At 40.3% G+C, this 58,194-nt stretch overlaps 1 protein-coding gene across 3 annotated transcripts; it reads right to left on the bottom strand.

Annotated features, from left to right (window-relative positions):
- Window positions 1–11,498: 11,498 nt before the first annotated feature.
- Window positions 11,499–56,372, bottom strand: LOC309585062 (chondroitin sulfate proteoglycan 4-like). 3 transcript variants are annotated; one of them, XM_082301526.1, is made up of 11 exons: window positions 56,241–56,372; window positions 43,143–43,306; window positions 38,941–42,501; window positions 37,629–38,099; window positions 36,654–36,830; window positions 30,598–30,796; window positions 26,504–26,635; window positions 22,276–22,448; window positions 17,602–17,785; window positions 15,496–17,114; window positions 11,499–15,366 (listed from the first exon to the last, which is right to left on the bottom strand). In XM_082301526.1, the coding sequence occupies exons 1-11, from the start codon at window positions 56,314–56,316 to the stop codon at window positions 15,064–15,066; spliced, it is 7,059 nt and encodes a 2,352-aa protein (XP_082157652.1). In that variant the 5' UTR covers window positions 56,317–56,372; the 3' UTR covers window positions 11,499–15,063. The 3 variants fall into 3 exon arrangements, with proteins under 3 accessions (XP_082157652.1, XP_082157651.1, XP_082157653.1); XM_082301525.1 differs by having other exon boundaries at window positions 11,499–17,114; XM_082301527.1 differs by lacking the exon at window positions 56,241–56,372 and having other exon boundaries at window positions 11,499–17,114; window positions 43,115–43,191.
- Between the last annotated feature and the right edge of the window lie 1,822 nt (window positions 56,373–58,194).

The following is a 58,194-nucleotide window of genomic DNA, read 5'->3' as shown; positions in this document are numbered from 1 at the left end:
AGACCATCTGCCTGCTGCTGCCCACTGGGGTGATTTGCATGAGAGGAAGTGAGAACACAAGTTGCAATGGCCCTACAGCTGAGCCTGTGCCCCTGTCTTGGCACCCCAGCCTGCTGCTAAGTCCCTTGCAGGGACCTTTGGTTTCAGATCACTTTCAGATCTCCCACTCCTATGTTGTCCTACTAGCAGCAGTTCACTTTCCATGCTCTCCCCTTTTTCTGAGACTGTAATATGGCTGAATGCCATTGATTCAATCAAAATAAACATCAAAAACCCTTTTAAAAACATTAATATGTAAATCTTTGTGTGAAGTCAATGAAGATGATGATTATCACTCAGAGTCAAGAAATATTTTTTGGGACAAAAAAAGATAAGGTGTAGGTGTTTATTTAGCCACTGGTTTTTGATGATCTTAATTTTTAAGCCCTGAAGATGTGTGCAAATGGTCTCCATATTAAAGAGCATCAGCTAAAGACATTGACAAAATCAGTGCGAGTTAGCATTAGAAGCCAGGATTTCTAAAATCTTGATAGGCATATTTAGCTACATCTTATTATCATCTTCATCCTGTTCAGAGCAAGTGATCACAGATAAATCACAGATCTACACATTTTGCACGATGTAAAAATTGTGAAAATAATTGAACTGAAATATGAGAAGCGTATAGACAAAATTCTAATTGCTTGTCTTAATGTTCATGCCTGCTGCTAAGTTTGAATCCTTGAATCCTCTGCTCTTCTAATCACTACAGGAATACAAAATGTGTCTTTTGTTTAAGAAGTCACTAGTATATCAACTTCAACTGAAGTAAGCAGAAATTAAACAAAAATTTATGTTTTCCCCCAAAAGCGAGTGACCAGCAGTAAATTCTGGGTAATGAAAGGGGTTTGTTTCATGACAGAGAGATCTCAGGCAGAACTAACCACAAGTATGTGTCATTCTTTATCTATTACGAAGTTGAGAGGGGAAAGCTAAGTCTGCCTTTAACATTTGAAAGCTAAAGGTCACACTCAACATATTTTCAAGTTATTAGTAAAATTAAGGTTCTTACACCTGCTATAATTCCCCAAATATATAAATACTCTGCTTTGAATAAGTACGTCAAATATATAGTTCTTGCCATCACCAGTGTAACCCAAATAACTTGGTACATTATAAAGCAACACATTAGTAGTTTTTTTCTAATTGACTGGCAAACAGGTTTCTGCTGGGATGGTATTATCATTTAATGGCTCTAAAAAGCACAAAACTACTGAATTATTTAACCTAATTTAAATTCCACGCAGAGGTAGAAAACCCACAACAAATCTGTTCTTGCTCAAAATAATTTTTTCTTGTTAATTTGTGATTTAAATGTTAAAGAATTTTCTCAAACCTGATTTTATTTATTTTGCTGACATATCATGCTTCTAAGATTCTGCATATTTTTATATTGGGAAAGGCTCATGTCATTTACTTTTTGAGCTGCAATTAATAGTATCCTTGTTATTTCCCTTATTACAATAATTTTCTTTGTTTTCACCCTGACAGTTTAACTATTATAATTCAAAATAGCAGTGTTGAAAGACAAGACAAATTAGCTATTTAAAAATAAATCATCTTGGGTTTATTAGTATTTTCCCTCATTTAATTTGACATGAACATTTATTTCCTGATTAAGAAGCTCAGGATTGGCATACACCACCCACCATGTGGGGCTCTGAGCAACGGGGTCTAGTGAAAGGTGTCCCAGCCCATAGCAGGGGCATTGGAACTAGGCAATCTTTAAGGCCCCTTCCAGCCCAAGCCATTCTATGATTAGAAATACAGCAATACCAAAAACTTGGCATCAGGCTGTTTCACAACATTTTTGTCTGAGAAAAAACAAAACCAAAAAACCACAACACCAACCAAAAACCTTACACAGTTTAACAGTCTAAAAAAGTGCATTTTGGAAAGGTAACTTACCCTGCATATCCCCAGGGATTTTGGCCTTTTTTTCAATTACTTTGGTTATTTCCACTGATATGGGTACCTGTTCTTTGGATACAACATGTTCAGAATACCATCCTTATTTCACTGAGGACACTAAAAAGCAGCTAGATGTTATATAATAAAAATGCCTTTTATGCATTTAAAAACAGAGTGAGAAACATCTTTTCTGCATTTCTCCAAGAATGTGAGCTGTATACATAGTGTGGAAATGCAGGACAAAACATGTAGAATATTTTTCTTCAGTGTTTCAGACACTTCCTTGCCTTGCTCATTGAGGTAGAGAGGTTCATTTAGGAACACATGCTGATGTCATTTCCTTTTGAAAAGGCATAGTGACTTCTTCAGTTTAAACATGGGGGAGGAGATAAATGTCTCTCTGCATTGGTCAGTAGGAGAGCTGCTGTGCTCAGGGAACACAGCACTGTGAAGACTGCCTTTGCTAGGCTTTGCACCAGCATCCAGATGCAGCCAGATGGTTATTTGACTCTTTAAAAAAAAGGATTAGTTAACAAAAGCCTAAGGAAGTACAAGGCAACCCTTCCAGCTTTGCTCTTTCCTTCCAAGCCTTTGACTTCCCTCCCAACCCAAAACTTCACTAGTCTTTGAGAAAAACATCTGCTATGATGGAGACTGAGTACACTGGGGCCAACGTTTAAATTTAAGGTGGCTTTGATTAGACTCCAAAATACTTAGAAGAATACTTAGACCATAGATTGATTCAAAAAGGTCAAGAGCATACTATGGCTCTGTTATTTTAGGAGATCCTTCAACACCAGCCTATTTGTCAGAGCAAAGTGTGAAATAGCCATGACCCGAATGATCACCCCACCACTGCAGAAGTCCATGTGTTCGGGCAGGCATTACCCACCCCAACTGGACCTAGAAACTGGAGATTGTTGGGATGGGAGAAAGTTGAGATGAAAAGATGAGAGGCCAGCAAGGGGAGAATTCATATCCTGTGCCCATGAGGATGTACTCGGGCATCAGGATAGGCCAGCCATTCATTTCCCCCTTCCTCAAAGAGCTGAGGTGAGTAGATCTCTTTCCTTGGCTGCTGGCATTCCTTCTTACTTCATTCTTTCAGCAGGGCACTTCAGCTTGACAAGACTTTACTCTGTCCTTGAGTTCATAATTTTTCAGACTTTAAGTCTTGTTAAGACTATGAATGTCTTTGGGTCTTCATATTTAAGAAAGGCTTGATCTGAAGGCCTAATTCAAAGATTTACAAATAAACAAAAGTACAATGATGTTCCCATGTCTATTTTTGCAATACTTAAGCTGTGCATCAGAAATGTTTCCTATTAACTCTGCCTTTTTTTTGTTACCTCTGTTACTTGTTAACCTCCCACAAGCCATCAACAAGACAGATCTTGGTCATTTTTTTGTAAAGAAAAACATTTGTGGCTTACTAGTCCTCTCACAAGAGGGATAAATTTGATTTCCTCAAATATCCCTCCTCACTATAACACTTCAGTTTAGGTTCCTTTCCTACTTCAACTACCTTTTCAAACATGGACATCAGCACTGAAAAATCTGTTTCATTTTGCTTCCATCAATGCTGCATGGAGATAATACTTCCTTCTTAAGCTACTAGACCCAAGGATTATCCTCTTTGAGCTAAAACACTGGGCTGCAGATCAGGTTAAACTGATCAGGTTTTCTACTGTCATCTGTATTCATGTGCAGTTTCTGTTCAGTATCACTGATTTCTAGGACAAGGAAAAACTCCATTTTGTCTTTTTTTGCCTTTTTCCTCAGATATGGTTATGTGTGAATGGAGTTGGAGGTTTTTCCAAAGTCTACTCTCCTCTTGCAACTGAAGCACAGAAAAGAAAAAATGGAGTCAGAAGGGGGGGGGGAGGTGGGAATAACAATTTTTCCCCACCCCCCCTTCTTCCTTGTGGTAACTAAGAGTACCACAGGAAGAAGGAATGGAGGGGAAACTGTAGCAGTGTGTTAATAACGTGTATCTTTGACAACGACAGAACATGTTTTAAAACAAATTCCTCATTCTTCAATTATCTACAAAAATATCACATTGCCACATTCCTTCTGTGTAGCTGTTTTATATTTCAGTTTTTCAATATAAGAAACACCATAAAACTCATTGAACTCTGAATTGTATTTCTTCCTTTCTGGCTTGTTTTTCCATAGGAACCACCCCTGTACAAACATGCCATCTGCCTGTCTACTTCCCAGCTCCAACTTTAGTGCAACATCCAACTTGAGGCAAGTTTGAGAAAGGTGCAACATTCTCAAAGATGCTAAGTTCTTACAAGTTCATTGGAAAATTAGCAGCCTAAAAGAGGAAAGAAGCCCAGTTTAGTATCTCATGGTCATTCAAAGATCCAACTCAATGTCTCTATTTGAAGAGGCAGCAGCCATCTGGCCAGTGCGTAGGCACATTTTGGCTGGTTTGTCAAGACACCCAATAACAGAATCACAAAATCACAGAATTATTAAGGCTGGTAAAAATCTCCAAGAGCACCTTTTACTGATCACACCTTGGCAACTAGATGGTGGTACTAAGTGCCATGTCCAGTCATTTATTGGACACCTCCAGGGACAGTGATTCAACCACGTTCCTGGGCAGCCCATTCCAATGCTCAACACTTTCCATGAAGAAATTTTTCCAGCTCCATTGCCCTTCTCTGGACTCCCTCCAGCACCTCAATGTCTTTCTTGCAGTGAGGGGCCCAGAACTGGACACAGCACTCGAGGTGTGGCCTCACCAGTGCCCAGTACAGGGGGACAATCCCTGCCCTGGTCCTGCTGGCCACACTATTGCTGATCCAGGCCAGGATGCCATTGGCCTTCTTGGCCACCTGGGCACACCCTGGCTCATGTTCAGCTGCTGTCACCAGCACCCCCAGGTCCTTTCCAGCCCCTCTGTCCCAGCCTGTGGCGCTGCCTGGGGTTGTTGTGACCCAAGGGCAGGGCCCAGCACTTGGCCTTGTTGAACCTCACACCACTGGCCTCAGCCCATCGATCCACCTTGTCCAGATCTGTCTGCAGAGCCTACACATGTAGCTCTGAATCAGCAACAGGAAACACTGGATGTTTTCTGTGTAAGATTAGGGGGAAAGAGCTGAACATGAACCTAAGGAAGGGCAGAACCAGGGCCTATAAAACACGCAACCACAGGAAGCTAGACTTCATTCATCTTGCAACAGCTCCATCATCCACCAATTAATTTTAAAGAAATTGCCTTGTTAATGAGAACAAGGAAAGGAGAATCACTGATAAATTTTGGGCTCAGTACCAGATCATCAGTGGCTTTATTTAGTTATTTCACTATAATAAGGAGTACCAGCACAGACAAGACACTGGGAAATTCCATGAAATCCAGAAAACTCAGTGGAGAGATGATAGCATTATACAAACAAATCTGTTATGCCAGCTATTCCCAATGCATAGTCATCACCTCATACCATCCTTACTATATGTAAAAGTTCATTGGGCACACTGAAATATTTGAGCTGATAAAATTTTCTATCAGCTTCCAATAAAAATCATTTTTATTTACACTTGATGAGGGGCCTTTTTTTGTGCCAACATTGCCCCTACTCTATTTGTAGCTTAGGCATGTGTAGCCCTTTATATCGCTTTCGGGTAAATACATAATCAGGTTTTGAAATGCACTGACCTGAGAAACCTAACAGGATGTCACAAGGGATTCTGAAGTTAAACTCCACATCCTTATGTTATTCCCACACTCTAAAATCAGCTTTTAATGAAAGTTCATTCTGCAGCAAGTTTGGGCAGTGTTCTGCGAAGGCTGTCTCCTGCATTTTTAAAAGCAAGTCAAAATAACTTCATGCAAAGTGATTCCAAAACAGCATGGGTCTATGAGTGTGATTTTGTGTTATACTCTCCTGAGAAAGAGACACACCTGCTGCCAGCTGGTTCCATTTTTGGATGTTAGCGAAAACAGTAGAAGATGGAGCAGCAATTGGAAAACAATCTGTCAAGACAAAGAAGACATAGTTGAATACAACTCATCAAAACCTGAAAAGAAAGTAAGCATTGTTGCAAAAGCAACAGCAAAATGTGTCTGTTGGGTAATTGCTGTGTGTGTGGCAGTCAAATATCAGAAAATCTGCTTTGCCTGAGGCTGCAGGAAAGTGTGATGATATGATTTCTGTGGGATTGTTTATGTGAGAACTGAAAATAACAGCAAAAAAGAAGTGGTAAAACAATAGGAGAAGAAAAACTTTGGTATTAACATCGGCAGGTGGTTGACTGGAGAAGAAAACGTATGCAATGCCTTTGTTGCAGAATACCTGAATACTTAGACAACAACATGCTGGGAGTCAGTGGCTTTATATTAAAAAAAATTACAAGTAAAGGAGCAAGGTAGCAAGACACATGGACTCAACACACACAGTTCAAAGGAGCATTAGATATATGAAAAAAAATGTCATAGTAGCTGGTAGATATGGGCCTGGGGCTGTCTGTGCCAAAAAAAAGGAACAAGGTCTGTATCATGAAAGAGAGGTTGGCTCCCTACTGTGGGCTGCAGGACAGGGCCAGTCTCCACTCACCATGGACTGTCAGCACTCCCCAGGTAACAGCTAAGCTAGCTCAGCAGTTCTGCCCAGAACGCCTTGGAGGTTCCTCCAGAGGAAAATATATTTTTCCTTGCTTTTTGCACATAGTAATGGAAAGAGGAGAACACTCACCTGGCTTACTGAAGTCTTGACCCTAATTCTCTGGACAGCACTCTACATGATGGTTTAGTATCCTCTTGCTCCTTCAGTATTTTTGCTAAGAGCCTGTACGGCTCACGGGTTTGGGGTCTCTTCTGGGAGTGGAAGGGAAGATTTTCTCAGTCAGAGGCAGAAGGTTTAAATCTGAATTTCCCCAATATTATATTAATGCCCTAATCACCACCCTTACCTAACCAAACCAAGACTTTCCCAGAGTATATGGGATTTGCAAACCTAGTGGCAAGATGTAGGCTAGAACCAGATCATGTGATACCCTGAACTGTCAGCCTGGGCACTTTACTCCATCACTCAGCAGAGTGTAAATCCAAGGCAAGCCCAAAGAAAGGCCATTCTGATTTCAGCACCTTCCAGTGAAACCAGGCACTGTCAGGGCTCCTACTGGCATGTTGAAGGTTTGGTGAATGCTGGTGTATGTCATCAACTATGCAGGTATGGTGATTACCAGTCCTTGCTGTGCTTTAACCTCAGAGCAAAAGAGCTCACTAGATATTCTTCCTTTTTATCAGTGGCAATAGCCAACCCACGAGATTTCACAGACTGAGAAACACCCTAGTGCCAACTTTGCTTTCTCCCATTACGCCTCTGTGAAAGATCACTCTGAGTCAGGTTTGAAGGAGCAAATTGACAGAGAAGAGTCACTTCCAACCAGAGAGGCTACAGATTTGTTGTGGAACTATCCACGTTTCCAGCACCCATTTTATTTTCAAAGAATGTAGGAGTTCTGTTTGCCTCTGCCCTAAAAGCAAGAGAGGTTATGCCATTTCCTGTGCCTACAGAATCTTCAAAGGCAGTTTGCAGAGACTTTGAGTCAGGCATCTCCCTCTTTCCAAATCACATGCTTGTGAGGAGGCTATTAGGCACTTGTGTCATCTATTCTAGCATGGGACAAAAAGTTGAGCTCAGTGAAATACTTTGTAAATATAAGTATCTCCTAATAGGAAAACAACAACTTCCACTCCTCTATGGAAACTATAAACAAGAGAATAAAATACCTTATTGAGATACTTGCTGGATCCACCTTTGGTATTTCTTAAGCACATGCTGTCAATATAACCAGTTGGATGATTTACCCACACAGCATCCAAAACACACTTCCAGCTACAGCTGCTCTGCACTTGCTAAAGAAAGGCACTCAGTCTCAGTGGACTCTGCACCGGCTGCACAAACAACTGGCCTCATCATTTTTGCTTTATTTTGTTTATTATATCAATAGCTAGGAGAGAGATAGGTCCATGTCTTGCATCCCAGAAGAGTGTGAAGACAAAACACATTTTGCTATTTATTTCAAGCTGTTCTACAGTTACCCATGTGCAGCAGGACTGGTGTGTTTTTTTCCAAAGCAGTGAAAGTTGGGCAAATTGCCAACAGCAGCCATGCTATTCCCTGAAATACAGTTATCAGCTCCAACAGGTCTGGAGTTACAAAGACTTTCAAACATTTCAAGTACTAGAAACTTTCTGTTTCATAATCTATGCACAGGAACATCTTCTCATTGAACTTTCCCATAAAATAAACATGTGTTGGTGACCTGTGGCCAATGACCAATTAAACCACGCAACAGTTCCTTAACAGAGACAACTGAATTCCTAGGCAGTCAGAGTTGTTAAAGAAAATGACAGCACCCACAATGGAGAATGACTTAAATGGTCACTGAGGTAACGGGCAAAACTGCATTCAGTATGTACATCCATCCTATACAGATTGTAACACTAGTGCCTAGGAGGAGATGCACTGTTTACAACTATTACAGTATCTGATAGAGGGTCTGATTTATATAATCCTCTGTGCTTATATAGTCTTCTTCTGTGTTTGTGTTTCTTTAAAAAGGTTGGAGATTTTTTAAAGGAAGTTATAACTCTGAAGCAGACTATGCACATATGGGTTTCTTAGTAAAGTACTCAGCCCTCTGCTCACAACTGCCAGCCTGAGAATTCCCCAGCAGGGTGGCAGCAGGGAATCTCTGAAACTAGATCAGGGTTCCACTGCCTGACAGCCCCTGAGAGCAACTCCTTCTGCAGCTGCACTGAAGATGCAGGAGAGGACCTCTCTCTGACAGCGGGAGAAGTGCAGAGAGGCCAGACAGTGAAGGCTCTCGTCCTCTGTCTGTGCAGCAGCCCAGTGTGACATGAAATAGGCTGCTAAATGTCCAAGGTCTGCCAAGCACAGCACAAGCTGAGCTTGGTGTCAAGGAAACAAGCTGCTGCTTCCTGAGCTGTGGAGTCACTGAGGGGCACCATGAACCCACCATTTTACAACCTTTCAGGCTTTCTGGGGAACCAGTGAAATGGAAATAGGTTTTAAGTGTCTTTAAATTGTGGGTTCAGATGTACGCCATTACAGAGATCAGTGGTGACCAACCACTACCTCCCTCCTTGCTCTTGAATTGCACACACAGAAGTACTGGTCTTCTGAAGGCAGATCCCATGCTCAGAACCAAGGAGATGTCCATCTTTGTCTGTGTAGTTTGGTCAGTGCTCAAAACCAAGGCCTCTATTTATAAATACCTTTGAGTATCTGCAGATTGCTAGATTTACCATTAATCATTAATTGCAATTACAATCAGTCAAAAACCAAAGTTCATCCTGTTCCTTTCTGCACTTTGACCAAGACACTAGGAACACTGCTACTCTATTTTTAAGGTAACATTCATGCCAACAGACTTAATATCTGAGTTCCACCCTAGGCAACTTAGCCAGTCTGGGTGGTGGTTATACAAAGAAGGATTTTAGTGATCTGATGAACTCCACAACTTAACTTCTTGAAAGAAACTTCTTAAGTCAACATTCAAAATGTTCATGCCATAGAAAATTTATTTCTAATAGAGCTCTTTCCAGCTGCAGAGGGAAACAAAAGAAAAGGCCAACTGATCTTTTAGATCTTAACAACCCTTTCTAAGCAGGACTCTCCCTTCTAGTGGGAACAAAACTCATCTTGACACTTTCCCTTCCCAAGCAATGTGGTGGATTATAGCCTGCTTGCCTAAGGCACATCAGCCCAGCACATCACCTCTGCCTTTCAAACAAACCCATGGATCTACTTCCAAACGACCCTCCCCTGTTTTTAGAAACTCCTTCTAATTCCAGAAGGCTTATCTTTGTAATCATCCTACCTCCCCCTGCCTCTCTAACCAACCCCTTCCTCAGCACTCACTGCCAGCAGAGCAGTTTTCCTGGGGGCTTTGCATGTCTCAAAACAACTTCCTACATGCCTCTCCCTTACAGATTCAACTTCATTGATATGTACTTGAATGTCTGTACTCATATGTGAAATGCAAGCTCTTGATTACTAATTTTTTATTCTCTCAAGAATTTCTTCACCAATATGCTTTCATGCATCACATACAAAATACCTATGCAAGATAAAATGAATGAGCTGGAGCAAATCACTGTGATCAGTCACATGTTTTACATTACACAAATTTATTCTGATCTATTGCCCATGTTCTTCCAAGTTCTGAAACTCCCATCCCCTATCAATGCTCAATCTTCTCCTCCTTTGTTTTTCCCCAGCAAATTTATGTAAACTAATGCCCCTCTGACTGTGAAGCCATGCAAATGTTTTGCAGCTAAAACCTGAGTCTGCATATAATTTCATGTCTAGCAGTGCCTACCAGCATGTATAAAGCATTCCCACAGAAATTACAAAGCAGCAAGACTGGAAATAGGGAAATGATCACGTAAAGCAAGCATTTCACCACACAGAATCTCCCTACCAACAGATGTGGAAATATAGATTTCACCAGTTGCAGTGAAAGAACATTTTGTTCTGGGACTGCATTTGGGATATACAAGCTCTGGCAGGAATTATTTAGCTTGAAATGAGTGAAGATAAATTAATGCAGTTTCCATTCAATATGCCAGAGCAATTATTTTCAGCCCGTTTAAAAATATTCACAAAATGTACTTCAACACAGATCACAAGGACAGGCCTGAAAAAAGTGGTGCCAAGCAGTATGGAGGCCACGATTCTCTGCTGAATTTGGCATTGTAGAAGGTAGCAAAGGCTACTGCAGCAAAAGTTGTAGCTGGCCCTTCCAGTATCTTAATAAAAGGAAAATGTAAAGGGTTTATGACGATTTCTGTCCTGTTTTCTCTTCTTCCCAAGCCAGTATTTTCTGAGGTGTAGGAGGGGGACACAACTCTCTACTGCTGACAGATTTCTGTGCTCAGGGCACTGATTCATGGTGTAGGGGAAGCTGCTCCCCAGGGCCACCAGCATTTCTGATATCTCAAAAGGAAGTTCCTTACCTCAAGTTACAGGAACAACTACAAACCAGCTACGTTCTGATAAACAAAAAAATCAGGTTGACCAGTGCATTTGGTGTGAGGCTGGAGTGAGGGGGTACTTTAGATCAAGATGAAAATCAAAGAAGAAACAGCACTAATGTATTAACATCAATGTATTTAAGAATTTGGTATTTTAAAATTAGGTGCAGTTAAACAGAAAATCTTTCTGAAATAAACCCAGTGTAGTCCTATTTGAGCAAGTTCAAATCAATGCATTTATTTTGATGTTACATTACTGCGAGTGCTGGGCCAGGTTAGATGCACAATGAGATGTCTCTCCTTTTCCGGCCACACACACTGAGTTGTACTCAGCACAGTACAGCAGCCATCCCAGCACATGTGCAATTTAAAAAATACAACTTTAGAAAACCCAGAAGAATGTTGTTACTGGCAATGGGATTCTCTTGTGTCTCTGCACTTCACAGGTCTTTAAAGAAAGCACAAAAACATTAAGCACATGGATTATAAACAAAATGGTTTATTGACTTAATATATGTTTTCAAGGCACTTCCATGTTGCAGTTTAGAACTCCATTTGGTAAAAAGGGGAATCCTTCACAAACCCCACCTTCAGTAAATACAATACACAACTTCAAGGCCAAGTGAAACAACCAAAATATTCAAGCCAGATTCCAACCATAAAATATGTGTTCCTAGAACTGCAAAAGAATACATAAGCATGAAATGGGCAAATCTTTCATTTTCTAGATCCATAGTAATTTAGGAAACCCAGTATGAGATTCACCCTAGCTAGTTTTTATCATCTCAGACCTGGACTTCTAGCTAAGCCAGAGCGGACGTCTCTCATCTATAGTAAATATCTATGTATGAACAAGATAAACCATCCTCTGCCAAAGACTATTCTGCACTGTCCACAGGGAAAGTTTAACATAATCAGATTTTTAGTTGTTTTTTTTTTTTTTTTAAACAAGGGATTCAGGGTGGGATTTTAAAGCTAAATTCATATGTAGTTACCAGTTACAATATTACCTCTGCATTTTGCATTAACCCAAGTAATCACTGATTAACAATAAAACTTACATCCATATAAAGTTTTCAGCCATGCATTACATAATATGGCAGGCACAGTTGTCTCACTGCAGCAAAAACTGAGTAAGAGAACTGAATGCTGGCACACTTCACTGATTAATCAGTGAAGTTTAGGCTGATTTTAACTAAAAAAACAAAACCAAAACTGAAAAAAACCCCTCAATGCTTGAGCCAGACGCTCAAGATACAACCCCATTAAGGCTAATCTACTTGAAAATTTGTTGTAAACCAAAACCATTTTAGAAACAGAGCAAGATTTCAGCTCCTTATGCTAAAGCCGAAAGCCAGCACAAATTCTACCACCTTTTTTGATGTTTTCATGGAGTATTTTTGTCCTAGCATGGAAATGCTCTAGCTCAAGAATGCCCATTCAATTGTGGAGTCGTAATTGCACTGCGGTTTTTTTGACTACTATGTCATGGTCTCATTTTTTTCATCAGCAGCACTACATCAGCCCTACGTTCCATCTCCACTGCACACTGAGCACCACAAATTTAGGCACACCCGTCTTGACACCAATACACCTAGCAAAATCTCATGAAGAACACGTTTCATTTCTGTATTTTTGTTCAGCCGTTCACAAGCTGACTATGGATTTTGTCACCAGACTCCAGGAGTTTTCAGCAGTGCATTATTTTGGTACTGAATTGTAGGCACACTGCTTGGTAGGTATTGGAGCAGGAAGTCTCTTTTGCTGTTGACAGCAAAATGCGAGGCAGGCTTCTTCACATGTCAGGAAAGTGTTGGGATTAAAATTCTTTACTCCTCTTTGGAGTGTGGCCTGGAGAAGGTGTCAAGGGATCAGGTTGCTGCTACTGTCTAGAAGGCATCAGAGGCAGGCTGCATCTGACAGCTGGGACCTGGAGGAAGCTGGTGTCTGCTTGATGTTAGCAGAAGGGGTTCCAGGAAATGCAAGAGACATACGGCTGTACCTCCACAGAAGGTGCAGGGGTGTCCCTGTGGTGGCTGGCAACACCACCTCTCTGGCTGAGAGCTGCTCAGAACAGTCCCAGAGACGAACTTTGGGAAAGCAGAAAAGGTCTACCATGCAGATCTACAGTGATCCACCTAAGACACCTGAACATCCAGAGCCCTTTACACTGATCACATACTTGATTGAACTCACACACTCACTTCAGGGAAGATATGGTAATGACAGATGTAAAAACTGTATGACCAGTTTGCTAATACATTTTAGTTTGAGCATTTGAAGGGTTCATATCTTTAGTCTCTAGTGCTCTAATAACTTGATCTGCTTAAGATGTGGCTTGTATATTTTCCAGTGACATGGACTACTCTTCTTGAAGTGGGCTCTGAAAAAAGCACCACAATCATGTCTGCCCATGGCAGAGGTTGCAAAGATGAGGACTACCCCCACTGCTACTGTGTTCAGCTTTCAGAACACAGCAGCAAGCAGAGTTTACATCTGGCCCTCCCTCCCTGTGGGTGAAAATTTCCCATAACTGCCATTGATAAATGACAGAAACACACTTAATCATCAACAATTCATCCAAAAAAATTAATCCAAAACAAAGTAGTGTGAAATGAATAGCACCAAGGATCTTGAGGCCCATAAATACATTCTATAAAAGCAAAAATGGCAGCACCTAGGTCTAAATAAAAATGGTATTCCAGTGTTTACTGAGTGAGTGCAGTGCTGAGACTGCTGAGAACAGTCTTTACAAAGAGGCTGGCTGGAAGCTGTAACAATTTAAAGGCAAAAAACAGATGGGAAGTTTAGTATTACTATGAGACTGGTTATGATCACAGCACCACTCCCTTGAAGTCAGTTAATTCTTCATAGTCAATAGGAATTTTATTATTTGCTCTCAGTGGAAATAAAACTGGACCTTTACTGGAGACTGCACATCACTAGTGAGCTTGGATTTCCAAAAATACAAAAATATTCCCTTTGCACAGAAATTATTGCACATTTTATCACCAGAGCAAAGCTGGAGTAAGTAGCACTTGGTAGTAGTGTATAAGGCACATTTGTTCAGTGTTCCAGAAGATGAAGGGTAAACTGAAACTTCAGAAGAGGATACATACTACACTGCAGGATTGTTTCTGTCAGTAGCTCCAGGACATACGACAGTATGCAGCCCACGACTTGATTCTACTGCCATCTGCTTGGGTACACAGACTCTGAAGAAAGTTGTGCTTGCTTCACTGAAAGCAGAATTTAGCCCTTTCTCAGAAGCAGGAAATTCTATGCACATCCAGCCTAATTTTATGCACATCTAAACCTAAAGGTAATTAAGCAGACAGGCTGACTGACACTCAGTTTTTGCCATGTGGAGTAGAGGTAAAGGATGTATTTTACCAGTTTTCAGACACTAAAGGCCAGAGTTCAGTATCAAATAAGGAAAAAAGAAACCAAAAGAACAAACAACATCTCACAGTATTCCACCAGAACCCTTATTCACTGCTGTATTATTGTTGCTGAATTTGAATTCTGGATATCCAGTTCAGTGACCCATCAAAATAGTCAGAGTTTTATTTCTTTAGTATTGGCCTCTGAACAGCCTTCAGGTCAAAATTACATTACTGAAATTAGCACCATGGAAATTACTTAGTGAAACAATTTGAAATTCTTCAAAGAGAAGTAGTGATTCAGAAGGAATAAAAGACCTTTATAGCAAAACTAATTTTAAAAAAAACAAACCAACAATTCTATTAAAAATATATAATCCATGACAGAACATGGGAACAATGGGAAATAAAAAATACTGCATATGTAGGGTGCACTCAAAATCCATGAGGCCAAATTCCCCACTGAATTAAGTGAGAATTTTGCTGGCATACCAACTGCAAATCTTCTGTTATGGCCATGGTAATCAGTAGGATTATTATTATTATTATTATTATTATTATTATTATTATTTCACAGGTATTTAGATTTCATCTAATACACAGTGTATCATGTGACCTATAATAAATGAGTGTAATAAAGAACAAATTATATCAACAATATATATTCACTGTTCCATACTACATCAATTACCATGACCAAAACTGGTGTAACTACACCCAGTACTGATTGCGCTTCAAAGTTGGGTTTGTTTTTCGACAATACTGGATCATTTCAGGATCAAGACTCAAAAAACTGTTTTTCAGATGCCCTTCTGTAGCTGGAGAAATCACTGTAGGAAGCAGCTGCTCATGTCTTACTGCCAGAGATGTTGAGGCTGTACTTCTCTCAGCCCCCTTCATGAGAGGAGTCACTGTGACAGCGGGCACAGTCAAGCTCCGTTCCAGACATCGATCTGCACTGCTGAGGATTCCATCTGTTTGACTTCTGACTGGAGGTTTTGTCTTCTCTTTTTTCTGACACATTAACAAAATGCACACAGAAGTAACAGCAACAATGAGTAGCACAGACACGAGGACCAGGGGGATAATGATGTACCAAAGGTTGCTTTCGCCTCCCTGCTCTCTGGGACTCTTGGCACTAACCTGGTTTGTAGTCTTCAACTCCACAGATACACTTGTTCCCACTGCCAGGTTTAGCAGTGGACCTTCCTCATGTAGGTTTCCCCAGTGATTCTGCCCTGGCCACATCGTTGGTTCAGTCTTCTGTGGTGCTATTGCAGGCTCTTCATTCTGTGAGGAGGCTGGGGCCTCATCCTTTGAGGTAGAGTGAGCCTTGAAAGTGGTCATGCTAGTTACAAGAGGCACTTCTGTTGTAAAACCCTGCACAAGTGCAGGACTGTGTGGCACAATGGAATACTGAAAACAGCCAACAGCAGGCTGCACAGCATCTGCCCTGAGGATAAATGTAAATGAGTCATTCAACAGATCGATGCCTGTCATATTTGTGTCTATGTCTAGAAGCAAAACACCGCTATCAATGTCAGCCTGGGTGAACATCTGAATATCTTCCAACACTGCATCATTCACAAACCTTTTCTTTACAATCCTTCCATGAGAGGGGGGCATTATCACTTCAAATCTAGGATTACTGTTTGTCAAATTGGCTAGCTCAGAAGCATCCAGGTCACCGCTTCCAAATTTGTAAGTTGCTTGATTTGAAATCTGCAGGTCAGATACAATTTGTACTAAAGGCTTTGCTGTGATGTTCAGCACTTGTCCTGTTAGATTGCCTTCTGCAGTGAAAAGCATAAACTCCAGTACTTCACTGGAAGCAGTGAGATTTGTCAGGTGGTAAGAGAGCCTTCCTGAGGACAAATCTGCCTGCTCAAATCTAGTAACCTGCTCATTTCCAATCATGAGGTGCCCATATTTGAGTGGCTGAGTTATTTCATACATAATATTAGTGCTTTTTCCATTTGTGACAGCTGCAAGCTGAACATCAGTAATAGTGACAGATGTCTGGCCCTGTGGCAGTGCAACATTGGTAAGGTTGACTAGGACAAGAGCAATTGGTACGACTTCCAGACTGAACAGTTTGTATAAAGGTCGATGTTTACCATCAGTCACACTGAAATAAAACACCCCAGAAGATGAACTTCCATCCTGTACAAACCAAACTTTACCACTGTCAACATCAGCTTGTGTGAAATCTTTTATAGAGACACTGAGATTGCTTTTCATTGCTAAGAAACCATTATTTGGGTTGCTAACAATGGTGTATTTCAGCTCAGCTGGGGCATTATCTAAGTCTTCAACTTTCAGATTCTCTGCCCCCAGCATTAGCACATCTCCCTGCAGGACTTTCAAGTGCAGTCTTTTAGTCTTCAGTTCTGGAGATTGATCATTCACTGGGAAAACAGTGATATTAAACATCTCCTCTAAAACTTCATTACGGGGCTTTGTAGCAGGCTTGCTCTTTAGGTTTAACCAAACGGCAAAAGTGAAATTGTCATTTAGAGATTCAGAATTATCATGTATGTACATAATTCCAAATTTGTTCAGTATGTATTGGGAGAAGTTAGGTTTTTCTTTGGTAACATTTCGTTCTCCAACAACAATCATGCCATGTTGGGGTAAAGATACAACCTGATACCAGACTTCATACATGGAGCGCTGTACATCAGGTAGCTTAATCAATAGGTTTGAAGCATCTAAATTTGTTTTGTTGATTAATACTCTACCTCCTTCCTGGACTATGGCACCTGGCAGAAATGAAAAGAGAATCTTAGAAACTGAACATTTTATAGTTGCACTATTTCAGAAATTATATATCAAATACTGATGATGCTCAGAAAATCTCTTCATGGTATCCTTGATTTCCACGTCATGGCTAAAAATATATTACCACTACTTTAAAAATACAATTATATACAAGAAACAAGATTTATGACTGATGCATACACTAAGATTAAAGAAATATTGGTATCTCAAAACTTCTGATAGTGTTTTCACCTACCATTATAGAAAACAAAATATCTTCTACAGCAGTAGGAAGCATCAAACATATGTAGCTAATCTCATTTCTAAGGATGCAGTGAATGTAGCTTTCCCACTACCTACAGCACTCTCTGTCTCAGAAGTAGGTCACCGCTTACTGAAGAGAAAGACACTTTTGTTTTTAGTCCGTTCTTCAATGTACCTCTGACAGATCCAAAATAATTTGGAGTCCAAACCGTGAAGCATTTTTACCTGTATTTGCTAGAAGACGACTATTCTGATCATGCTTGGCAATTTCATATGAAATGACAACACGGAACACCTGGATATCCAGAGCTGATGGTGGAGAGGAGACAGTAAATGCAAAGAAATCTTCTGCACTCCAGCCAGCCAACTCAGCATGTAAGTGTTCATACATGATCACACCTTCATCAACCTTTTCCAGGAAAAGAAAACACATATGTGAAAGAGGAAAAGGATTATAAACAGAGGAGTGTTAAGACAGAAAAAACATCTTGAGAACACTGTTCAAAGAGACCCTTGTACCTTAGTCCATGCACAGTGTATACAGAATCACAGAATTGTTTAAGTTGCAAAAGATCTTTAAGATCAAATCCAACTGTTAACCTGGAGCTGCCAAGGCCACCACTAAACCATGTCCCAAGTGTCACATCTACATATCTTTTAAAATATTCAGGTTGGTGATTCAACCACTTTTCTGGGCATTCTGGTTCAATACTCAGCCATGCTTCAATGAAGAAAGGTGTCCTAGTATTCCATTTAAACCTCCCCTGGCACAACTTGAGGCCATGTCCACTCATCCTACCACTTGTTACTTGGGCAAAGAGGCCAACACTGACCTGGCCACAAACTCCTTTCAGGCAGGTAGAGAGTGATAAGGTCACCCCTGAGCCTCCTTTTCTCCAGGATAAACACCCCCAGCTCAGATAAACACCCCTCAGCTGCTCCTCACAGGACTTGTGCTCCAGACCCTTCCCCAGCTCCATTGCCCTTCTCTGGACTCCCTCCAGCACCTCAATGTCTTTCTTGCAGTGAGGGGCCCAGAACTGGACACAGCACTCGAGGTGTGGCCTCACCAGTGCCCAGTACAGGGGGACAATCCCTGCCCTGGTCCTGCTGGCCACACTATTGCTGATCCAGGCCAGGATGCCCTTGGCCTTCTTGGCACCTGGGCACACCCTGGCTCATGTTCAGCTGCTGTCACCAGCACCCCCAGGCCCTTTTCCACTGGGCAGTTCCCAGTCCCTCTGTCCCAGCCTGTGGCGCTGCCTGGGGTTGTTGTGACCCAAGGGCAGGGCCCAGCACTTGGCCTTATTGGACCTCACACCACTGGCCTCAGCCCATGGATCCAGCCTGTATGTACACTGAGATTATCCTGCATTTCTCTTTCTCATAAGATGGACTCTGTGTTGCCAGATAAACACCTAAAAGTCAGTGAAATATTACTGGGCATGAACGCTTAGTAAAAGCCTTACATGAAGAACAGAGAGATATATAACACTGAGAAACTATCTCAAACTAGCAATGGCAATGGTGACCATGAGCTCAGCTGGACTGTATTTTTAGCAAATCAGGGTATCATATGTCTAGGGTTTTGACACTAGCAGGGCTTGATTACTTGTCCTGAAAAAGCATATGAAAGGCTGAAGGCAGGAAAAGGACTTTGACGAAGTTATTTCCTGTAAATAGCAAAAGGTATTTGCTAAGATACTAAGAAAACCAGAAGGAAGTGTAATGACCACTGATATTTACTCTCACTTATAAGCAAAGAGTTGATGGAACTACGTAATGGAAAACTTCTATATCACAGCAAGAAGGGGATTCCTAAAAGACAGGAAGGGATCTGGTTTGTCCTATCCCTGCCTGCACTGACCTTGCAGATTATCATACTCAAGAGAATCTAATCAGTCTGCTGTGAGTAATCAAGCTTACAAGTATTGCAAGATACAGCAGTAAATCTCCAGAGAAACAAATGCACATACAAGATAAAACCATTTATCTCTTTAGACCCCAAAGCAAAAGGCAGTATTTTCAGATTATTTCTCATCAGCTGGAACTATACCTGAATTTTAAGATCAATACTATAATACATTGGAACTGTAATAGAATTCCTAATGACAGCAACACTAGAACACTTACTGAATCTTATCCAGTAGATTCAGCATCTGGACTGCTTGATAATTCATTCACTGGCTTGGAGAGATGACAGTCATATCTATTAAATCCTTGGCAAGTTCCCAGGCAACCACTGACCTGACCTGCACATGTTAGTTTGTAATTGCCAGAGAGATCGCTGTCTGAGATGGTGCCGACTCTAAATTTACTATTTTAACACTCCTCACATCCTGCAAACACCTTGAAGAGACTCATTAGTACACGTTTGTATCACATATGCTTGAAAGATGTGAAAAAAGAAAACAAAACCCCCCTGCTGTTATCACAGATGAAGCATTTTAGCAGTATTAAATCTGAGGTGTGAATGCAGAGAGATTGAATCCTGAAATTACTGCAACAGCCCCCACTGAGATCACTAGGCACACTGGGCTTTCAAGGTCTGTTTTCTCAGCAGCTCTGAAACCATCCCATTTTTTTCTCTAAAAAATTCAGACTGATGTGATAAAACTCTATAGACACATCTCCAGGTCTCTGCTTTCCCTATACTAATTTAATTCTTAATGGCTATTATAGGACAAACAAACAAAAAATAAATTAATAGCAAAAGGATATGTTAGTTCAGGGTAATTTTCCAAAACCTCTAGAACTTCAAGCTGAGCACAGCATATTTTTGTAACAAATACAGGCACAATATACATCCTTTAAATTCAATGGTGTTTAGTATCAACCTTAATTGGTTGGTTGGGTTGGTTTTTTTTTTTTATTATTACAAATCCATTCTAATGTCTGGGCTAAGAACAGAATGGAATTGGTGAGGACTTCTGTGTTTACCTCTGCAACGACTCTATATAATGAAAAAGCTATGGCTTGCTGCAAGATGAAAATACTTCAAAGGTATCACAGAAAGTACTGCAGAGAAAAACAAAAAGCAAACATCATGTTGAAAAACTTCTGTGTTACTCAAGAGTGTTTAATGTGCAAATAATTTTCTTATATTAGCTGAACAACATCTGTTCAAGAAAAAATATCTTGGAATACAATAATAATTTCTGCTTCTTTTGGGGTTTTTTTGCTTTGGCAACAAAGCAAAAAACCACAGGGCATAGGGAAGAGTTCAGCACCCCAGGAAAAGCAATAACTACTTTTATGAGCTAGCAGCATAGTACTTCTCCAAAGTGAAATTTCAAGTTCCTCAACACAGAATTAAGTCAATGAAATCCCAAAGACCTACACTAATGCAAATTTTTTTCCAATTCAAATCAGATTTACAAGCTTACTACCAAACAGAAACTAAATGCTTTAGTCTCTGTTACATGGAAAATGTACAATGTTTGTAACATAGATGCAATTTTCTCACTCATATTTAACTCTCTGAGATTATAACACACTGCACTGAAAGTTTATTTAGGATCCCTTTTCTCTCCCTTATGTTTTGTTCTCTACCAGAATAAATAGCAAGCTGGTCTGGATGCCCTAATTCCACCTGCAAGAAGTCATTTCGCTCTACTTGTTTGAAACTAAAATGGCCAACAGAAATATCTCCCAACAGACAAGAAAACCATACATATTATTACAGCCCAGATCCTTACACAATTTACAAAGTTAAAAGGAAAGTTCAGTAAAAACGAAAGCTATGGAGAATAAGTGGCATGTTCTGACATGGTACTACCTGATATACACACATAATGGTCATATCCATAGGCAAAAGGAGTGACATTTCAAAACCTTAGCTGAAAGATTTTCCATCTAACATGCTTAACTATTTCATCTAACACTCATAAAAATCACACACTTTGGGATCAAAAGGGAACAGTGTCATTATACAACTCATCTCTTTCATAAAATAAGACATAACTCAGTAACTTTTGAAACAAGACCAATAACATAATGGGATTAGAACATGTTTTTTATGAGAACCATTCTGTGTTCATCTTGAGTTATAAAGTCCAAGTGGAGATTCATTCCACAACCATTGTTGGTCAGGTTGTTTCAAAGTCTGATGACAGCTAATAAAAATGTCAATCTTTTTTCCAGGTTTTACTGGCCAAGTTTCAAATTCTGGCCAATAGATTTTCTTATTCCTTCATACACTAAATCAAATAGCTACATTTGAAATCTGTAAACATATATTTTCCCATGAGCGAAGTCAGAAGATTGACCCCCTTTTGTCTTCCTCACTTCAATTTTCTGAGAATAGCTTAATGCATGCTGAAGATAAAGTTATATTCAGATTCTGCACACAGACAAGTAATTCCTTTTGCAAAAGCATTTTTCCATCAAGTTACATAAGCTGCCACATTTCAGTCATTCAGTATGAGAACCCCTATCACAGTAAAGATACTTCGAACACTTAGTACCACAGCCAATACAGTCAATAAAAGTCATCTTGGGGACACCCATGAGGACTGTGTACTGAAATGAATCTGATACTTGGACTTTTCATAGAGAAAAAGGCTGCTTCTTCTGCCAAAAATGAAAAGCTTCCAACCTCTGAGTGCTGGTTAATGGCACCAGAACAGCTCTTCTTGACAAATAGTGTTACAAGCAAAACAGTGGGAATTGCCAAGACCCTGCTAGTATCCAAGCAGAGGGGAACAAAGGCTCCTCTTGTGTTAGTTACTAGATGCCAGATACTTAGTGACATAGCAAATCTGGGTGATTGCACTGATGGGTCACATATGCCAGGTTACTTAACAGATGTAAATGGATCACACAAAGAATAAGCAACTAAGATGCCCTTTGAAGTAACAATCTACCCCTCAACTGGGTTGTTACAAAGTAAATGCTTACCATAGACTGAGTAAAACTGAAGATTTCCTGAGTGGTATCATCAGAATCTACTCTGATCAGCTTTCCAAGTTTTGGGGAAGTTACAATTACAAAAGTTATAGTTCTGTTTCCTGCATTGGTCACATCATTGGTTACAGCTTTCAGATCATGTTGTGAAATAGGTTTCCTGGAACCTAAAAAATGTCAATTATAGGAAGAAGATTTACAACAGCATTTTTTTCCAAAAGTCTAAGTTTTGTATGCACAACTCACACTCTCACCCAGGAATTCTACTTAGCTTTTTAATAACATTTTATAAGATCAGCAGGGTTACACTTTTTTTGGTTACAACCCTTTCACAGCTTTTTCAGTTAAAAACCCCATCAGTAGGATGTACCCTTGTTTTCAAAATGAAAAAAATGCAGTTCTCTTCAGCACGTGTAATTGCTAAATACTGGCTTCTGCAAAACAATCCCAAGTATAGAATAGAGCAAGCATAAGAAGTTCTGTTTCCACATCAAATGTCTAGAACTGAATTCAAACTCCAGCATTTTTGGTATTCCCAGTTGCTACCCACAAGACATAGGTGATTCGACTGAGAGAAGCCTCAACACAGCAAAGTTTCTAGTGAACATGTAAATTAAAATCAATCTTTAACAGAAATACACTTCATCAATATGAAATAGGATTTTCATTAAATAAAATTAAAACATAAGTACAGAATTAAACAAATTAGGAAGAACACCATATAACAGAAATAACAGCCTAAAGTGAAATAATGTCTTATTTATTAAGATAGATAGAGACTGAGTGGTAACAAAATCATTTTAATACAAAACACCACACTAACCTAACTCAGGTTACTACCTTCCGGCTTAAAGATTATAAAGAGCTTTCTGGCATTAGTCAAACCAAGATAATTTTTGACACAGCTGTGTCAGTAATTTCCTAAAAGCAAAAAAAGTTTTATCTGGTGTCTTTTTGAGGCCATTTCAAGGTACACAACCAGCAAACTAAAATTCATGTTCAATGATAATTCTGGAGAAGCAACAGATTCCCATCACCCTATTCCCCCTGTATCTCCACTTCTGCCTCAGTTTTCACATTTTCTTTTCTCCTTGAGCAACAAGTTTTTATAGCTTTTAGTATATAATTTCAGAGACTATATAGCAGTACATATCCTTGAAGTCTGAATTATCAATGCATCTTCAATAAAGCATACTGTTCATACAAGAATAACACAAAATAACACATATATATGCTATATGGTTAAGGACACTGAAGAATAGGGATACTTTGCAAGCCATTATTAGTACGAGGAGTCTGCTTGTTCACATCTGCTTGCGCTCTGGTTCAAATAACAACTACTTTGAAACAGAGTAGTTATAAGAAGATCTTCTGCCTCTGCCTGTGTTCCCATTTTACCTTCACATGTCTCTCTGTGTCCATATTGTTTTCAAAGGTGAAGGAGTCTCTCAGGTTGAGAAAAGTTGTCCCACACAATACCTAATTCAAGAAGTCTCCCTCCTCTTCCTCTCCCTTCTTTTCCCTTTATTGTGTGACAGGCAGGGAGGGAAGCATGACCTTGCGTGTACAGTAGATATGGTCAAGAATGTACAACTGAGCACAACAGTTAATCAGACTACATAAATCTGCAAATGCAGTTATTACGCAAATCAGGCCGTGTTGCCTTGACAGAGTAGGACAGAGCAACTCTAAAACATGGTCACACTGTAATGGAAGTTACTGCTCCAATTCCTCTTAACCATACTAGGGTATCACACCACTGCCATGACAGAGCAGGGCCATGGGGAGCAAGCATGTCTGCCACAAAATCCCCTTGATTCCTAACAGACCTGACCTCACTGCACTGCACACCACAGGCTGAAATACAGTCTAGAGACACAGATAACACAGTCTATCACACTCTCCTGTAAAATGGCATCCTCCCCCAAACATAACCTTCTCCTTCACCCACTTCTGACCTGAGAGTTGAGAACCTTCTCCGGCACCCACAGCAGTTCTCCTCTGGTCTGACACCTCAACAGGGAGAGGAAGGTTATTTGCCAGCCAGCAGACTGGGTGAAGGAACATGAAGAGAGAACACTGCTTGTGTGTTCCCAATCACAGAAGGAGAGGCCACAAAAACAACCCCACCCCAACACAGGGGACAGGAACAGAGAGAGGAGGAAGACACACAACAAGAACAGGAGATGCTGAGTAGGGCCAAGATAATCGATTCAAGTAGAGTACAACAGCATAGTGTTGGTGCCTAATAATTTTGTTACACATTTTTACTGTCTACATTTAAGATTTGGAAAATGCTTTGGCATGAGCATTCTCCCTATCACTGCTAAACACTTACAAATCATCTCATCTACAGACTGATTAGACAGCTCTGCTTCAAATTAACTAAAATTCAGGCTTCCTCTCCTCAGAGAAACTCAGCTCTCATTCCTTGTTTGAGCAATTGCCTTCCTGAAGAAGCAAATTCTCCAATTGCACATACCTAGCATACACTAGAAAAAGCTGATATATCTAGCAGTCAATTTTCTGAGTATGATGAAAAGAATAAGCTTCTGTTAAACAGAAAAAAAAATCTATAAATTATATAAACAGATCTGGTATACCCAACATAAAAGAAGACAGCAGTACACGCTCTTATAAAATAGGCTTTAGAGGATAGTTTATACCCAGTCATGAAGACATGGTAAATTCTTCACAATAAATTCAATTTTTACTACCCCAGTGAGAAGATTTCTCAAGCTGGCTCAAAATTAACTTTTTTTTGTACTGCTATAAAATGTAACAGGACACTGGCTGTTGTTTTCATATATATTAGCCATTTGGCACCATCATTGTTGTAACAGTCATTTCATTATGGCAAAGTACAGCTGAAAACCATACAGCTCCAGAATGTCTCTAAAAAATACCGTAAAGAGAACATGCAAAAAAGCTAGTAACACTTTTTAACATCTGAAAGGAATTTTGCTATCCCAAAGTAAGTGAGAATACAGGAAAAAACACTGCAATCTTGGATGAATACAATTTGGAGTGCTGAAAGAAATACTGTATTTTGTAAACTAAAGAACTGATTGACAGCCTAGAGACTTTGCCTTCTATGGAAGTATTAGGCATACTTTTTTTACAATTATCATTGGCTTAAGAAAGAATTCCATCAAATCCCTGTGCCCAAGGCAACCTTAAACACCAAAATTGCAGATTAATAAGCTTTGTAAGTGGATTTACGTGAATCCCATTTATATTGACTGAATTAGAAGATCATGCTGCTACAATCTCATTTTTTGTTGCCTGTGTTTAAGTGGCTTTTGTTGCAAACCTTTGTTTATGCAACTTATATTCAGAAGTTTAAGAAGATAAAGTGCTCCTCTTCCATATCCAATTAAAAAATCAAGGTACAGATCACTACCTCTAGAATGCTGCTAACTCTTAGTATCTCTCTGGTTCTGCAGATCATATTCAGAGAAAAAAAAAAAAAGGAAGGCAGCACAAACAATAGTGTGATGCAAGATATTGCTGAGAGAAAACTAATCTTTATTTCTTCTTTAATCTTGCAGTAAATGTTAGATTCCTAACTCAATGAGGGATTACTCTTGCCAGTGCAAAGGAGTAAATGGCTCTGGTGAAACCTCTTAGCAGATCAGCTCCTCCAGTGGTACAACTTCATTAAAAAAACACTCAGGTACTGAACCAACTAGCTACAAATGCACAAACATGAATCAAAGTTTTCAGTCTTTCTGATTCATCAGTGAGTCTGTGCTGCTCTTCATAACTCATTTTAAACAAAAGAAGTGTGAACTAGCAATCTGGAAAACTTACATGTGCTATTCAGAATCTCATGGACACAAGCTTCACTCTTCTATCGCTCTTACCAGGCAAGATCACAAGAACCTAAGACATCTCTAAATATTTGAATAAACGACAGAGATTTTAAACAAACCTGAATGGGAAATCTCCAGATCTTAGGCAGTGTTATTATCACATTGTACTTGAATATTTCTCTGCCAATTTCTATGACTCCAAGCATGCACACATCAAAAAGTTAAAGACTACAAAGCAAAAAAGCAGTATGCAGTTTGAGAAAACATCAACCCGTTTTTTAAAAACACATATAAATTTTCCCAGCTACAGTTTTCCATAGTTTAGTCAGTTAAGTATCTGACAAATAATTCTATATGAGGCAATATTTTCAAGTGGACAAAACCAAAATAATCTCAAAAAACCATACCTGGAAAGACTCCGAGCCCTTTGTTCACTTCAAGGCTAATGACCAGCGTCCGAGCTGTGATGGTAAAAATCTGTTGGGGTGCAAAGTTCAAACCATCTGTCACCTGAAAGTTGAAGCCTCCAGACATTGCTCCTGTAGAAATCAAAAGAATAAATTTATTCTTGTATTACTCTGTCACACAAAACACAAACATACACCGGAGACTTTGCACTCTTGGCTACAGTGAATTATTGTTGAGGAACACATTCAGTGCAGGTAGCTCTGGGTGCAGCTGCAGTGGAGCTGCAGGTTGAGCTCTGTGTGGCAGGAACCTGAAGCAAGAGGCCCTGAACTGCTGACCCTTTGCTTAGCAAAGGGCACTGGGACCTGCATCCAGGGGACCGACACTCAAGAGACACAGCAGGAGCTGAAGGCTCCAGACTTTTGTGGCTTAGACTGGGTCAGGGTCTCACCTCAGGGGCTCCCAGCCAGAGCCGTTATTCGGCTGTTGACCCATGATTAAATTATTTGGGGATACAGGCACCTGAGATTCTGCTAAGGGAAACATGAGGTCAAGTCAGTGAGAAAACCTTGTCTGACTGTGTGAGTGTGGGGTGTGTAGAGAGTCAAGTAGGGCTCACTGGAGCCACTAGATGTGAAGGGGGTTCCATCTCAACAATGGAAGTCTGAGGTGGTGTCAGTGTCATTGCCGGAGCAACTCCTGGATGGGCAGACAGGAAAGTTTCCTTAGCAATATATCCAAAATCATCCTGAAAACAACTTTTGATCAGAACCCTTGTATCTTAATTAGAATTAAATAAATTCATAATGCAATTAATACCTTCCCCAAGAAGAACTGCTGGCTGTTGTTTTCAGTGAAGGCCGGACATCCCTTAGATAGAAATCAGCCCCCTTCTTCTCCTTCTTCACGGACTCAGTGGAGCTGAAACCGAATTAAACTTGGGGAGACAATGGCTCCCAGATTTCCAGCTCCATTTATGTCTTATGAGGGTCCAAAGCACTTAAGCAGTCATATTTTGGCAAAGAAGGAATTTGGGGAGAGAAGTAACTAGACTGTTCTTTAATTTTGTTTTATATTCAACGGTCTGAATCAACACTCTGGTTGTTTCCTTAGCTTCTTTGCTGCATTTCAGCTGTGCTGAAGCAGGTATGTTGTCACAGCTTAAACTATTTCAGAACTTATATGCACTCATAATAAATGCACATTTTTCCCTTTAATCTTAAGACCTGTATGTACTTTGGCACAAGCAATAGCAAAATACCTCCAGGAGTCTAAGTGGATTCCTGTAAAAATACATCTCTCAGAACTAACAGGCTGCTTTTAAGCAGAGGCTCCCCAGGTTGTTCAATTAGGTACGAAGAACTAAAAAGTGAAACATTAACTGTTGCAAAGAATTACCATGCTCCTCTATTTGCTTTGCCCAATTTGGCCACAAGATATTGCTACAAGAATATAGATACTGAAAGCCAGAGGGTTCTTTCATGTAAAGATCAGCATACCTTGCCTAACTATAAATTAATATATCAGAAAACTCAAATGAGGGTTCTGAGATTATAGTTAACAATACCCCTAAGAAATGCTCTTATATTCAGCCAGGCAGCTGAAGCAGTTCTGGAAGATCTGGCCATATTGTTTTTATTTCAAAAGTTTTTGTTTTCTGATGTATTCTCCTGATAAAAATGAACCAGTTGCTTATTCAAAAAAAGCATCTGGGAGTCTACTATTTGCACTAAATTGAAAAAAACTTGAAGCAAACCTGCTTATGCAGCCTCACTTGCTTTTTGGTGAAGGCAGGTCAACTGTTTGATTGACACAAACATTTTGTCACCGGCAGTCAGGAACAGAACTATATCTCGAAGTTCTACTTGGGTGGAGCATTTATTATTTCATCACAATTAATTTTTTAAGCTGTATCTGATCAGAGGTGATTAAAAGGACACCAGAAAGAGGCTCTGTAAAAGCTGCATTGACAATATACTAAGACTTCAGAACCAACAAGAGTTCAATTCATTACTGCCCTAAGAAAAAAAACTGTCAGAGTTTAAGGAGAGGGCCCATACTGCAAAAGCTAGAGGGGAGCACCCTGGACTGAAGCAAGAGTGAAAAGGGGAAGCAATTCTCATACTGAAAGAAGGGTACCAAAAAGGAAAGGTGTGTTCTAGTTCTGCACTTACACCGGTGATAAAACAATCAGGGATTATGGAGGAAACAAACAAAATTTCAAGGGGACCTCAAAAACATGAGAGCAGAAAGGAAGATTTGTAACTCACAGCACAGAAAGCAGCATAATGTAATTCATAAGGCTGAACAATGTGAAGGGAAAATTCTGAGGTCTAATTTAGAGGGATAAAAGCAAAGTATGGTAGTACTTTCACTGTATGGCAGTACAAAAGACACTGAGGACGGAGAATCATTGCCACATACAGGTGTAAAAAATGTGGAGTGCCATGAGGAGTAGCCAGAGGATGGAAGAGCTGTGTCAACCAAGAAGATGCTCCTCTTCCCTTTGGAAAGGGCTTGAGTGAGTAGGAATAGTAAATGGGGGTACTTCCAAGAGGAGACAAAGAAGCCAACACACACTGTAAGACTGATGACAAGGAACAGAGGAAATGTAGAGAAAAGGGATAAAAAGCTGAATGACAGAAACAACATAAGGAAAGGCCCCAGGATAAGGCTGGGGGCAATAAGAAGGGAGTAACAATTACATTTCAAGCAACAAGTCAAGATGAAGGAGGGAAGACAATCACTGACCAAGAAACAAAAAAGAAGCAAAATGGCCAGAGTACTTTGTAAAGCACTGTTTGAATAGATGGCAGAACCAGAGCAGCTGCAAGACCTGACACACAACCTGGGCAATTTTATGTTACAAATTTAGTGTACACTTCCACTCACTGGTAAAAATGAAATTTTCTGTTCTTTTCACTTTTATTGATCAAGATTCACTCCCTCAGACTACAGATGTGCATTTGCCCTTTATGGAACACAAAGCAGATTAATTTCCTCACACTGAGACCTACCACTGTCCTACCATCACAGGGGTTTTTACATGTCAAAGTCTCCCTTGGAACAATTTAAACAGCTTGGCTCACTTTTGTCATGCTCTTGACCTTTCATTTCCTGACCAAATTATTTGAGCAGGATACTTATGGCTCACCAGCAGCTCCTTGTAAAGCAATTTCAGCAACACATATGCACTCTGCAAGGCAATGCATTGTAAGGCAGAATACTTTAACCTCATGAAGACACAACACAAATCTGGAGTGACTGCTGCACTCAAGGCAGCACTTGAATTCCAGCCTGCCTCAAGGCTGGCAGGAGAGCAGTGTACTTCTTCTATCTCCATCCCAAAACAATGATTTATTCCTTCTGTAGCAACTGCTTTCTTCTTTCAACTGAGGTAACAAAGTAATAGAGCTGGAGCAGGAAACAGGTAGCTATCCCCCTGTGAAAGCCCTACCTCTTCTGGCTGGAACCCCACTTGGAAGTTCATTCCTGTGGCTTCCCAGCACTGCCACTCAAGGATGCACGAAGCTGTCCTGACTTCTTTTATTCCCCACACATTCTCTCAAGTACACAAAAAACCCAGCCTCTAGCTCTGGACACTGGGAGAAAAAGTCAAAGTTTAAAGCTTAATTCTTTTACAGCCTGAAAGGGACACTGACATCACACAGATGAACCATAACTTCATCATCTATCACTACAGTGTGGCAGGTATCTATGAGTCTGTTGGTCCATGAACAGCTCTGCACTGTAGCAAGACAGAAAGGCTTCAGGAAATTTTCAATCACAGTAGTCAAAAAAATGGACTTCATATCTCTGAAAGGTGCATGAAAATGTTCCCCTACTGCAAAATTGCGTTCAGAAAGAAGGCTGCTATCTAATGAACCACAAGAACACCAAGGTTTCCCAGTGAGCACACATTTAAACAGATGTCAGACCTTTTCTTGTTTAGTTTTTGAGATAATTTATCGCATAACCAGTGCTCCGAGATCTTTGTGACATTACAATGGAATCTCTAATGGATTATGAACACAAATATACTGAATAGGAGCGGTACTTTGGTAGCTGATGTGGTATTTTTGAAATCACATACCATTGTGTACAAATACCAGCTGCCCTTTAATTATATGAGCCTGGGTAAAAGTAAGGATGCTCTTGTTTGGAGAAGACTTCAGAGCCAAGTGCCCATTGCTAGGTGGAGTAATGGAATACACAAGTTCTAATGGTGAGGAGTCCTTGTCTTCTGCACAGAGGTCATCAACAGTTATTTCTGTGACTGAACCCACCCAGACCTAGAAAAGCAAAAAAAATTTTAAAAAATAAAGAAAGAAAATGCATAGGAAAGAAAATTGGGACAACACGAAATGGGAGATGGGGATAGATGACACATGACTCCAAGAAAAAGAAATAATAAATATTTGTGCTGTGCAACACTAGCAGCTATGACAGGTTTCCTTACAGTCCATCCAAATCTCTGATCACAGACTGGCATAGCTCATCCTGGCAAATCGTTTTCAAAATACAAGACCTTGAAATAATTCAAGCAAATAAACCCTACAACAATTAAGAGCTTCAGACAGTTGGAGTACAATTGCTCTATTTGTCAAGAATTATACAAACTCTTAGAAACATAACAAAAATTGTATTATGATAACTGAGTCAAGGAGGTGCTTTCCAACACATACACATGAATATTAGAGTCATGTATTTCGCAGCAGGCAAGGCATTCAATATGTTCTACTTTCACCAGCAGGAAAGATAAAAAAAAAACAGCCTGGGGACAGCATAAATTCTAGTAGAAATAGGACACCTCTTGTAGCTGCCTTATTTTCTTCTAAGAAAATGCACTAAAGGCCCTTTTCTAGTGCACTAAAAAACCCGGAGGTGTTCAGTACCGTGGGAGATGAAACAACTGGTGCCTCCAACAGCTGCCTACCATTTTGCAAGGTCACAATCTCAGACAAAACAGTTAACTAGTTTTTAGAAAGACGGTGTAAAAACCATTACTTACTTCTAGTAAATCTAAATCTGGAGCACATCCTAAGTCTAATTCCAGAGGAGGTCCATGAGATTGATAAAAGGACTGGAGCACCTCTTCTATGAAATCAGGCTGAGAAAGTTGGGGCTGTTCAGCCTGGAGAAGAGAAGGTTGTGTGGGGACCTCACAGACACCTTCCAGTATCTGAAGGGGCCTACAGGAAAGCTGGAGAGGGACTGTCTGACAGGAACTGGAGTGGCAGGGTAAGGAGGAATGGGTACATACTGAAAAAGGGGGAATTTAGCTAGATATTAGGAAGAAATTATTTACTGTGACGGTGGTGAGATACTGGAACAGGTTGCCTAGAGAGGCTGTGGATTCCCCAGTCCTGGCAGTGTTCAAAGCCAGGTTGGATAAGGCTTTGAGCAGCCTGGTCTTCAGGAGGTGTCCCTGCCCATGGCAGGGGGAGCTGGGACTAGATGATCTTTAAAGTCCCTTCTTTCAAGCAGAAAGGACTGCTCTATGAATTTCATTCCTATCTAATTGGATAATTCCTTGTTAGGGAAGGATAAGCAATGGCCCATTTTGTTCTTCATCTCTGTTGCATATATTTGGAATTACGGATGAAAGTGCTAACAAACAACAATACATATTCATCTCAACATGAAATTAAATTCTTAAAATATTCACTACATCAATATAAATTATTTCCATGTATAATTTATATCATAGCGTAAAATCTTAAAAGCCTAAACCTTTAAATACCTCAGCTTCAGCTTCCAAACACACACTGCATCATTCCTTTCCATCTTCCTAGGGTCTTAGTACACTTAATAAATATCTGGTAATAACAGCACACCAAGTGGTTGAAGAGGAAAAATTAACAAAGGGCATTTTATGTCTGCCAAAGCCAAAAATCGCAATTCACTACATATTAATTCTACTTTTTAACATGAACCATGAAAGAAAACCTTTTGAAACATTTTAAACCACTGAAATTTTTGCCACCACACTTCAACAGAGGAAAGATTACATTCTACATCATGTCACAAAATATGTGCCATGGAAACAAGAGATACTAAAATGAAGTTAGATTTTTCCTAATCAGAAAAATTTGAAAAGTAAGGTTATAATAGAAAATACTAGCAAATAGTTATTTTCTCCCCTGAAATATATATTTTGCTGTAATGTAATTATTAATATTAAATTTTGATAAAGGATGACACTTATGACACAGAACAACAACTAATGGTACAGGGTGACTTAGTGAGTGGCACCAAATAAGCACATCAGTGTCACATGTTTTGTACTGAGAATTTTCAATTCATCTCAGTAGCACTTGTGTAGATTATTCTGTGAAGAAAATAAAGGGTCACACACAGAATATGCAAAAATATAAGAAATTACAATGGACACATTATTACAATTGGCTCACTAAGTTTCAAATTACTTTCCTTACTAAAGGAAAAAAGACTTAAAATTTCTAATTATAGAAAAAAAGTGATTTTTTCTGTAATGTCAGTATTTAATTCTGTTGTCCCAGCACACTACCACTCAATGCTTTTTAAGTACTATACATGGCCTACAACATGATCCTTGAGGAATGAAAGGAGATCACAGAGCTGAAAAGAACCGCAGGGAAGCAAACACCGAGAACACAGCAAGAATTGTACAAGCATCTTATTTTTCATATCTGGGATCAAAATCTCTTTGAAGAGCACCATGAAAACTGTATCTGAACTTCCAGGACATAGCATGACACTGATTTTTCATGTGCCTAACGTATTCCATAGGCATAGTCCAAAAAAAGGTTCATGACCCTGCTGATGTGAAATAATTTATTTTGCTCTACTTACAGGATTCAGCTCATCAGTATCTCCTTGCACGCTACATATCCTACCAGACACTCTGTATTCACATTTTAACACTCAAGTGAGCAACTTAGAGAAAACAACAAAAATAATCCATTTAAATTTGTAGGTTTTTTGAAAAACCTAATTCTAGGAAAATATAGTCCTCTTGTGGCAACAGGAGGATACAGTCATTTCACAGCATTGCTACCCATATATTTAAACACATTTAAATGCAGGATATAATGCTAGGATAGTGATTTTCTTCAAAACATCCTATTTCCTTTACCCATTCCCATTCTAGAAAAAAAAAAGCCCATAAAACCTGTGGAAATTTTAAGAAATTATATCTAAAATGCTGGTAATTTAAGTTTCTAAATAAAAACACATCTCATTGATTTGTTGCAATGGAAAGGATTTAAATTGCATGCTTTACATGCAATTTATATACAGAAGTTCTCAGGACAGCAAAACTTTCTGTATTTTATGTTATGTCACAAATTCTGAGCCGGGGGGAAAAAAAGGGGAAAAAAAAAAAAAGAAAAAAAAAGAAAAAAAAAGAAAAAAAAAAAAAAAACCCCAAACCTCTTTAAACCCTTATTTACTTCCACCTCCTACAGACAAACCAGAGAAAAACTCCCAAAATGGTTGGATGTCTGTCATCCTGAAACTCCTCCCATGGTGCTCATAACCTTCATAACAACAGACAAGGCTGTTTGAAGAAGGAATGTTATGGATGTCTCTGAAGTGAGGAAGCTAGAGTTACACTCATTCAGCATGTTTGCATGCTCGATAGCTTCTTGCATTTGGACAGAAGCCCATGACAAAGGCCAAAATTAACTTCCATATGCTCACACCAACATCACTGGCCACATAATGCACCTCTTCACATAAGCTACTTCTCAACAGCAGATACCATATCCTAGCCTATTTTTTAATCATTCAGCAGTTCTTTCTGACTCTTTATACTGTGACCTGCAAAATTTCCGAGGTCCTAAACTTCAGTCAACTCAAATAGTTCTACTGGACTTCAGTTTTCACAGTACTGGTCTGTCATTGTATACTTTTGCATATTTCCAATCTTACAAAATATATTGAAGAGCTACTGGGTTTTTAAAAGCAATAGACATAGTCTATTATTCAGCATCTACCACTAGCAATGCCCTTGAGGAGCACAGACTGTTCTGCTAGAACATGGGGTCAGACACCACTACCCTACACAGAAATGCCCATCTCATCTCATTATTTAGCAGGACTAAGCAAAACCCATTTTCTTTCACCTCACTGAGGATGTGGAAGTTTGATTTCAGGAAGAATCATCTCAGTGTATTCCTCCTAGCAGATAACTTGATAACACACTCACAACAAAAACCAATTTGATTTCTCAACAATAGCTTGTGCATGACTAGCAAAACCACAGGCACAAAGGCAGCATTCTGGTTCTGGTACGCAGACTGCCTCCCCAGTAGAGAGGACCAACTCTAGGTAGGTGAAGCTTTGTTATCCTTGCTCTTGGGAAGCCTAGATTCACAGATACTTTTAGAAAAATTTATAAGCTGCATTGCAGTGCACTGTACAGCTTTAGTTCTGTTAATAGACTGCAATTCCAGCAGTTCAATGCCAGCAGTTTAATGCCAGCAGCGCACCAGAACAGAGACCCTGAAAAATTTTACTGAACATAGTGCCCTCTTCCCTGTGACTAGACAAAGATTACTGAGTGCTGTGCTGATGTCTGTGGAGTACCACTGTAATTATTTCAACCAGGGCAGGTTTTGCTCTGTGCCACCCAAATGTTTGTGAAGGCAGTCTGCCCTTCTGTCAGCAGTCTCTGCACAGGGCAGGATGACTTCTGTCGTAGGCATCTGCAGGTTATCTCCTGTCACCGTGAAGCTGCACAACACTACCATTATGGCTAGTTTAAAAATTATGTGTTTTCTCATGCAAAATGGCTAAATACCCAACACAAGGTTACATCTTTACAGCAATACACTCTCCCTCTCCAAGACAGAACTAACTACATAAAATTAAATGCATGTTTTGGTACCACCAATTTACAAACTGCATGGCAGAGCAGGAATGATGGCAGCCTCAAATATCCTGCTTAGCTTCTTTCAAACCAATTCCTAAACATCTTCTCTGCCTAAATACCTTCTCTGCCAGTCTTCCAGCTGGTTTACAAGTTCATTAGCTGACCCACACTCATTTCATTCTGCTTTTTGGAGGCACTTAACTTGTTTTTACCCATCAGATCTCAGATTGGAAGTCTTTACATGTGGGGGTTTTTTGGGCACAGCATCTTTACTAAATTGGTTTTGGGTACTTAGTGCTACCATAACACAAACAAATATGATACAAATATGTCCTGGGTTAAATACTATAAATAAACTAATTAATTACTTAATCAATCTGAAAATGCACTGAAACTGAAGTGACAGTAGTCACTTCTGTAGTGGTAGATAACTTTTCAAAGATCAATAGATTAAAAAGTCAGCTATGGTTTTTAAGAGCTAAAGGTAGCATCAGGCAACAACTTTAAAATTTTCTTCAGGATTTTTTTGGGGGAAGGCAGTTAGAAAAAAGTTAATGTATCTTCTTCTTACCTCACACTATCACATAGTAATAGCTTCACTGATTGCACTAATATATTGATGACCCTAGATTTTCACAGATTTCATTGTATTATTTGCAGTTTTGAAGAAGAAAACACTCCTGTTTTGTGTAAGCAATACCTAACACATAATCAATTTGCTCTTGTCCCATCCCACTGGCACATCTGGACAGGAGCAGGCAGAAGAATGTACCTTAGCAGGTCCAACCCTTTATAACACTTCAGGGCAAGAGGCATAGGGTTGGAAGGCTATGCAAATACAATCATGAAAAGTTGGCATTCTCATCATGACCATTCTTGGTACTTTTCTAAGTTACATGTTCATTACATGTTACATAACAGCCCTCAAGACACCACGGCAAACAACACTAAAACATAACAACCACCCAGGTGCAAGCCATCCACCCTCACAAACCGCACATCAGTCCAAGAGACTTCACATAACTTTAAGATTAAAAGAATGCTTGTTCAGCCTTCTAGATAAATTTTACAACAGTCAAAAGTGTTCTCCATAATGTCAAAAATCTTCCTAAATACAAACCTAGGTACTGCCTCCTTTCATTAGCATTAATTTTCCTAAATCCAAGGACTAATAGGTATTATATTGACTAACCTACCAGATATAAACCCAATAGTCTGTTAATGAAGGGGCATTAAATGGCATCAGAATTAATGGAATTAATTCAAACACTTTAAAACGTTGACAAACAAACCTGAAGAATTCTGTTTACTTTAACAACAGGAGCTTCATCATTTACTGCAGTAACAGTTACAAACACAGCTTGGGGCAAACTTTGTTTCCACAACTCTGTGTTATTTACTACCACAGTAAAATTGTCCATCGGTTCTTCACTGCCATCATGAACATAGTAGATTAATTCTTGTTCCACCTGAAAAATATAACAAGCTGAAAAACTAAAGAGGCTAGAAGAAAATAAATGTCACATTGAAAAATATCCTAGTCACGGCTCTCTCTATTAATTGCACGAACATTTTATGACTTCCAAAACTTTATTTATGCTGAATATCAGATTGTACCTCTACCTTTGCTCTGTTCACAACAGTAAATTTTACTGCTCATCTGTCCATTCCTCTAGCCAGAATATCTTGCCAGTCTTAGCATTCTCCCTTCTTTCTGAAGGAAAAACGGAAATCCAATCCCACTATATTTAACAATGTTTTCTGGAATCTATAATCTGAACATAGTGTTAGTAGATGGTGACTTATGATACCATTTTGCTTCTTGGAGCTAAATGACTGAAAATTAGCACATTGTGCATATAGTGGCTGCCTGTGAGCAAAGAAATTACCTTAAAAATTACTTTTTTTCCACTGTTCTCCTTGTTCAATCTACATACCATTTCCTCTGGTCTTTTCAAAATGCACCCACAGTCTCACATTTCCGGAGTATCTACAACACTGCCTGAACGTGAGTGGCACATCAGCCTACTGTGATTATAGCACACTGGTCTGTGTCAATACTGCCATCAATGAAGTGATGTGGTTCCCCACAACAAGGCAGCCTCCTTCCCCACTCGAAATGACCAGCTTGAAACAGCAGAAAGATCTTCAAATCAAGGCCAGAATAAAGCTCAAACTCATGTCTCTCACCACCTCCCACAAAATCCCACAGCTTTCAGCAAAACAAAGAATTCTTCAAGACTACATCTAAGATCTAAAGGCATTACCTGTTTTCTAGTAAACGTGGTTAACTTTATTCCAGGAACACGAGAGTTTTCAACATACCCATGTTTTGGCTGCTCAGTTAAAATGAATTCACAGCTGAGTCCTGCAAAGTGTTTACTAGGTATTTTTAGATTATCTTCCACCAGGGCTTTTGAGCCACCTTCAATTACTGTGAAGTTCTGTACTTCCAGTGGAATCATTCTGGGGATGATGTCTACAGAGATCTCTATTCCATTCACTGTTCTGACACCATTGGTCACATCCAGAACAAAATGGTCATCTAGTTGGTCAGAAACTGTCTGCACATACTGAACTTTGCCCTCGTCGACATCTTGCTGCGTGAAGCTCAAAGCTGGCCTTTGGTCAGAACTGAGATAACTTTCTTCTGAGGAAAACTTCCGAATGTATCCGTGTACTGGAAGCTGTCTTACTGTGAATGCAATCTCAGATGGAGAACTATTTTCATGAACAACCTTAAATTTAAGAACATATCCCAAAATTATTCAAATGGAAGTGGGAGAAATTCTATAATTCTCTTCTGAGTTTTTCGCTTTTAATCCTGGGATTGTCTACCTAACTAAACTGGCACTTCTTATACAGGTTACACAGCTCCCAAAACTTCAAACAGACACATGGTAAATAAGGTGGCATGGGAGCCATTTTGTAACCCCAAATATGTTTTGTAAGTTTTGAAAGGGAACATACTCCATAATTAACTAATGGCGTCACAGCTATAGATTCCTGCCTGAAACAAGGATTTCAGGATTTCAGCAATGTGCAGCCGGAGCCCTCTCGCGGTGGTTACTGGAAGGCTACACACGAACATCAGACAGGGAAGAATTAATCTAACATAAATGGCCTCAGGTTTGTGACTTGACTTGTTTTTTAAAATTTTTGACTTAAACATCAAACATTTTAACTGGGCTAGCTCCAAACTAAATCAAACAAAACCCTTTCTTCCTTGGCACTTTCCACCAGCTCAATTAAGAACATCACATGGAGTACAAATAATTGTTACAACTAAAAAAAATATATACATGCAGCATCTCCAAATCATAATTTTCTTAAGCACCAATATGTAATAGAGTCAAAGACTATGGGCAGTCTTTTTCTTTAACAGAATCAGTTTTCCTTCCTAAAAATGGAAGATTGCTAGTGTCAGTGTCTCCTGAACTAAGCACCCAGAATGCAGTCATATTAGTGGAAATCAAAAGGAGTTAAAGAAGACACAAACTGAAGACACTGCAATGGCTGAAAAAACAGCGACAAAAACTTGCTACAAGATTGGAGGAATGGAGAACATGGTTAACCTACCTGCAGTTTTCCTTTACTGATTTTAACTGGTTTTCCTTCTTCAACCAAGAGATTGTTTTTGTTCACAATCCTTGGTGGCTGCTGATGACTTTCCAAATACATGCGAACCTGCAGTCCAGCATCCAGATGGACATCTCCAGCACGGACTGTGAAGTCAAATGTGTCAAAAAGGTTGTTGCTGTCATCATGTCTGTAAGTCACATGCCCCTTTATCAGATCAAGCTGAGTAAAGGAATCCATTAATAGATTATTCACATATATTCTTCCATATTTTGGAAAAGAGAGTATCTCATATGTAAGCTCATGATCATTTCTTATGTCTTGGTTTGTAGTAGCACTTAGGTTAGCTGTTGAAACAGTTTCTTCCTTACCTTTCTGAACCAATAATCCTGTATTATTTGCCAAGCTAACATAAGGATCAGTGGCATTAACTTCCAGAAGCAAAGAAGTATAGTGCTTGCCATCTGTCACAAAAAGCACAAAACGCCCAAAATCTGCACCATGGTGCATAAACAGGACTTGCTTTTGCTCCATGTCCACTTGTTTGAATTGGTAGAGTCTATGCAAAGTATCATTTGTTAGCACCAAGTCCCCATTGGAAATACCACGTCTAGTATATAGCAACTGTCCATCATCAAAATCAGAATCAGGATCATGATAGCAAAGATCTGCCAAAGTTAACAACCGCTGCCCGTTTCTCACTACATTAAATATCTTATCAATTATGCGAACTGGTTTCTCATCATTCTTCAACTGGACAGAAATGTAGAATCTAATTTCTACTGACAAAGGTTCCACTTCTGGATCAAAGTTCGTCCCCTTTCCTAACTCTTTGCTGGAAGCTTTGACAAGAAATTCGTCAAACACAGTCTCAGAATCGTCATGCACATACATAAGGCACTTATCAGTTATATCTTTATTAGTGAAAGTTGTAAGACTGCCATTATTCTCAAATGAACCAGAAAAATTAGTAAGTTTTAATTTCCCATGCTTAGGAAACTGTATAACTTCATATTGGAAAGTTTTATTATCTGGTGTTTGCACAAACAATTTTGTGCTTGTTATTAATTCTCCTTCCCCTTCAGTAACATTAAGGCCATTGTTAGTCAAAATAATGTTTCTGAAATCTGATTTGATGTAGACTTCAAAGTCATAGAAATTTGACTCCAGATACTTTGTAGAAATGAGAAATCTAAATGAATCATAGTCTTCATGGTACCCGCTGATTAATTCATATGCCACTTTTCGATCCGTAATATCTTTCTGGGTAAAGACTGAATCTTTTTGCAAAGGCTGATCATTAAGCAGTATCTGTCCATTCTTTGGTAGGGACAGAAGTTTAAAATGAAGCTCATCTTCAGGTACTTCTAGATCTGCAATCACAGCAAAAAGACTATCAGAATTCAAGTACTTCTTTTTTGATTTTTCAATTTCTAGAGGAGCATGTTTCAATAGACTGTACCTTAACCATTTCACTTTGATTGGAAATGTGTGCTCTTCACTGATTCTGTTTCCTATGCTAACTTTGAATTTAAATTGGTCAGTAACATTTTCCAGCTGAATGTCTTTAAAAGTGCTACAGTATCTCACACGGCTGCGCTGAAGAGAGCGTTGAGAAAAAGAGCTGACTTGCTTCCATTCCCCCCTCGAATGCTGCCTTTGGACCTCACCAAAGTGAGGTGGTTCTGTGATCTCGTACCGTATCTCCAGTTCCTGGAGGACAGCATTTGTTTCCACTGCCAGATGCCTAGGTCTTATAAGAGCTGTAACACCTTGGACAAGATTTATTCCTGAGTTGTTGACAACTCTGTAATCCAAAGGAACTGCCATGACACGTAACACAACAGTGTTGCTAACCTTCTCACCATCACTTGCCCTGAGAACAATCCTTGAGTTCTTGACACCTGTGTGGACAAAGAAAACAGTGCCTTCACTTAAGTCCTCATTAGAAAAAGTAGTGATAGCTTTTCCAGGATGCTTTGAATTTTCTAAAAATCCTGCATCTGCATTCATATTTCCAAGCACTGAAAGTCTGAGACCCACAGAATCTGTATCTTTGTCTAAAACTTTTATCAGGTCACTAGTCAGACATTTCTTTGAGTTCTCTAAGAGAAGAAACAAGTTTCCCTCTGGAAGTATGATCTCAGGTGCATCATTTATTGGAGTGACAGTAATTTTAAACATATGCTGCTCGTTTCCTTGCAAATATGGAGACACAATCTTCTCACTGCTGGTAGAAATGGAGAAATTAAAATTATCGTAAGTGTCCTCAGAGCCATCATGGACATACAGAATCTTCCCTTGCCACACATCCTGCATAGTAAATATATTCACCTCCCGCACTGGTTCAACATTCAGCTTCAAGTGTCCATGAGAGGGTGGTTCCTTTATATCAAAAAGAATTTGTGACTGATGAATTCCTAATTTCTGAAAGTCTAAGTTTAATTTAACATGCTTAGATTCAAGTGAAGCTTGTCCACCCTCTAGCACAATCAAGTTACTAAGTACTAATAGGTGGCTTTTGTCTTCCTTGCCCAGAGAAATTGAGCTTTCATGGGAAATGGCAAATACAGGAGCTGCTTTCACAGGAGGGTTCTTTACAGCTGTCTCTAAAGAAAGATTTGTATTGAAAGCACTCTGTATTTCACATCCAGCTGAAATGTCCTTAGTTACTAGAACATTCTTCAGCGATTTCTTTTCTGAGTTGGCTTTCAGGTTCCTTAAGCAGCCTTTGAAGGATCCTCCTCTGGCGTACTTCCCAGATACTGAGATTAATTTAATCACTTCTGATCGTATGTTGTCATCTGCACCACCTACAAAGAGGGATCCCTTCAGAACTGGCAAATTACTGTGGGGAGGTAATGATTTTTTCACAGTTTCTTCATCCAGTGTTAGTTGCAAATACAGTGCAGTAAATTTCAGTTTGATGTAGTGCCAACGACCATCATTGACTGACCTACGAGAGGAAAGATGGGTTCTACTGTTATGTTTTCCAACGTAAGCTTTAATTAAACCATCTTCCATTTCCATAGCAATGAAATCTCCCATTTGCCCAGGGTGATAAAGCAGCAAGCCACGTGCAGCTGAGGTTTGTAAGGTATACTCGAAGATTCCCTCATCGTCCACATTCCATGATGGGAAAGAAATATAGGACCTGGAACTGAAGAAACTAATTGGTTCTTCTTCACCTGCAAAGAATTCGTCACTGCACCCCACTGAAACTTCATGGATGTTTTTGAAGCCAGGAGAAGGTCTCAGAGGCATCAGAATGTCTAACTGATTGAATAACACATCATCAATACATCCTCGGAAACTGGGTAGCGCTCCAACAAGGTAGGGAACATCAAGTTTACCAGTACCACCTATGTAGAATCCATAATCAATATTTAATTCATAAAGAATTCCAGGCATTTTTGTACTAGCTCTATCATGTTTATCAATTACCAATGTGACATTATCTTGTTCATGATGTAGTTCAACCAGGTGCCAGGCTAAATCATTCAGCTGAGATCTTTGCTGAGAATGAAGTACTCGCTCCCCCACACCAAAGTTAATTCTCAGCTGCAAGAGATAGAATTTTAACTATCAAAATCCAAAGTGGTATTTTTCACAATCATATGTTAATACATAGTTAATACATTAATTTTCATATATTTTCATACTAAGGATATAATTTACAAAATATAATTGAAAAAATAAAATCCCACTAAAATTCTGTGTAGGTTTACTTGCCATCACAGACATAACTTCTGCATAACTGCAGACGCTGGAATGGACTCGTTTGCAGTTCTGCTAGGAACAACAGCTCCTGAGAACCCTACTGAAAGTGATCTTTCAAGAACCTACCTTGCAGAAAAACAATTACTCAGATTCAAGCACTTTCTGTGAAGCTAACATCATCAAATCTGAAATTTTGCCGTTATTGAATCTCATGCTTTGAACACAATTATCTTCATTTTAAGATCTAGAGATCGCAAAGGCTCTCAAAGGATCTCAATTATAGAGATATAACTATAATTGTAAGAAATAAAAGCCATACTTTTAAATTATCGATTATATTATGTATAAATTTTTCCATTTCTTTGAAGAGAAACTTGTTTATATATCTTGTTATAGAAAAACAAAATTAATTTTATTGTTAAGAAAAACTCTGAGCAATACAGGCTACACATACATTTTTTAGCTACAGATATAAAGCATACTTGTACATATCCTGAGCGTAGCTCCATTAAACAATAATCTGTCTTCCCAACTGCAAGAAGAAGCAGTCCCTGTGGCTTGCTTGTTCGAAACTGCAACTGTAAGGATGTCTGAGGGGATGCTTTTGCCATGTTCAGCTCCACAAAGCTATCACCATAAAATGATACTGAAAGAAATAAAGGATAATAAACATGAAATTTAATCACACAAAAAACCCTCTTTTTCTTATCCATACCTAAATATATGTAAAATATATATATTATTTTCTATATACTTATTAATGTACAAATGAAAATAAATCTCAGATATCAAATTCACCAGTCCAAGCCATTTAGTAACAGCCCAATGGCCATACCAGAATGGACAAAGGATGAATACAGTCCAGTACTCTTATCTCCAAGGGTGATAACTGGGAATTTTAAGAACCGTGCAATTACACTGAATAATTTCTTTGTAATACTCCTTCTTTTTTGTTTGCTTTAGGTGTTTTCCTGAGCTTGTCACACCCAGTCTATTTTGTAGTTGCCAAAGAATTTCTCTCTGAAGTATTCCTCTATTTTCTCTTTGGAAACATTTTCTTCTACAACGTGCTCTTACATCTCCATCAGAGACATCCTATGCCATCTCTGCAGAGAAGACTCGGAAGTCTCCTGCCACCTGAATCATTTTCAGATGTTTTCATCCCTCTATTCCAGGCAAAACTGCCCTCTTGTCTCCTGTATGCAACCTCCAGCTACCCCTGCCATCCTGTTGGCCAGTCACTCAAATCTGTACAAGCCTCCTTTACTGTCTCCTCCCCTCTATTCTGCCCTGAGGAACAGTAACACCAGTAAGATTTCTCATTTGACTACTCACTGCCTTTACCATCCCCATTATTACTATTCTGAACAGCACAGATCCTAAGACCAAATCCTCGAAACTCTGCTGGTAACTTTCCTCTGACATACGAAAAAAATGTATCAATTATTTACCGCCCCCCCTATTTAATCAATTACTTAATATACAAAGCCCTGCACTCCAATGAATGCTAAAAAGCCTTTGGCAGCAAACTTTATCAGAAGTCTTTTGAAACTCTAAATCTTAGACACCTTACCCACCCCCATCAAGAAAACTCCAGGGGGTTTGTAAAGAACTCTTCAAAGAAATCTTACAGACTCCCCAAAGTTGCTCCTTCTCACTTGTGCATCTTTTATCCTTGTTACTGTACCTATAAATTTGAGTTACAGGTGTCAGACTTACAGTCTCCTGCTAATTCTTCTTTTAAATAGTGGCATAAAATCTGCCGCCATGCAGGCTTCAAGTACCAGAGCGTAAGATCAGATATTACTTAGCAAGCAAGTAATTTCACTCCCAAGTGTTTTAGGTCAACCCTGCTCCTCCCCTGCCTCCACCCCAAAAAAAGAATTTCATTTTGGGAATCTTCCCAGTTAGCAGTAAACACCATTTAGTTTGGCTTCTCTGCAGTAGCCGTGCCCTTTCTTAGTGCTTCTTTTATACTGGTAACTTAATCAACTGGCTGCACAGACTCTCTGCAGGGTTTTTGTTGTTGATATACTTAAGGAGGATTTAGTAAAAGCTTTGATTCCTTCAATATGATCCTTGACCTTTTTTTCTTTTCCCCAGACCTGTCTATTTTCAAATTTCATCTGCCAAAGTTTATGATGCTTTCAGCAGTGTTTGGATACAGCTTGTAAGAACACCACCAGTTAAATATTTATTTTGCAGTTTTTAGCTTCATTGTGAAATAATTTTCTCATTTTAAAATCAAGCATAACTGCAGAGGACTTTTGAGGTTTAATTTTTCCAGTTCCTACATTAGCTGTCCCCTTGCTCAATCTAATACACTCTGATGACTGATAGTGTGGTGTGGGAGTGTGTTTCTGTTTGGTTTGGTCCGGGTCTCCCCTTTGGATTTGTATTATTGTGATAACCCAGTTTGTACCCTCCCAGTTTCATGTTAATTGCCTTACTCTCCCTCCTTGTCTCCTCCCGGGCCCCTGCCAATCGCGTTGGCACTCCTCCCAGGCTTCTAGAAAGCTCTGGCCGGAGCGTCGAGCGACTGGCCATGGGAAAAGGGTCCCTCCCTTCCTTTCCCCTGATTGGTCCCTTTGTGCGCCCTTCATCCCATAGACCGCACCCTCCCCTTCCATGATTGGATACCCTTGTGATCCCGCCCTTGTCGCCACCCCCTCCATAAAACCTGCTGCACGAGCCTTCCAGGCTCACTCTGAGCTGGGTTCCCCGGGGAGGTGAGGTGTCGTGCTCGAGGGCACAATAAACTTCCTGGATTTCACCTAGATTGGAGTCTGCCTCCTTCTTCTACCACCTGCCTCTATTGCCGCGGTCCTGTGGAAGGACCCACGAGCCAGACCTCTGGTTTCCCTGATTCCGGAGGCTGGTCCCCGCAGCCTGCTGCGTCCAGAGCTGACCGGGCTGAGTGGGAACCGCTCCGAAAGGACGCAGAGGCAGTGTGGCTTTAACTCTGACTCAGAACTGGATTGTGCACAGAGTACCAAATCATAAATCTCATTTAGTAGCTTACTCATGAAATAATCAATAATAGTATCTAAAAATTTGCTGTGGGATATATAAAAATTCTAGGCAGCTTTCCCAAGAACAAGATTTCAGCAAACCCAACAGAAAACAACTATGTAATATCGAGTTATATTAAGTACCCAGAGAAACACAGGAAAAATCTTCATGTTACTGAAATACACATATTTCTTTCAAAGGAAGAGTCACCACTGTGCACAGAAAAATTGATTCCAAGTGGAACAAAAAGGAATTGTTCCCCAGCAGTTTGCTTCTAGTTCGAAAGAAATTTTCATCAAATAGCTCAAGTACACCTTACAGACTTTATATTAAATTTATATACTGAGAGGACCTATGCCATTTGTTGTACATAGAAATGTTATTCTGTGGGGTAAATAAAGACCTCCTCTTTAAAGCAAGTATTGGAATAACATAACTAGAGACAAATCCCCAGTACAAGCAAGGCCTAACTAATAAGCCAGGAAATAGGTTAAATAATTATAATTTTTTATATTATGCTAAATTCATACTATAGCAGTGTAACTGTGCTATCTATCTAACACACAGATGGACTACAGGAGATTGTCCCTACCCTCTAGAGCTTTAGATCCAGTAACACAGGTAAGAGAGAGGAGTCCTCTGATTTCTATCTCAGCAAATGGCTCACTGAGGTAACTGTCTTCCTGTCCTGGTTTCGGCTGGGATGGAGTTAATTTTTTCCTAGGAGCTGGTACAGTGCTGTGTTTTGCATTTATTAAGAGAATAATGTTGGTGACACATTGATGTTTTAGTTGTTGCTCAACAGTGCTCACCCTAAATCCAGGACATTTCAGTGTCCCGTGCTCTGCAGCAATCAGGTGCCCAAAGAGGCTGGGGGAGCATGGCCAGGAGACCTGACCTGAACTGGCCAAAGGGATATTCCAACATGCCCAGGGTATGAACTGGGGGAACAGCTATCAGTCAGCAGGTGGCAAGGAACTGTACTGTACATCACTTGGTTTGGGGTTTTATTTCTCGCTCTCTTTTTTGTTGTCTCCTTTTCCATTACTATTATATTTTACTTTGTTTCAATTATTAAACTGTTCTTATCTCAATCCACGTTTTACCTTTTTTTCCCCCTTATTATCCTCCCCATCCCACCATGGAGTGGGGGACTGAGCAAGAGACTACGTGGTACTTGGTTATCAGTTGGGGTTAAGCCATGACACTTCCTAAAGACCCCAGGAAGCATAAGCTAGCTGTCTGAAATAACCAATCTTAATCAAAAAAAAACTCAATTTCCTCCAGCACTGCACATCAGGATAATGTTATGGGTACAAGAAGGTTTCACCCTGAGTAGACCCTTGTCCTCACCCTACTGAGACTCCAAGAAGCAGTCACATTAATTTTGCTACATTACATCCTGGCACCCCTATAGAACTGGGAAGTAAAAGATTTCATTGTATTTTATCAGTGGAGTTCCTTAGAAATTAATAAGCAAAATCAAAATCTTTCACAGATGTCAATGTCCTGAAAGTTTTATTATGATCACTGTAGTACAACCCCTAAAATTAGTTGTATTTCTGAGTCAAAAGTAATGGCTGCTGGTGGAAATTACTTTTCAATAGACTTGAGTATGTGGGGAAAAAACAATGGATTTTTGGGGAAGCAATTAAGCAGAGACATTATCTATCTATGGATTACTGAGTGCAATTTAGAGTAACTAGAATGAAGCTGTAAAGTCAGTATTTTGCAGTGCACCACTGTGTTGGGGTTTTAGGAGCTCTTCTGGGTTTTATTTTTTGGTTTTTTTCTGTTAAAGGAATTTTCCCCCATACATGTTGCTAGGGGAGCAAATAACTGGGTACTTCAGAAAAACAAAAGACCTGGCTGCTCTTTTTGTTTCACCTGGGTGTGTGGGCAGTCGGTCTCTGCGTTCGGGAGAGAGGGAGTCTGCTTTCTTTGGCTGCTTTTCCTCTTTACTGGAGAAGCCCCAGGATCCCAAGCCCGCCTTTCCCCGCCATTGCTTGGAGCCTTCGCTACGCTGTAGCCCTGCTCACCCAGCCTGCCCCGACCCCCGGGGGGGTTCCCCGTTTGGATACATCTCCTCTGCCATCCGGATTTGTGCTCCTCCCTGCCGTTCCAGTCTGCCGTTCCAGCCTGCTGTTCCTGAGAGTCCGGGATCGGCTGCCCAGGGGTTTGTGAAGCCTTTGTCCCATCCCTTCCCGGGATCCCAGGCCGCCATTGCCGCGTGCTCCCCGAGCTCGCTCCGGAGCGCCCCCTGCAGCCGCGGGGGAACCATCGCACCTGCCCTGCTCACCGGGAGCCGCCAGCGCCCCTGCCGGCTGCGAGCGGAACTGCACCCGAGGGGAAAGGGCCCGACAGCCGAGAAGGCTGGCACTGGGTTTGTGATTGTTTGCTGCTACTGCCATGGTTATTGCTGTTTGTTTGACTGGTTATACACGTATAGATATATAATAGTAAAGAACTGTTATTCCTATTTCCCACATCTTTGCCTAAAAGCCCCTTGATTTCAAAATTATAATAACTTGGAGGGAAGGGGGTTGCATCTGCCATTCCAAGGGAGACTTCTGCCTTCCTTAGCAGACACCTGCCTTTCAAACCAAGACACACTGGGCAACAGTTTGATATTTATACTACATATTAACTTCCTGGAAAGAAAAAAAGAAACCTAAGTTAAAGCTTCTGCCTTCCATAAAACTCTTCAGAGTCAGAATCCATCACTGAAGGTGGGGCAGGTAGGCACTGATCCAGCAGCAAACATGATTTTGAACCACCTACAGAGCCTTGGCATGATTTCTGCTTCATTATCCACCAAACTAAAAAGCATGTCATTACACTACAGGAATCAAGTTCCTCTAGAGCAGACACTTCTAGAATGATTTCTGGTTGAAACTGAGTTATGACTGACCTCAAAATTGATCTGGTGCTTTTGAAAGAAGGACATATTGTCATGGACTATCTGATGTTAATGGCACCATTACAGAAAATAAGTGGAGTTCAGCCAGCAATACCAGCCTAGAAAGTCCTTTGCTACTGGAACAGGTGAATTCAACATATCATACAGGGAATGATTTCTTTGGAATCCCTGTATGTCTGTCTGGGCAGACAACCTATTCTGTAACATCTCTGTGCCTCAAATGGAAAAGGCAAGTGAAAGCAGCTGAGAATAATAATCAGATCTATTAATGCCCATTTATGTACACAGAAATAGACACACAAAGGCTCACAAAAATAGAGGCATAATCACTTGGGATGCAAATTTAAAGATCTGTTCAACCCGACTTACTGGCTAATTTGTGATCCCCCCTCTTTCTTCCTTCTCCCTTACAGCCAACCCTCAAGTCTGGGGCTGGGGCTACAAATTCTTCCCTGTGTTTCCATCATAACAGGCAATGTTTATATGGGAAGTGTAAGTTTTGAAAATTTTATTTCAAGTAATTTTACTGAAGATTCTTGATCAGCTCTGTCCACAACATCCCTCTTTGAAGTAACCATGAGAAACCAGGCATAGCAAAAGCTTTCACAGTAACAGAGCAAAAGATTTCTCACTCATCACCCAGTGGTGATATTAGGTTGGCCTGTTATTGTTTTGTTCGGTTTTCATCCTCTTGTGCTAATACTACAAATAGCTACCCTTTGAGTAGTATTTCTCTTCTTCCTGTACACAGAGCTGTCCTGGGTTGTGGCGTATTCTATCACCATCCTCATGAGCTGTTGAAATCAGGTGGGGCAGTGTTTCCTTGCCTCCTCCCCCAGACTATCTTTCTGTTAATGGCCCATCATTGTCCTGCTGCATGACTCAGAGATAACTCCCTCCGGACTATCTTCTGTTAATGAGCCTAATCAACACTTGGCCTCATGACTCATTACCCCATTGTGAGATGCTCCACCCAGAGGGAGGAACCAAGTATTCCATCCTGGATATAATTTGAGATTCTGAACACCAGAGACACCCTTCCCACTGGATTTCCAGAGGACAGGAGCTACACAGCCACCATTGGACCTTCTGAGGAAGAGCAGACCCCTTTACTACAGGATCACCACTTCAGGAGGACTGCAGCCACCATTCTACCAGACTGCTACCACCACCCTGACTAACAGGGTGCCAGGTTGTATCCTGACTCTGTCAGTTTAACCCAGTGTTATCCACCTTTATTTTTTTTCCCCCTCCTTTTATTGCCCTATTAAATTGTTATTCTGACTTGGTGTCTCCCACTAGTTTGTTTTCAAACTAGTACAAAAGCACAAAGAAATAAAAGCCTCATCTCTTCTCCACTGCCAAAATTAGTAACCCCACAAATCTATCTACAAGAAACCAAGCTCAGACTCACCACACTGTTAACACAAGCAATGCACCATCATCCAACAACACAATCAAAACTAGAGAGCTAACTGAAAGAATGGATTTTTTTTCTCTTTGTTTCTGTCAGTATCTTTTTTTCAGCTGAGATCAAGTATCTTCTCAGCAATGCCATAAGAACAATGATCTTGGAATCACAGTTTCACACTCATTTCTTAACTGGAAGTAATTCAATGGAGACTTCATGTCTGCTCAACTCCTTTTGGTCTCCATTGTGGATAGAAAACAGCCAGATCTACAGATATGTCAATCCTTTACTTCTTTGGATCCCTTTTACACCTTACTCCCAAAGAATGTAATGTAGAAAGGCTTTCCCTACAGTGCCTGAACCAATAATCCAGAAATTTTTATACATATGTAATTCAAAGAGGTTTTTACACTCATGCCAGATGAAAAAGAGGGAAATTTTACCAGGTCCCTTTCCTGCTCCTAGTATCCACCACCCCTTAATATGAAACAAATTGAAATACATAATTTGATCTTTGAGCAGAAAAGAAAAATATTGTCGTTTCATAAAGAGAGATTTTGGACAACGTTTTTGTCTTCAAAATGTTCACGAGGTTATCAGTGCCAGAGTACTTAAAGCTTTCACCAGAAAACTACAGTGTAAGAAAAAATAATGTAGATAACACCTAAGATATATTCAGACATCCCAAATCCTTCTCACAGGGACAAAAATATTACTTTATTTTAAGTACCCAATATATTCATCTTCTGTTCTCAACACTACAATAAATGCTATGATAAGGCCACAGAATTACTGCTGCTCAGACAAACTGTGCCCACGCAGCCTACTGATGTGCTGTGAAAACAACTATATATATTTTGTTTTACCAGAAGTCATAGAATCTATACTACTTAATAATTAAAGACAAAATCATAAAAGTAAATGATTATGTCTAACATAACCCATGTATTTTCAGTCAGGATCCTCTCCAAATTCCAGAACTGCTGAGCCAGAGGCAGTGTTTTGATGGCTTGTTTGCTGCCTACTGCAGAGTCAAGTCACTCCTGTGCCATGGCAATTCCTCAGCTGAGATCACAGTTCCTGCAGTGGCCTCAACAATAATCTGCAGTATTGGTGAGCTCTACAGGCTGGCTGGATAAAAAGGAATTAACAAGAAGAAGGGGTCAGGGGAGACAGGAGGATGAAGGGGCAGGAATGAATTTACCGGTTTTTTTCACTCTACTATCTCACCATCTGCTGTTATTCTGTGCTGCACTGGCATCTAGGAGCCACAAACATAGAGAAGGTCCTTATCCACTACATTTTGATGCACACCCTCCGAAGTTACTCCAACTGTACAATGTCCCTTCAGGAAAATAAAGGTACTTAACTTTCTATATGAAAAACACCAAGTCAGATTAAAGGTTAATTCATCCATCCTAAGAGCACACTCTGGTACAAAGTGTAACAAGCACATCCATCAGCTGTGACTGGTGAGGTACTGGTTTCATCAGCCCTTGTGTATCTACAGGCAACACCTGCTTTAGTAATTTGACTGAATAAGCTTCCCATTGTCCAGCAGAGATCTGCACCTTGAAGCTTGTCCCCTGCAGCTCATTCACAAAGATATAACAGTAACAGAAAGCAACTCACACAGGTAACTCAGATAAATATTAATCTTTCAGATGACAGTGGTCTTCTATCTCTCTGTTGACAAATTTGGGTATTTTTTTGACTCTACTATTTGGGATGTTCAGGTAGAAGCCCTTCCTAAGAGCACAGCCCATTTCCCTTGTGGTTAGTGAAAAACTGGTGTAACCACTCTTTCTGCACGGCATACTTTTTCACACCAACACCAGATTACTAAATACATTCTGCAAGAACTCATTTCAAGGCTGTAGAGAAACTAAAGTGGTATAAGTTTTTCCCCCTCCCTGCCTTTGTCCTTCCATTCTTAAAAGAGAGCAGTTGTTTCTCCTATTTACACATTTCGTCTGTACTAACTATTTATTTATGGTGCTTCACTGAGAGGTAGAAGGGTTGTACAATCTAGAAGTAAAGTGAAGGCAAGCTTCCAAATAGTAAAAATACTTTCAGCTATATAAAAGTGCAGCTTGAAGCCTCATTTAAGAGCCCACGTGCACTGAATAACAGGCAAACTATGACACCCACTTTGAGTCCCAGTAGTTTCTGCTGTAATTAAGAAAAATATGCAGGTCCCAACAGATGAAGAGGCAGATCTGGCCTCTGTTTCCCTAAACCACAGGAAAAACAACTACCAGCATAAATAAAGCAGGAAGACTCTCCCTTAGGATACGATTTGAGTGATGGAAACAAGTATTCAAAGCCTATTAATAGCAAACATAAATAAGCTTTTGTGATATTAATAACTTTTAAAAGCCTTGTTTACTCTGATTGTACAGCACAAGTGCAGACAGATTTAAAAAGGAGAAAACATTAGTGAAAGAGCACCAAATTCCAGGTATCCAATGTAACAAGTTTTTAAGAAAAAAGGCAGAATGAGAGATTAAAGAACGCATTTGCAATTACTGCATGGACTCACAATTTACACTTATAAACATGCCTAGAGCTTCCCCACAGAACCAAATCATTCCTCTAGCTCCTTCTCACTACCACATCTTAGCACCCAGGTCCAAGATTTCAATCACTGCACCAACTGAAGAGCTGCCAGTACTCTCCAAAGACAATTCCCTGGTATACAGACACTCCTACAAATGTTTGTAGCTTTACAATGTTTCATTTCTGCACTGAGTAGCTTACCTGGAACAGAACTGACCCAAACTGATTTTTCTCACATGCTTCAAGTATCTGTTCCAGAATTTTGTTCTTCTTGAATCTGACACTAACATGTTTGAAACCACTATGACCATAAAAGAATCCCAACTTCAAATTTTAAAGAAATACCTGCTGAATTCTAGCACTTACATACAGTTACTTTAAAAGTAATTAATATATGCTAAAGTTTCTGAAAAAAAACTTGTCTAAGTGGCATGACAAAGATGCTACGAAGATAGAAGAAAAAGAAAAATCTTTAACTGAAAAATCTTTCAGGAAGAGTATCTTACATGGCTAACATTTTGCTGGAACTTTGGAAAGGTCTGCATAACTGCCCTGGGTTTGACTGGGATAAAGTTAACTTTCTTCTTAGTAGCTGGTACAGTGCTGTGGTTTGGATTTACAGCACAACAGTGAAAAAATAACTATTTTTTAAAATGTAGTGCAAATAGCAAAAGAAATTGCCAGAGATTTCATGGCATTGTCAGGAGTGGCATATTCTGGAAATGAATATGATCAGTTCTGCTGATTCAAAGCTCAAGAAACTAGCAGTTAAAAAATAAAATTTGACCACAATCACTTTCTTAAAGTAATTTCATAATTGCTTTTTTTGCTTTTGAACAACAGTGAAGAATCAAGTTGGTAGCTAACTTTTTCTGACTGAAACATGACCCCATGTTAGAAACCCTTACAGTTAGTGTGACTGCCCATTAAAACACGAGTGAATGACTTTTAAAGTCCTAATCAGAACTTCATGAGTGCGATGAAATTAAAAATGTCCTTACACTGATGTAATCCTATACTGATGATAGTCCAGTCTCTTACAGTGGATCTCAACACTTCTTACTTTTGCAGGAGGAAAAAGTGAACCTCCTTTCAGTCTGATTTGTTATTATTAATCAACTGTGGAAAAAAAAATTCCAGGAAATACATGCTTAGAAAAAAAAATGCACTCATGGCTTCTTTTTCTTTTACAGCTAGATGGAACCATATTTTTAATATTCTTTTTTTAACGCAGTACTTGCTTCATCACAGATAAAATCAAATTCAACTGTTGAGACTGAAAAACACCACCACTACCACAGAATACATAATATGGTTTGCTTACAATTCTTACACTCTCCAAAACATGGTGCTGATATTTCAAAAACAGGAGTTTGGTTAATGAAGCTTTGCTACAAGTACAAATAGCAAAAGTAACGCAGCACAATAAGAGGGGGAAAAAAACCACCAAAGAATCAAAACAGGACACTTCATAATGAAAAAAATATTCCTCCATTTTTGTCAGCTTATCTAAACTGGTAGCAGATGGTATCAACAGCACGTAAGAGACACAAGAAAAATGGAAGTGGAAAAGGAAGCTGCCAGATTCATTGGGAATGCCTTTTAAGGCTAAATGTAATCATTTTTCAAAAGGGAATTCTCAGGGTTGACTTACACTTTCTGAGTGCAAAATTCAGTGAGATTTTGTGGGTTAATCAAATGCTACCAGAGTGTGTAAGTGTCTTACACTCATCTAAAATGTACACAATGAAGAATATCCCTGTGTTGCATCTAAAAATGCTTTACACACCAGACATGATGATGTTTAAAGGTCCCTTCCAAACGAAAATATTCTAAGATTTCCAGATAAAAGACAGTCCTGTAGTTAAAGCACTGAACATGAAATGAACAGAGCTGATGTTATTTTCTGGTTCTATCACAGAAACTCATTGAAAACTGAAGAGTTTAGAAAGCAACTTAACACCTAATTTCAGTTCATTGCCTATAAGAAACTAGCACTTTTTTTTTCTTCCCAGCCTTCAACTGTCTTCTTCCCTTTCACTAGATTATGTCTGGGTAAGGTTATAGCTACGACAGCACTCAGAGTAAGAAGAGAGCTGGAATTTAACAAGGTTTCCTCGTGGTAATGTCAGCTCACATGGCCCAGCAAAGTTGAGCTTGAAGGCAGCTCAACGAGAACATCACAGGTTGGTGCACCTAGAAGTAGCAGGCTTGAGTCCCTACCAGGTGGTTGGGAAATGTATCCTCTGGCTTTACCTTGCACTGCCAGCAGCACCAGGGACAGAGGACACTACTGCAACAGCAAGCCATGAAGCACTGGTTGGCCTAGCATTGCTCCCAGTAATATCTACAAAACCCTTTGTCATGTCATTTAAGACAATGCTACTATACTAGGGATTGCCATCTCAGTGGCACTCATCCCTGACACCCCTGATATGTCTGAGACATCTCTATGAGGAATAAAGAAATTCCTCCATCCACTCTGGCTGCAGGGCCTTCACTCACAAAACTGATGAGAATATCACTTAGAGCTCCACACACTGAAACTCTCTTATGGAAAGACAGGATTGGTGTATTTCATTTATAGTATCTGAATTTAATCCCTTCATTAATTTCTGAAGTAAAACCTTTTTTTTTTTAAGTTTCAATTAAATATTAGTTCATTTCTAACTAGTCTTCTGAGCGAGTAAAACAGATGCCACACAACCACAGAAAACGACCACTCAACATTTCTAAGGAAAGTTATGGTGATTGGCTTGTCTCACATGGGATTATCAACGAGGGATAGAAGGTGGATGAAGGTGGATGAAAAAGCACACTACTTCAACTGCGTGCTGATCCATTAATTTAAAAAAAATATTTAAACAATAAATTTTATTACCAGTCTTTGATGCTCAATTTGCAATGTACTTCAAGTTGCATCTCAAGAAAAAAAACCCAAAACTTGCAGCTCAAGTTTTTGGCTGTTTCAATGGTTTTGATGACTGCCCAAGACCTGCACCTTAACATGCATCACTACTGGTAAAGTGACTGGCATGTCTTGGCACATTTGAAAAAGCCAGGCACAAGGCAGCTGAAGTTGTATGCTAAAACCCACATACCTGCAGTTTCTGACTGATACTTATCATCGGGACTACTAGTTCACATGCATGCCAGAGCAGGGGAAGGAATTGCAGGGAATATTCGTTTGTACCTCAGCACTTTTCCCCATGGCATACTACAGTTATGGTAAGGAGTGGGTGGAAAAATTTACATCCACGTTGCTTGCAAAGCATCCACGTTTTTATTAGGAAACTATGTCAAGTTCTCAGTGTCTCTGCAGTAGGAGGGAAAGCAGTCACAAGGCGGGCTCACACCTGAACGGACAACTCGGCCTTCACTTTAAGGCAAGAGGACACCACGCCTTCACAAAATGCCCGCTGTCCCACCACCTGTGCGGCCGCCTGCGCCGCCCGCCCGGCCCCACTCCCGGCCAAGGGGCTGCGGCGGCTGCCGCCGGCCCGAGCACGGGACCCTCGCCGGGCCGGGACAGGGGCACTCCCCGTCGGGCTGCTGCTTTCGCAGACAAGTCGCTCCAGCGCTCCGAGCAACCCCCGCGCCGGGGCCGCGGTCGGGCCGCGCCGGGCCGCCCCTTCCCCCGCGGGCGCAGGTGCCTTCCGGCCCCCGCCACGGCCCTACCTGCGAGAGCGGGCCGGCCGGCAAACAGCAGCAGCAGCAGCGCCGGCCGCAGCAGCGCAGCGAGCGCCCCGGCCATGCCGGAGGCGCGGCCCGGCCGGGTTCCCCCAGCACGGGCGGCGCTGGGGCAGCGGCGCAGCCCTGGGGAGGGGGAGCTGCGGAAAGCGTCACCGCCCCGACCCGCGCTCCCCGCCCGCTGTCCCGGGATAGCCTCCTCCCTCCTTCCCGCCCTCCTCACAGCGCAGTCCCTGCGCCTCCCCGCCCCAGCTCCAGGAGCACTGGCCTGGGACGGGAGACGGGGCAGTGCCTTCCCACAGCCCGGGCTGCACTTCACGGTTGTAGATTAGCCTGTGCTTGCGGTGGGGCCTGTCCAGTTGGGGGTTACAGCTGTTGTCAGTCGTTCACCTGCTGCACACCCTCTCTCTCCATGGCCTGCCTGTGGCAGGGGGAGGCCGCTCTGAGGTACCCCCAAACCTTCCATCTCCTGGCTGGAGCGTCTTCATCCCTCAGAGTGTTTGCATGCTGTCCATAAAGAAACACATCATACTGCTTTATGGAAGAAACGTGTTACAGGTATACCAAACAATAGTTTCAGAAACTGAGATGATTACAGAATCACAGAATCAATTAGGTTGAAAAAGACCTCTCGAACTGAGTCCAACCTATGACCGAACACCACCATTTCAACTCTACCATGCCAATGAGTGCCACAACCAGCCTTTCCTTAAAACACCTCCAGAGACAGTGTCTCCACCATCCACCTGGCCAGCCTGTTCCAGTGTTTAATCACCCTTTCTGTGAAGAAATTCCTCCTAATGTCCATCCTGAACCTCCCCTGGCACAGCTTAAGACCATGTCCTCTCATCCTGTTTACTGGGAGAAGAGGCTGATCCCCACCTGGCTACAACCTTCTCCAAGCTAGTTATAGAGAGTGATAAGGTCTCATTATAAAAAGTACAGATCCTAAATTAGAAAAAATACGCATTTCACGCCTCATCACTGGTGTCCTGTGCTTAAAAGGACAAAATTTCAGCTTAGAAAATGTTTTTAAAGAGGACACTGGAGCTAGTCATTTACAAGCCTTTACTGTACTTAATTCAAATATTCAGACATGCCTTGCTTTACATAAATCATCAGTGCCAGGAACAGCCTTGCAGTCATAAAATTTTCTGTGATTTTATCATCTGGCAGGGTGCGTTACAATGTGTCTCAACAGGTTGGTTATTTTTTTAACTTTGTTACTCCCTTAGACATAGGGCTGGAATTTGTGACCTGAAATCTGACACTAAGCAAGCAGAGTAAATAACTGAGATACCAAAACTGAAAAAAAGGAGTAAAATGGCGATGTCATTAATATCTTTCTGGGTCAGCTGTCTGGTTCTTCTCTTCCTTTGAGGTTTGCAATCATCATTCAGTCTAGATTTTCCTTAGAAATTTTTGGCAGGCTTTGCTATGTTTGCATTTTTAGAATAATGTTTGTGACAGCAGGGGGGATCTGTGCCCAGAGGGAAATCGGGAGGGGATCTTCCCTTAAATATCACTTTAAAACTTTAATAAAGACCTCAAAGGCAGAGGCCTAATAAACTTCATTCACTTCAGACTGGCACTCAAAGAAGATTTGTGAAAACCCTAAGAAGATACTGCAAAAAGGCATCTATTTAAGATGTGAGCAAGAGGGTCAAAAACAGGATTTAATGTGGGATAACTATTTATCGCATGTCTGATGCTAGAAAAGCAGATCTCCAGGTGTGCATCAAGAAACCTCTGTGCTGCAGGAGGGAAGCCTGGGAAAAAGTTTTGCCTTTGCATCATTCATGAGTTACACAGGTCTGACTTAACATATCCTTACCGTGTGCGGAAAAGTTTGCAGGGAGAGTCCTGGGATTATACCTCAGACGGCACAGCATCAATTGCACTGTAGGCCTTGAGAAGAAGTAGTTAAAGCCACACCAGGAAA

Source organism: Coloeus monedula (genome assembly GCF_965178545.1).
Source record: "Coloeus monedula genome assembly, chromosome: Z".
Lineage (NCBI taxonomy): Eukaryota > Metazoa > Chordata > Aves > Passeriformes > Corvidae > Coloeus > Coloeus monedula.
Note: the sequence above shows the minus strand (reverse complement) of the source record. Positions and strands in the feature narration are given on the sequence as shown.

What these genes read in the sequence shown, in the direction of transcription:
- LOC309585062 (XM_082301525.1), bottom strand. Translation starts at nt 56,316, where the DNA reads ATGGCCGGGGCGCTCGCTGCGCTGCTGCGGCCGGCGCTGCTGCTGCTG. An exon ending in TACGCTCAGGATATGTACAA is followed by an intron (nt 42,502 to 43,142) that starts GTATGCTTTATA and finishes TATCTCTTGCAG; the next exon opens with CTGAGAATTAACTTTGGTGT. An exon ending in AGGGCTCGGAGTCTTTCCAG is followed by an intron (nt 22,449 to 26,503) that starts GTATGGTTTTTT and finishes GACATTTTTTAG; the next exon opens with GTTCCAGGAAACCTATTTCA.